A 72089-nucleotide genomic window follows, 5' to 3' on the forward strand; every position below is an offset into this window, starting at 1 on the left:
ATGTTGATTACAGATTCTAAATTATGATGCATTGAAAAAAAAATTGAATTAAAGTTAGAAACTAAATACAGACAAGAACTAGATTATGAATAAAAGCAGTAAAGATGCAATTATCAGTGATCTGCTCCTTCATACCAGCCTTTTACATAACCTCTGCTCATTTGATGATTTGATGTACACACATTTAGTTTTCAAAGTACATACATTTTGACAAACTAAAAACAGAGAACCATAAAAACGGAGAACAAAGAAAAAGAAATTGAAAAACAGAGGACCAATAAGAAAATAGAAAAACCCTGGACAAAGAACGAAAAAGAGGGATGGGGATATTGGCTATGAGAAATAGAGGGTGAATTATGAATTATTAGTAACTTTAACTAATAATAAAATAATAATTTAATATGTAATAACTGTAATTTTGACAAAACTAAAATTACTTTTCAATGTGATGATAAAACACTAAAGTAGAGGATATATAACTGTAAAAAAGAATTGATAGTTGCTTTTCTCTGTAATTTCCTCTAAGTTTTATTAGGAGCAGTTTTTCCTTTTAGAAATCTATTTTTATCCATTTAATTGCTCTTTAACATATTTGTAGACGGAGATTTTATATAGAGACTAAATAATTTAATGGAATCAAAATTAAGGGATCATATAACTATTTTAAAAAAGTTTGGGACTAATTAGTATATTTTGTAAAACCATAAGGATTAAATAATTAGTGTATTGTTTAAAATGACACGGACATAATACATGCACATCTCTCTCTCCGCAGTTAAATCAACCCGTCATTGATCCGCCGTCTCACTCACAATAAAAATTAGATTTTTTTTATCATTTTTATTTTTATTTACTAATTGTTAGGAACCGAAATAAAACGTTAACCGACCGAAATAATTGGTTAACCGATTAGTGGTTAACCCAATTTAGTGGACTAGTGTATGATTAGGTTTAGTTATACCTTCGGAGTCAGAAAATGGGAAGTAGAACTGTGAAGGTGGAGGACGAGAATCAAGACAGAATCAGTGATTTGCCAGATTGTCTCATTCACCACATCCTCTCCTTTTTGCCGTCAACAAAACAAGCTATTCAAACTGGAATTCTATCAAAACGTTGGCAGAATCAATGGACTAAAATTCCACCTCTATCATCCTTGTAGCTATGACAAAGATCCTAGGATTACTGCTAAAATCAGTTTTGCAACAAGAAAATATGTGGAGGATTTATGCTTGATTTTATTATTCTGAGTATACAAGTTGCCGGAATTCCTTTTCAACAATGCTTCACTTGTTAAATTAACAACCAGAAATTGTACTTTTATGCCTAATGGAATGGTAAATTGGGAAGCCTCACAGAATTGGCTATGGTTTCTTGTAAGTTGCCTGATCAAGCGATGGAACATATTCTTTCTGGCAGTCCGTTGCTCAAATGGTTACAATTGATTGACAGTCTTTCTGAGTTTGATAAGCTGATTATTGTTTCTAAATCTTTGAAAAGATTTTGCTGCCGTCGTTGTTGTTTTGTTTCTGATTTTGAAATTTCATGTCCAAACTTTAAGGAATTATCTTTGAATCTTAATATTGTGACTACATGTGATTCAAAGCTGGTTACTCTAGTTATTGAAAATGTTCTATCTGGCAGTTTGTTAGTCTAATCATTTGAATTAATTAACAGTGTTGGGATTTCACGGATGGTTATTGCTTCTGAATCTTTGAAAAGATTGGCTATAGGACACTTTTCTGATGTTGTAATTTCATGTCCAAAGCTTGAAAACCTGAGTATTCTTACTAGTTTCGGACGAGTTAGAGCTACTAAATTAATGAATCTGCCATCTTTACTTTGTGCTACTCTTGATTTTTAAATTAATAAATCAAAGTTCACATATGCTTGAGAAATTAGTAATTAATGTGCCACACTATAATGTCAAATTTAATTCAATAATTATTTTAAATTTTTCTCATGATTGAATTATTTCATGATTTTTCTCAATTTTATGTTTATGAATAAAATTTTCCATATATTAAGTACCTGATCCTAACAATTTTTTTCTAATCTCTAGGAATATTATAAATATTACCTCAAGCTGAATGATTATGGTGAAGATTACTGGAATTTAAATGATACTGTCTTTGATGGTTTGTTATTGCATCTAAAAATCATTAAGATCATTGGCCGTCCGGATAAGGTTGTATTATGCTTTGCTAAATTTCTACTCAAGAATGCAAGGATGCTGGAAAAGATGTTGGTCAAATTGGAATATAGCCGTTCATCTCCAAGTATTCGAACAAAGATTGATGAGCTTGCCAAGATGTTCTAAAAATGTAGTTATTGAGCTGTTGCTCCCCAACCAAATAAGAAAGATTTTGTAGTTTTTTTTTTGTGTTTCTAAAATTCATAAAAAGAACAAATGTGTAGCTTGTAAAATTAAAAAACAAACTAAATTCAATGAAACATATCCTTCTCAACATCATTCTACTACCAAACTGATCATTTGATTCCAGACTTCCAGTCACAATAAAAGAAACAACTTTAATGTCTAATGTATCATTTCGAATAAAAGAAACCACTTTGCAAATAGTGTAATATTTCCTCATTATTCTCTATTGCAAGTACTAAGTTCCTACTTCCTCTATTTTCAGGGTTTTCTCCTTTGACCGAAGTGACATGTGGCAGCCACTAATCAGTTATTTTTATGAAAAAAATTAAATTTTGTGTTTTTTTCATAAAAATAACCGATAGGTGGTGCATACATGGATGCCATGTGTCGTTACAATCATAGATTTGAGTTGACTTATGCTTATTTGTCACCAATGCCATCATTCTGATGTCTTTTAACCATTGAAACCATGAGAGTGACCTATTTGAGACAAACTCAAAAGTTAGACAATCAGATAAGTTCAGTGACCAATAGTGCATTTAAACCCTGCAACCACCCTTAAACTTTATTCTCTAATACCTTAAATTGATTCTATAGGGACGGTTAAAACCGCCTCTTTCTTGTTTTATTTATTTATATTATATTCTCTATATTACAATTAGATACCTAGTAACAATTTGATTGTTATACCGCAAATCTAAATTCAAAAATCATTTCAAAAAGGGAATACAGTATCAAAATATTCAAAGTTTCTAAAATTCATAAAAAGAACAAATGTGTAGCTTGTAAAATTAAAGAACAAACTAAATTCAATGAAACATATCCTTTTCAACATCATTCTAGTGCCAAACTGATCATTTGATTCCAGACTTCCAGACACAATAAAAGAAACAATTTTAATGTCTAATGTATCATTCCGAATAAAAGAAACCACTTTGCAAATAGTGTAACATTTCCTCATCATTCTCTATTGCAAATACTAAGTTCCTACTTCCTCTATTTTCACTGTTTTCTCCTTTTTGGCATTCAGTTCGTGAAACAGCATAATTTTCATCTTAAGTCAGAATATCAAGCACCATGTTCAAATATCCAAAAGAAAAAGTTTATTTAATCATATGAGTCATTGTGCTATGTATGATATCCATCAAACCCAGTAGCATGTAACAGAGCTGATTAAGTATTGACAAGCTTAGTTGATGTAAGAGAAAAAAAATTGTGAGATTCCGGATTATGAGAATACGAGGTTATTACTATGGTCAAGTTTACCAACTAATGCCTTTACATGTAGGTTAGAAGACTCAAATGACCACAACATGCAAGACTTGTAAAAGTTACCGATGTCAACATCACAACAAGTTATATAAATGTAAAAAGAAGCTTACAAATTCCACATTAAAAGCCAACAAATTAGTATTAAATTAATTATGGACATACCTATTTCAACTAAAATAGGGATCATGGTTTGAATTTGATGATTTATGTACTGACACTTGATAAAATGAAGTCATATTATCTCTAATGCTAGCATCACAAACCTATGAAAAGAAAGATAAAATAAATAAATAATAATAATAATAATAGAACACATATCATTATCATATGGGATACACATATCACTAACTAATAATCAGTTTCTTGAGTATTAGGCATCCCTTGTCTAGGAAATTTTTGAGATAGAAAAGCATCCACGTCAGTCAATTTGTGGGAGACTATCTCATATCTAGCAACCAAATCTTCATACTTTTCACATACTACAATATGTCTATCAGCCAAATCGTCATATTTATTACATACTTCCTCATGCCTAGTGGATAAATCACTAAGCTTATACGTGATGTCATTTGACTTCACTTTAAGTGATTCGACATTATGTAATTGACTTGATGAATTCCATCTTGATCTGACATCATAAGACGTAGATCCAAAATAACTTTTTGGAGTTGGCTATCTCATATCTAGCAACCAAATCTTCATACTTTTCACATACTACAATATGTCTATCAGCCAAATCGTCATATTTATTACATACTTCCTCATGCCTAGTGGATAAATCACTAAGCTTATACGTGATGTCATTTGACTTCACTTTAAGTGATTCGACATTATGTAATTGACTTGATGAATTCCATCTTGATCTGACATCATAAGACGTAGATCCAAAATAACTTTTTGGAGTTGGCCTCAATCCTAAACCCCTAAATAGCAATTATGTTCCTTGCTAAAAACATATTCAGATACCTGCTCATTTATTTCACTTATAGATGCACTCAGATACCTCTTACAATAGTTACTGAGTATACAGAGTACCTTCCTCTATTCTTCTACTCAACACTATTTCTACCACTGAGTGATATAACCGAGCAACTCAGTATCTCCTTCTATTCTCCAGAATTGATAAAGTTTTTGTTCTAAATACAAAGAACACTTTAGATGCTTAACAATCTAGACTTTTACACAAGATATGAATAAGTGTAAGATTTCTCTTTGTTTTGCTTTTGAGACAGAAACTTCAAGTAGCTCAGCGTTTCGACTTGGTTGAAGATCTGCATCGAATGAAGTATTTGAGAGGCCTATTTATAGTGACATTTGAGGCTCCAGGTATTTCGAATTTTGAAATAACCGTTGGAGGGAAACGGCTTGCTGTCGCTTTCATTTGGTCAGTGCTCAGTGTCTTCGACCAATAAAAATATTGCATCTTCTGTTTGATTCAGTTGCCAGGTACTTCTGGTCGGTAGACGTCAGATTGTCCCTCTACTTATGGCAAATTCTTCCAGATAGCTTCCTGTGTCTTCTGAAACTTTTCCAAAGTGGAACAACTTTGTCTCGAAGTTACTCAGGTCAACTGCTGACCTGTCTTCTATCCGTTCGACTCAGCACCTTCTGCATGAAGCAATTGAGAATGCCTTCTCGATTCTTCTTGTTGATGGGCCACGTTTCTTCCTGTTGGGCCGCATGGCTTGAATCTGTTGACTTGGGCTTTAAGCTCTTATAGATTTTAATTACTCAACATTGAACAAACAAATTAGTATTAAATAAATCAAAACATTTAAATTTAATGTGTTGGAATATTTTATCATGAGAATTTAGATCTAATTTAAATAATTTTGTCAAATCAAAATTATTGTTGCAAGGTGTTTCAACAGGTTGAATGGGGAAAAGAGGTGCCAGAATTTTGTCACCCTCTTAATTACTGTTTATGTCCTTCTTTGCCATCTTGCCATGTAACCCTATTTCTTAAATGCCACTTAGCCGCTTGTCCCCTCCTTACCCTTATCCTTTATTTGTGTTTGTTAAACCTCGTTATTTGTAAAGATGAACAACTTTTTATGAAATCAAAATATTTAATCCTCCAATGGAGCAAGATTTTACCTTTCTTCGGATTAACTCCTTGAAATATAGTTTGAGAAGAAATTCTTTCGTTGATTTACGATTAAAATCAACAAGTTCATGATTAATTTGTATCAATCATAGCATTATAATCTTAAATAAAATATATTAAAAGATACAAGTTGGTGAAACACATAGGGCGGATCCTGTGCCTAGGCCAGGAGTTCCATGGCCTACGGTCCAAAGCTGGAGGGAGTCCCAAATTTTTTAATATGTGTGTATTTATATATGAGTAAAAAATAATTAAAGTTATAACTTGCTCAACTATAAAACTTGTATTATCTCATATTACAACCGCATACCTCTGATTGACATGTGGAATATATTTTATGTATTTAAGTTATTTTTTTGCAATTGAGTGATCAATTGATTACCTTTTACATAAGTTCAAGAGACTAACTGAACATTTTATGCAAGTTCAGTGGGATATCGAGACACTTTGAAAATTGAGGAACCAATCAAACTTTTTGTACAAGTTCAAGGGACAAATGATGTATTAAGCCTAGATTTAATAACATATCGTATTTTCTCTTGCCATTCTTTTTCTTCCAGCATTGCAAATATTTTGCTCAGTATGTTTTTCTATTACTCCTTTTTATGTGTTGGTTTTCAAGATAAATTTTATATTCAATTAATTCAGATGGTATTATTAAAAGTTACAAACGGAAAGTCATTTTTAAGAATCTTTTATTTTTCATCTCAATTTTTCAATCTCTAGACATATATATAATCTAATCTACTTTGAGCTCATATATGCTTTCCTTTCTGTATACTCAACTTCAAATCTACTTTCTTTTAGACTCATAGATGAAATTGCAATGACATACTCAAAACAACCCCTCACAGTTAGTGGAGAACTAGAGCCAGATATTTGAGTGTCAACGAGCAAAAATTTAGTAAGAAGCCCAAATGGTATTTGGGATAAAAAATCAGGAATAACGACATTAGCGACGGAATTTTATTTGTAGCAGAAAATCCATATATAGTAATGGGAACAGAACAACAGAAAGTAGCATTTTACATTGAAAAAAATAATAACAGATATTTTACCTACTATTAGCAGACTGATATACAAGGATTTCTTAAGAGTTTAATATTTTTAAAATAATATTTAAAGTTTATTTGATTTAACCATTCAGTACCAAAATTAAAAATGAAAATGTTCACCTACAAAGCATTTAAACATTCTACCTAAGCAGCATAAAGTACTAATTCAAAAAATGACATGAATAAAAAGTATAATATTAATAACTCAATTCAAATAAAGCCCAAGAGTTTAACAATGCTAATTAAAATGATTAAACCATAAAACATAATCATCATCCAAATAGTCATTAAAACATAATCATCATCCAAATAGTCATTAAAACATTAACACCATTACCAAATATCAACAAAATCAATTTCAATTTAGTTTATAAAAGCAAGTAACTAATGAACCACAAAACCTCTAAGATCTTCAATATCTATTTAGGGGGTAGCAACTCAATAATCACAATTTTTAGAACATCTTGGCAACCTCATGAATCCTCGTTCAAATGCTGCCATCTTAGAAGTTGTTACATGATCTTTGAATTCCACCACCATCTTTTCCAACACTCTTGCATTCTTGAGTAGAAATTTTACGAAGGTTAAAACAACCTCCTCCGGACAGCCAATGATCATAATAGTCTTCAGATGCAATGATAAACAATCAAAGTCCCTCTCATTGGAATTCCAATAGTTTTTTCCAAAATCAGTCTGCTTGAGGAAATTATAATATTTCTAGAGATAAAACAAAAAAAAATATTGTTAGGATAAGGTACTTATTTTATGGAAAACTAGTGAAATTAAAATGTTAAAACATTTTCTATTGTGTTCCTTTTGCTTTATAAACATAAAACTGAGAAAACTCATGAAATATCAACCATTTAATTCACAATAATTCTTGAATTAAATTTGACAACTAGAATTAAAAGGTTTAAAAAATTACCTGATCATAGTGCGGCACATTAATAACTAATTTCTCAAGCACATGTGAATTACGAAGTACACATGTAATTCCAAATTTAGGGTTGGTGGTATTAGAATAATACAAAATCAAGCATTTGATGTCTAACACCGGTAAAAACAGATCTCCCATGGAAACAAATTTTGAGAGAACCTGCAAACATAACATAGAAAAGAAAATTCACTAAAAAATATTAGACATATTTCTATTAAAGTCAGGATGAAATGTTTTTTTATTCTTTATAAGTTACCTTGATAAAGCATCTCCCAAGTGTTAGCTCTTTGATATGTTGAAGCTGTTGAAGAATGTCTTTAATCCAACTTTTTTGACTTTCTTGATCTGAAATATCATCCTCCTCCCACTCCCCCAGACCATAAAACTCGGGACCGTAAAAATCAATAGTAGCACAAAGTAAAGATGACAGATTCAGTAATTTAACAGTTCCAACTCGTCCCAAATCATTAAGAATAATCAGTTTTTCAAGATTTGGACATGAAATTTCCACATCAGTTAAGTGTCCTAAAGCCAATCTTTTCAAAGATTCGGAAGCAATAACCAGCCCTGAAATCCCATCACAGTTAAGATCAAATGATTCGAGTAACAAACTACAAGATACAACATTTTTAATCGCTTGAGTAACCAGCTTTGAATAACATATCGTCACAACATTAAGATTCAAAGATAATTCCTCGAGGTTTGGACATGAAATTTCAAAAGCTGAAATAAAACGGTCACTATAAACAAATCCCATAGCAGCATTATGATGGCAGAGAAATCTTTTCAAAGATTTGGAAACAATAATCAGCTTATCAAATTGAGAAAGACTGGCAATCAATTCTAACGATTTGAGCAACGGACTGCCAGAAAGAATATGTTCCATCGCTTGATCAGGCAACTTACAATCATACATACCCAATTCCGTGAGGCATTCCCAATTTACCCTTCCATTAGGCATTAAAGTACAATTTTGGATTGTCAATTTAACAAGTGAAGCATTGTCGAAAAGGAATTCCGGCAACGTGTACACGTGCTGGCTTAAAGTCAAGCTTAAGTCCTCCACATGTTTTCTTGTTGCAAAACCGATTTTTGCAGTAATCCGAGGATCCTTGTCATCGCTACAAGGATGATCAAGGTGGAATTTTTTGATCTTGGAGCAGTCCTGGAGATTTAAGATATTGTCAATGATATTATGGGAGTTTTCACAAGATATACCTGTGTAATTGAATATCAGAACCGGAACACGAGTCCATTGGTTCTGCCACCTTGATGGCAAAAAGGAGAGCATATGGTGAATGAGACAATCCGGCAAATCACTGATTCGGTCTTGTTGCTCCTCCTCCACCTTTACACTTTTGCTTCCCATTTCCTCACTCGGAAGATGTAAGTAAACCTAGGCTGCTGAGGACGAAGATGGAATATATATAAGGCCTAATACACAAATAACACCCTGAACTTGTCCAAATGTTGCAACTGTCCCCTCCAACTTTCAATTGTAACAACTTACCCCTCAAACTTGTCCAATTGTAAAACATAACTCCTCAAACTTGTTCAATTGTAAAACAGAACCCGAAAGTGCTGATACGGAATGCAATTGAAGAAACACGTGAAATACAAAAGCTGCAAACGCTCGTGGAATGTGATAATCAGATCTTTAGACCCAAAAAAATCAATATTTAAGTAACCAAATCCTCAATTCTTCAACTTATTCTTCAACTTCTTCTTCTTCTTTTTGTTATTGCTATTCGTTTTTTAGTGTTTTCTTGATTCAAAGTTTTGGGATATTATGTGGGTGAAAATGTGTTTATGTGGAGAAATAGCTCCATTGAAGATTTCATAGCGTGATACGAATTCGGGGAAATATTTTTACGGTTGCTTCAAGTACGGGGTAAAAAAAATCCCAATTTGGGGTTATGTTTTACAATTGGACAAGTTTGAGGGGTTATATTTTACAATGGGACAAGTTTGAGCGGTAAGTTGTTATAATTGAAAGTTGAGGGGGGCAGTTGCAACATTTGAACAAGTTCAGGGGGTTATTTGTGTATTAGGCCTATATATAATATAATATAGTGTAGGCGTCTCCTTGAATCCCCTGAAATATGGGTGCATGTGGTCGGTTAATCAGTCCATTAAGGTTAATTCGATCGGTTAATCATTTAATCAGTTTTTAGTCCATTAAATTCGGTTAACCACTAATCGGTTAACCAATTATTTTGGTCGGTTAAGCTTTTATTTTGGATCCTAAAGATTAGTAAATAAAAATAAAAATAATAAAAAAATTTTAATTTTTATTGTGAGTGAGACGGCGGGTCAATGACGGGTTGATTTAACTGCGGAGAGGGACATGTGCATATATTATGTCCGTGTAATTTTACACAATACACTAATTATTTAACCCTTATGGTTTTACATAATACACTAATTAGTCCCAAACTTGTTAAACATAATTATATGATCTCTCAGTTTTGATTCTATTAAATTGTTTAGTCCCTATATAAAATCTCTGTCTACAAATATGTTAAAGAGCAATTAAACGGATAAAAATAGATTTCTAAAAGATAAAAATAGATTTCTAAATTGTTTAGTCCCTATATAAAACTTATAGCTACAAAGTTGTGGAAAACAAGTAAAAAAATCTTGTTTTTGTTTCTATATCAAAAAAGAAAAAAGAAAAAAAAAAGCCGCATAAACTGAAATTAAAGAGACAGTAGCAAATAAACTGAGAGTTATTTACATATTTTCATTTCATTTAGTGTTAATATTTGATTGAAAGACTAAACCACTAAAAGTTAAAAAATTTAGAGACCTTCTAATTAAATAGTGGACGGTTAATGGGTTATGTAAAAATATAGGGACTAAATAATTGTTTAACCATATAAATAAATGTATATTTTTATATTTTTAAATATTTAATTGATATTAAGTTTTTCGGTTAACCATAGTTTTTGGAATAAAGAAACCGTAACTTACTTGAAAGTTGAAGAACCAAAGTTGCTTAAAATATCATTCAACGCATGAAAATTCTCATTTGGAGGTCGTTATCGGCCAAATTCTAACAAAGTGAACCCAAATACCAAATTTTACAAACCACAGTGTTGTGTTTGCAAAATTTTGCAAACCACAGAGTTTCGTTTGAAAAAAAAATACAACAAGTATCCATCTACAAATTTCGGTAAAACTACATGACATCTATATGTAATTAACCTTTTTTTAAAATAGGTTGATGGTTAATTTAAGATTTAAGCTCATATTTAGCTCATGTGGTATCCAGAATTTGGTCATTTTGCGTATATGTATCGTTTGGTAACATTTTTCCCTTCAAATATTTACATAAGTGACATTTAACCCGTTTTGGATGAAAATTTAATCGATTTCTTAATTTTTTTTTCCAAATGACACATTTTTTGATAAATAATATATACATGTGGCAATTAATTTAATTTTTTCAGGATATGGATTTAATAACATATCCTATTTTCCCTTGCCATTCTTTTTCTTCCTTAAGCTTGATATTTCTCAGCATTGCAAATATTTTGCTCTTCAGTATGTTTTCTAGTATTTCTTTTTATACGTTGGTTTCCAAGATAAATTTTATATTCAATTAATTCATATGGTATTATTAAAAGTTACAAACCGAAAGTCATTTTTAAGAATCTTTTATTTTCATTTTTCATTTCAATTTTTTAATCTCTAGACATACACGTAATCTAAATTTAGAAAATAAATAAACATTAATTATCTTTAATCTTTTAAAAATAATAATAAGACTGATCGACTCATAATTTTTAACTTTTGCACGTTTCTTTCAATAACAGTTTGAATGGTTAACTAACCCAAGAGTGATAGTTCTTTGTTTGTGAAAATTAAAGATCAATGACTTAATCTTTAAAACCATAAAAATTCAAAAGCACTTAGTCGAAAAATTATAAAAGATTGACTCAATACTTAAAACCCTCAAAGGTAAGGGTTTAATAATGTTTTAGTCATCTTCTTTCTCAACATAGCACTCATTCTCCTATAAATAGATGTAATCAGAAAAAAGTTCAATGTAGCAACCAAGCCAAGGAGTTAAATATGAATTCATCCTTGAGGACGATGGCAATAGTGGGGCCTTTGCCAAACATAACTCGCCGGAGTGCATTGGCGACGGAGGAATTGCTGTCCTGAAACTCAAACTTTCAATAATCATATATGCTTTCCTTTCTGTATACTCAAGTTCTAATCTACTTTCTTTGAGACTCCTAGATGAAATTGTAATGACATACTCAAAACAACCCCTCACAACTAGTGGAGAACTAGAGCAAGATATTTCAGTGCCAACTACCAAAAATTTAGTAGAAGGACAAAAAAATTTTGAGATTAAAAATCAGAAACGGAAATGTTTGTCGCCAAACATCAGATTTGTCACATATTACGGAAATAACAACACTAACGACGGAATTTTACTTGTAGCAACATATCCAAATATATAGTAATGGGAACAGAATTAGCAGACTGATCTACTACTACAAGAAATCAGACTCTTCTATAGTTAGTTGTATACAAGGATTTCTTAAGAGTTTAATATTTTTAAAATAATATTTAAAGTTTATTTGATTTAACCATTCAGTGCCAAATTAAAAATGAATGCTCACCTATAAACCATTTAAACATTCTACCTAAGCAGCATACACTACTAATTCAAAAAATGACATGAATAAAAAAGTATAATATTAATAACTCAGTTCAAATAAAGCCTAAAGAATTTAACAATACTAATTAAAATCAGTAAACCTTAAACTCAGTTGAAGAACTAAAGTTGCTTAAAATATGAATAATTCTTAAAATATGTCATTTTTGAAGTCGTCAAAGGTGATTTTTTGTAGTTTTGGAGTAAAACACTAAAGTTCGGTATGTGTAATTTACTTGAATTCGCGCTATTAGCAATGGAGTTAGCATTTGTTTCAAATTCAACCTTTTGCGTATTCGAACTCATCCATAGAAGACTAGCGCGAAGAGCAAGAACTTCAACTAACTTGGGTTCAAGAGTCCGTTGTAGAACACTGCTAAGGCAATATTGAAAATTTCCAAATTCGTCATGAACCACTTCCGTAATGCCATGGACATTGGCTTTAAGAAGATAGCGCCGTCAATATAATTCAATTGAGATCAAATCCTTTCCTTATTTACCCTTTCTATAACTTTCAATATTTATAGTATTTTACTGATTTTGGTGTAATTAAGTATATGATCAGGTTATTTAAAAAAAATATATGATCAAATGGTAGAAAATAAATTGTTTAAAGTTTTGATGGATAAATACTGTGAAAATCCGAATTTTTTCAAATCAGAAAACTAATTGTCTTTACTACTATACGTAAATAAATACTGTTTACTAGCATTTTATGATACGATTTATATTTTGTAGTGTTTATTTTAATTTTCTAAATATTGGTTTAAAAAATCTAAATATATTTAATAACTATTTAAAAAACAATTATACTCAGTCAAGTCCTTTCGAAGTTCTGGTATTGGTTCCGCCACTGTTATCCCATATCAGGGTCGTCCCTATGCCTAGGCCGGGAGTGTGCCAGCCTAGGGTCCAGGGCTGTACGGGCCAAAAAAAAATTAGGTCTATAAATATGTGGAGAAATATTTATATTCATATAATAATGTATATTATCTAGGCTTTAAAGGGTCCAAATAATAGATATTAGGGGTGTACAAAAATTAACCAACCCATCAAATATAACCAATCCAACCCAACCCAATCCATATATTTTCAAGTTAATGGTTTAATCTATGGGTTGGATTGAAATCCAACCCATGTAAGGAATTGATTGATTGGGTTGGGTTGGGTTGGGTTGAAGTTTTATTCAAATATTTGCATGTATTTTTTTATTCTCTTATTTTCCATTTAAAAAACAAGTTTATTACAAAATATTATTATAATTTATATATTAAATTAAGAATGTTAAATAACAAATTGTAATTTAAAGTATGTACAAACGGAAACTTTATTTATTTTAAAAACATAAAAAATGAGAAAAACTAAAAAGTTAGAAAAATGTGAAACAAAATGTGAAAGTCGCGAAAAACGAAAAAAATGGAAAAACAAGAAAAATAGAAAAAACAGTAAAACGAAAAAAACAAAAAAAAAATGGTAAAACAAAAAAAAACACGAAAGCATACAAAATTGAAAATTAGAATCAATTAATATGCAATTGAAATTGAAAATTAAAAACAAAATATCTGTGTTTCTTAATAATATATTAAATTGAACAAACTAATCAACGTTATAAATAAAATTGGTCATAACTGTCAACTTTATAGATAAAATTTCTCATACCTATCAACGTTATTGATATTTTTGTATCGAATCCGCGGATAGGTCGAACCTTATCCCAATAAATGATAAACTTTTGTAAAACAGATTCGGAATTTTAATTATAACAAAGAAGAAACCTAAGCCTCTTATTAACGATATTTTAGAATTTCAAAAATTCCAAAATTCCAAAATTTTCTAGAATTTTAAAAACTATAGAATTTCAAAAATTCAAGTGAACAAATTTATAGGTTTTTTTTTTGAAAAATTTGGAGTTATTATTTTAATTAATATTTTAGTTAAGTTTATTAAGAATTAAAATAGTTTTTTAATATTTTTTTTAAGTTACAAGTATTGTTTTAGTTGATATAATAATTAATATTCTCAAAGTTATAGTTTTTTCATATATAGTTGTCATTTTGAATTATTTGAATTAATATTCAATCCAACCCAACCCAATCCAATTCTTTTAATTTGAATATTTGATGGGTTGGGTTGGTTTTAACAATCAATCCATGAAATATTTGTTTCAGTGGGTTGGGTTCCAAATACCACAAAATTATTCATTGTACAGCCCTGATAGATATTATCTAAAAAAATTGTGAAACATCTTTTTGAGTTTTAATAAATAAATGAATATTTGGCAAATGTAATAATGCATACTGTACAATTGTTAATGAAATACTTGTTTGTTTATTATTTATTAAAATATATTTTAACTTTTACATATATTTTTTTTATTATCTTTTCGTCAAGATGCCATAAATTGTCAGGACCGGCCCTACCCATTTATTAATAACATTGCACACTATGACAAGAAACAGAAAGCAACAAAGGAAGTAACAAAAAATTTGAATATTTACCAATTAAGATTCAATTAAGTACTTAAAGATCTCAAATTGCTTAAATTATAGATCATAATTTCAAATTTTGATTTACGTAGTAAACCTTAATTAAAAGAAAATTCACCTAAAAAGTGTATGATGCCTTCCGAATAATCAGATTATATATATATATATATATACATATATATATATATATATATATATTATTGATTTTTTTAAGAAAATAAAATTGAATCTTTTATAATTAATTTAATAGTTTAACTAAAAGAATGTTAGAGCAAGTTTAATACAAATTTACAAACTTTGTGTTTGCACCAAAAATAATTTTTGGCTTTGAATTATTTTTAATATATTAATTGGCTACGCTTAAGTATATTTTTCCAAAGTGGACATCAGGGGAAACTTGAAGTAAACTTAGGGGAACCAATAGCCAATTAATATTTTAACGTGTATTTTTGAGCCAATTGAAAAGCAGGAAAAATAGAAAGCGTGAAAATCAATTTCATCGTGGAACTCAAAGTGGAGCGGTTACTCAATGTGGTGGAGAACGTGGATTAGTGGAAAGAAGCAGGAAGTTACCTCCAGCGTCTATTAAAGGAAGAAATCACGATGGAAAAAGCCCGATCAACAACTCAACACAACTACCCAAAACTCTAGCAAATTATCTCTAGACTTCAGCATTTTTACAATTCTCGATTGTTTCCTTAGATTTAATTTTCAAGTGCAAAGTTCATTCAAGCTTCCAGTACATTTTTATTTTATTTGTTGTTCAACCATTTTCTGTAAGGTCGGTATCGTTTTGATAATCGAATCTTAGGAATTTTACGGTCTCTTTATTCCTTACAATCGTTTTGATAATTAGAAGTTAGCAAGCGCACTCAATTTCACTCCATAGTTTGATAATACTATAATTATCTGGCACGCCCGTAATTTCCCACGAAAGAGCCAAATAAATATTGGCACGCCCAGTGGGACACAATCACAATGCCGCCGAAGAAAGGTTATAAGAGAAACAAAGATCCTGTAGTTGCCAGTTCCGAAGAAGAAGAGGTCATGACAATAGGCAATGTTCCACAGATGGTGGGACGAATCGAAGGGGAAAAGGTTGCTAACCCCAGAGGAGAATCATGGATCTCTATAGAGATCCAAAATTCACCATTCTTGGAGGAGCGTTTCAGTTCCATCGAGAAGAATATGGAAGCTCTGCGGAGTGATATGGATTCGAAGATGGATAAAATACTCCAGAAGCTATCAGAACCAGGGGTAATCAAGAATGGAGAAAACCATGTTCCTCAAGGTTCCCCAGAGTCCAACGAGAGACGTGGGGTGTCCGGCGCTGAGAAGTATCAAATTCCACCCTTGAGGGATGAAGTTGTCTTGCAGAAGGCAGCTAGTTCAGCAGGCCGATAAAATACTGGTAAGTCACCTGTTTCTCAATATTTTGGAAACACTAATCCTACCTCCCACACAACTTCATATCATGAGGAGGCAGGAGGCCACCATATCACTGGGGACATGGGGGGCAACTATAGAGGCAATGGAAGGAACATTGGATTTCTTCATATGCCTTACGGTCACCATCAGAATGGCATGCCTCAACAAGTTCCAGCATTCAATATGGAGGCTGTGAGAGAAGTTGTCCAAGAGCTGTATGGGCTTGGCCTTTGTCAAGTTGGCCGTCCTGAGTTCCACAAGCCTTACCCTTATGCGATTGACATGGAGAATCCTTACCCAAGGGGATACAGAGTACCTGACTTCTCCCTATTCTCTGGGGAAGATGGCTTGTCGACTTTGGAGCACGTAGCAAGGTTCACGATCCAATGTGGGGAACTTGCCAACTAGCCTAACTTCAACCATCTCAAGTTGAGGCTCTTCCCAAATTCTCTGATGGGACCAGCCTTCACTTGGTATGCTACTCTCCGTAAGGACTCCATCCATGGTTGGCAAGATATGGAGAGGCAGTTTCACACTCAATTCTTCCGAGCAGAGCCAGAAGTATGTGTTGCAGAACTTTCTAGGCTTACTCAAAAGGGAGGTGAAAGAGCAGACCATTTCATTTCTCGTTTCAAAAAGATGAGGAACATATGCAATGTCTATCTCCCGGAGGTGGAATACGTGAAGATGGCCCAGAGGGGACTTGACATCGAGCTGAGGAAGAAGTTCCAAGGAATGGAGTTCAGAGACTTTTATGAGTTAGCTGCCAAGGTGACACAGTACGAAGATCTATTGAGGGAAGAGAGTCATAGAAAGAAGAGTGCCATGGGAACTTATTGCCAAGAAATATACCATGAGGTTGCAGTGGTAGATCTTAAAAGTACAGGGACTCATGTTTTCCCCTTACTACACTCCACCGGAGGACATGATGCAGCAAAAAAATCTTTCAATAATAAACCTCCGCAATTCATCTTTGATCTGTCCAAGAGTGATGCTCTTTTTGACTTTCTTTTAAAGGAGAAGTTTATTACTTTGCCTGCAGGTCATAAATTGCCAACAAAAGAGGAAACCAAAGGGAAGGCATATTGCAAGTATCATGATTCCTGGAATCATGCAACCAACAATTATTGGGGATTCAAGAATGCAGTTCAGGAAAGAATCAACAAGGGAACTCTTAAGTTCCCAGAGAAGAAAGAAGCAATGTTGGTTGATGAAGATCCTTTTCCACCGGTGGTAACTATGAACATGGTGGAAGTAGATATGCGAGATGTCCGCAACCGGAAGAAAGAAGACCTTCGTTTGAGACTTACAGAGTCCAAGAAGGAGAAAGGCAGAAGTTACCATACTTGGATCCCTAAGGAGTATCTCAGAGGTCCTGATGAACTCAAAGCTAACATCAGGGAGCAAGGGGGTCAGAAGTCAAAAATTCGAGTAGAAGTGAAGAGCATCGGGGGGAATCATTATGAAAGAAGATTTCAGACTGAGAGGAATCAAAAACCTCTAGGAAGTGAATTTCACCGAGAGAAGTATTCCCCAACTGCCAATCAGAGGAGACCTCGTTTTGTGGTGCCTCAAGCAGAAACTTCTGGTAAGTGGCATGTGGTACGCCATAAAAAGTTCCCCCAACCTCTTACAAGAACACAGAAGAGAAGGATGCAACGTAAGAGGGCAACTATTGAAAGACACCATGATGAGAAAGATGAAGTAGGGGAACCATTGGAAAAAGAAGAAGTGAAAGCTGATGAGACAGAACCAATAGTTTCAGAGGAGGAGCCAGAGGAAATCATTCAAAATGTGCGAATAGGTGACATGGTGATACCTATCAAATGTGCAACAGCATCAGTGATATTGCCAACAGATTTCCTAGGAAATTCAAGGGATCATCATGCTGAAGAGGGGAATAGTTCACCTATTCCTGAGAAGAGAGATTCATTCACCAGTGGGGTCTCAATTCAATCGAGTGGCCCAGGAGAACCAAAAAGAGTGGTTTTTGAGAAACCTGCAGATAGCATGACCAAACATATCAGGCCTCTTTACATCAAGGCACATCTAAATGGCAAGCCAGTATCAAAAGTGCTGATCGATAATGGCTCTGCAGTGAATATCATGCCATTTAGGATGATGAAGACCTTGGGGAAGTCAATAGAAGATCTAATCGCCACAGAGGTTATGGTGTCAGCTTTCACAGGGGAAACCACCAAAACCTTAGGAGTTCTACCAGTAGATATTACTGTGGGAAGCAACACATCTATGGCAACATTCTTCCGAGTTGATTCAACAGCAAACTATCAAATCTTGCTAGGGAGAGACTGGATTCATGCCAATTGGTGTGTGCCGTCCTCACTCCATCAATTCTTGCTTTTTTGGAAAGGAAATGAAGTAGAAGTTGTCTGGGCAGATGGGAAACCATTTACAACTCAAGCTGATTCCGTGGAGGCAAGGTACTATGATGGAGCTGTGGGTCCAATAGAGTTCAGAGGTGAAAGCAAGAGAGGAGGACCCAAAAGTATCACCTGGAAGAAGCAATGTCAGAACAAAGAGAAAGCTATCCTCCAACCATCAGCCATCGTTCCATCCAAAGCTTGGGGAGCGTTGGGAGAACCGATCATCGAAGAAATCGATGATTAGTAAGCATAATGAGAAAGAAATAGTAGTAGCTGCCGCTGCCATAGAAAAAGCCCAAGTGCAGCAAGTGTTGGAGGAATTGCAGAAGGAAGAAGGTCTGGAGGCCCTGGGTGCTGAAGTAATCTATGAAGAAGAGCCTCTAGAAGAAGAAAGTGAAAACGTCATCCAGATAGATGAGTTGAAACCAGATCCTTCACCACTAGAGGATGATAGATCATTAGCCAGAGATCCATTGGAGGAAGTGAACTTGGGAACTTCTGAGAACCCAAGATGTACATACATCAGTAGTCTTTTGGATCCACACATCAAAAAGAGACTCATTGCATTGTTGCAAGAGTACAAGGATTACTTTGCGTGGGAGTATCATAAGATGCCTAGACTTAGTAGAAAGTTGGTGGAGCATCGTCTGCCAATGAAGCCAGAATTCAAACCTTATAAACAACCTCCCAGAAGAATGTCCAAAGAGGTAGAATTGAAGGTGAAGGAAGATATTGAAAAGTTACTGAAAGCTGGATTCATAAGACCCATCAGGTATGCTCAATGGTTATCTAATGTTGTACCGGTGGTAAAGAAGAATGGCAAGCTACGAGTTTGTGTGGAGTTCAGAGACCTTAATACAGCAACTCCGAAGGATGTGTATGTGATGCTCATGGAAGACATATTGGTGGATGCAGTAGCTAACAATGAGCTTTTATCTTTTTTAGATTGTGTGGCAGGATATAATCAAATTGCCATTGCTGAAGAAGATACTTCAAAGACCGCCTTTCGATGTCCAGGTGCTATTGGGACATTTGAGTGGCTGGTCATGCCTTTTGGATTGAAGAATGCAGGTGCTACCTACCAAAAAGCCATGAATGCTATTTTCCATGATATGATTGGAAAAAATCTTGAGGTTTACATTGATGACATCGTCATAAAGTCCAAAAAAGAAATAGAGCACATAGATCACTTGAGATGTGGTTTTCAAAGGATGATGGAGCATCAACTGAAACTTAATCCCCTCAAGTGTGCGTTTGGCTGAAAGTTGGAAACTTCCTCGGGTTCCTGGTGCACCAAAGAGGCGTGGAGATAGATCAGAACAAAGCCAAGGCGATCATGGAGTCCAACTCCCCTCAAACAAAAAAGGAGCTTCAGCGGTTCTTGGGGCAAGTGAATTATCTCAGGAGGTTCATCTCTAACTTGGCTGGAAAATCTAAGACATTTTCTGATTTGATGCGGTTAAAGAAGGAAGATGAATTCAAATGGGAGGAACACCATCAGCAAGCCTTCCAGAGTATCAAATAGTATCTATGCAAACCTCCTGTACTTATGCCGCCAAGGCCAGGTGTACCTCTGAAACTTTATCTATCTTCCGCTCATGATTCCATTGGATGCTTGTTAGCACAAAACAATTCCAAAGGATATGAGCAGGCAATATATTATTTGAGTAGATTCTTGAATGCAACTGAGGTAAAATATTCACCAATCGAGAAACTCTGTCTTACATTGTATTTTGCTTGTACCAAACTGCGGCATTATATGATTGGGGCAAGGGTGTTGGTGGTATCTCAGACTGACTTGATCAAGTACATGTTGAATAAGCCGCTCACAACCGGTAGGATTGGAAAGTGGTCGCTGGCTTTGGCAGAGTTTACTCTGGTGTACTATCCTCAAAAATCAGTGAAGGGGCAAGCACTTGCAGATTTCCTTGCAGATCACCCTTGACTTGATGTGAAGGATGAAATAGATCAAGATCTACCAATCTTCAGTGTTGAAAAATCTCGTTGGATTTTGAAATTTGATGGATCTAGCACCGAGACATCTGCAGGAGCAGGAGTAGTCATTATATCCCCTATGGGAACCAAAACAACAATGTCTTTCAACTTGGATTTCAAATGTACAAACAATTAGGCTGAATATGAAGCTGCGGTCATTGGCCTAGAGATCTTCAGGGAGTTAGGAGCAGATGAAGTCTTGATCCAAGGGGATTCCCAACTCGTGCTGAGGCAACTATCAGGAGAATACAAATGCACTAGCCTCAACTTGGCTCCATATTATACAGCCGTTGTTCAACTACTGCAGGAATTCAATGACTTCTCCTTTCTTCATGTTCCAATAGAGATGAACTGGGAGGCTAATGAGCTAGCTCAAATAGCCTCTGGTTTGAAAATGTCAGAAGAACTCACCCATAAGTTGATAATGATCAAGAAGCACAGACATCCTTCCATCATGGAGAGGAGAATTCAAGTGGAGACATTCAATACAGATGTCAATCTAGCTAGTGACTAGAGGAGTCCCATCAAGGAGTATTTGTCGAACCCAGGAAGACGAGTACCTTATTCCCTCAAGATTAGAGCATTGAACTTCTTATTGATGGAAGGTGACTTGTACCGCAAAAATGTAGATGGACTTTTGCTGAAATGCTTAGGATTTCCAGACAGCATGGAAGTTATGAAACAAGTCCACGAAGGAGTATGTGGAGCTCACCAGGCAGGCATCAAGATGAAATGGCTCATAAGGAGACATGGATACTTCTGGCCATCTATGCTGAAGGATTGTATGTCTTATGCAAAAGGATGCCGACAATGTCAACGATATGGGCAGATTCAAAGAGTTCCTGCAGATGAGATGTACGCAGTTGTCAAACCATGGCCCTTCAGAGGATGGGCAATTGATTTGATAGGGAAAATTTATCCTGCATCATTAAAAGGGCACAACTTTATGATCGTGGCAACAGACTACTTCACAAAATGGGTAGAGGCTTTACCAATGAAGAAAGTGGACCAGAGAGATGTTGTGAAGTTCATCAAGGAGAACATCATTCACAGGTACGGGATCCCTCAGTCAATTACCACAGACCAAGGAACCATGTTCACCGGAGATGACATGAAGGACTTCATGGAAGATTACGGAATCAAGTTGTTGCACTCTACTCCTCATTATCCACAAGCTAATGGTCAAGCTGAGGCCTCCAACAAAGTTCTCATCAACATCCTTGAAAAGATGATCGAAGATAACCCTAGGGAATGGCACGTCTTACTTTCAGAAACTTTATGGGCATACAGAACATCAAAAAGGAGTGCCACAGGCGTCAGTCCTTTCTCATTAACATATGGACATGATGTCGTGCTTCCTATGGAGGTAGTAGTGCCGCCCCTCAGAGTAGCCAGACAAAATGAACTCACTCCAGCAGAATACACATAAGCTATGATGATGGAACTTGAAGGATCTGATGAAGCTAGAATGCAAGCACTTGATCGAATGATCGCCCAGAAAAAGAATGTAACCAAAGCATACAATAAGAGAGTGAAGAAAAAGACCTTTGAAGAAGGAGACATGGTTTGGAAACTCATCTTACCAGTTGGGACTAAAGATAGAGCATATGGAAAATGGTCTCCAAATTGGGAAGGACCATTCAAAGTCTTCCAAGTTCTAAAAGGAAACTATTATTGGTTAGCCAGCTTGCAAGGGGAGCCACATAAGAGGTTCATCAATGGAAAGTACCTCAAGAAATTTTATCCCACTCTTTGGGAACTGAGGGAGCATCAACCATAGGATATAGGCAATATATATTTGATGTAACGCAAAGCAATTTCACTTTGAAAATTGTAAAGCTGGCTTATAGCCGCTATTCTGTTTGCAATAAAATAGTAGCAGGCCTCAAGGCCGCAATTTATTCATCAAGCAATGTCTATCAAGTCTATCTAACAAATAAATCTCTCTGAGGAGAATTTACCTTTCCTGTGATGGAATCATGTTGATTTTCTCCATTGAATTGATTGGTTCAGGCTCTACTCCTTGGCAACGGCAAGCCCATCATCAGCGTAGGGATTGGTAGTGCACTGATGTCTACAACAGCTTCATTGACAAGTTCTATTTCTCCATTAAATTGATTGATTCAGCCTCTACTCCTTGGCACCAGCAAACCCGTCATCAGAATAATGGATTGGTAGTGCACTGATGTCCACAACAGCAACATCATTAACAACTTCGTTCATACTCCAATCCAACATGCAAGTAGACTGAATGATGGAATCTTCATCAACAATAATTGGTAGTGCAACACGAACAACTTGGTAGCACTGTGATTAGAGGAAACCGATCAGTTAACTAAGAGGAAACCGATCAGTTAACTGATCCGGCCTCTAATCCTTCTCACCAGGAAACTTGTTGTCATGATAGGTACCGGTTGTGCACTTATGTTCAGAGGCCTCTACTTCTTGGCACCGATAAACCCTTCGTGGGGATAGGGACTGGTTATGGACTTACATTCAAGAGCTCTAATCCAACGCCGAATGATGGAAACTTTGTCAACAAGAGTTGGTGATGCACGTACAACTTGATAGCACCATTATTAAAGGACTCGATCAATGATTGATCTGTCCTCTAATTTTGGATACTAGCAAGCTTTCTTGTCACAATAGGGACTGTACATGTATATGTGATAATATACACAGCAGCCCCAGGGACGACTTCGTCAAAAATCACGATCACGATTCATCAAGATGCAACAGATAAAATCATTCTTTAATCTGCATATTATCAAAAGGAAAAGTACTGAGTATAACTCTTTACACCGAAAAAAAGGGGGAAATAATGCAACAAAGCCAAGTATCATGTTTCTTTTTGCTTGCCACTGAAGCTGAAAATCGAATGAAAGCCGATAATAAAGCAAAGTCGGGGATCTTTGGCCAAACATAATTGATTGCCGATGGTTTGAGTTTCTGCAACATGGTCCACCATCAAAAGCAAAATCACGGAGTCATCTTAAATTGGAAAAGAAAAGAAAGTGTACACAACACCTCCTTTTATCAGAAATAAGAAGATTCACAGCGGCAACAGAGAAACGAATGCGATCTTTACGGAAGATAAAAAGCAACAAAGAGATGATCCACTGCCAAAGCATGAAATTTCAAAATACAAGAAAGCAATGGATCACTAGTACAGAAATGCTTACTTGTGTCGCACTTTTTCAGGTTGTTGTGTCGCACTATTGTGCGACACAACAGGGGTGCGACACAAGAACTTTGCATCGCTCTGGAGAGCGACACAAGCTACCCATTTGTTGTGTCGCACTTGTCACGCGCGCGATACAATAGAGCGATAACTCTTGTGACGCGCTTCTAGAGTGTGCGACACAACATATGATAATTCTTGTGACGCGCTCCAAGAGTGCGCGACACAAGCTCCCCGATTAATCTGGTACACTTTGTATTGCTCCTTCCTCATGTGCGACGCAAAATATTGATATTTTAAAAAAAAAATTATAAAATTTTTCAGCATCTAGCATAAAATTTTATAATCAAAATTGAAAATAATAAAATAAATAAAAATTTGGATTGAAGAGAGCTATGATAGCATAAAAATTCTACACACGAGGAAAATTTAAACAAAAACATAAGGAAAAGTTCTACACACGAGGAAAATTTAAACAGAGGCAACACAAAATACCTGCTCAAAATAAATAATAAAAATAAGAAAGCACTCTTAGAAATGTCTATTGTCAAAAGTTCACTACACAAACCATCAAAAGTTGAATTATAATTATTTCATATTAGTTAAACATGCTTAAAACACTTAAAATAGCTAATAAGGCATTCTGAATGTTATACATTATCTGATGCTAATAAGGTATTGGTACCTAATAATGCTAGGCTTATCAAATGTAACAACCAATTTTCTCTTGTATGGTTTGATGGTTTTTGCATGTCCACCACAAGGAACAAGAAAATTAATACATGTGATCCTAGGATGTTAAGTTGTCTCCTAATGAAAGATAATAGGAATATAATTTGACTATTTCTGAACTATGCGATTAATAGTCTGTTTGGATAAGGTGAAGGAAACTACTATATTGCAAGAAAAGATCAATCCTTAGTGCTGATGCTGATGAACTAATATAGGACACCCATCTAAAAGAGATAGGTAATTCTTAGTGGAATCACAATTTCATTAATGGCAACTAGAGTCATAGGCATGATAACTTCCTCTAAGAGCATTTCAATTCATCCCATTATCTAATGTAAGTGCCTGAATTTATTAAAGAAGTCAATCATCAGCTTAAATTAGGTCAAACAGATGCTTGCTGCAACTGTTTAGGTGTATAGCTGTATAAGATCCTCACATGTTGGTTCTGCAAGGGGGGAATCATCGAATCAGGTAAATGTTCGGGGAAGAAAGGGTGTTCCTCTGGATTCCCATAATGACCCATCTAATTTGAAAAGAAAGAGAGATCATGCATCTTTACAAAATCACTTTTTATGATAGTCCACAATTTTCTGTTATAGACGACTTACCTTTGCATGTAATTATTTCTGTTTCTCGCACAATGAACTCTAATAAAGAGTCATTAAAACCGTCCATGGAGAGCACATCAGCATCATATGTGTCTTTGTTATAGGAGTACCAAGCTCTCATTAAAAGGTTATGTATTATGTAATCCTCTTGCAGAATCAAATGAATGCCTTATATCTTCAAGGCTCAAGCTCTGAAAATCAGCCACCTGATTCTTGGAACATCTACATGTAAAGGAGACAGAAGGTTAAGAGTTAGCCAAATAATGCCTGAAAGTCGAAAGCTATGAATATTCAATAAGAATATTGAATGAGGTAAAGTCTCAATAACTTTGATTTCTCATTAAAGGAATACATAGGTACTAATTACATATTTAATCTATTGCTAGGTGTGCTCAACAAGTAAAAAGTACTACAAGGACAAAGACAAATGTTTCAATCCTAGCCGTTGATCAATAAGCCTTGTGATGGATGGCTGTGATTGATTCAGGCTTAGGTTCACATGAGGTGTGGTGCATTCTATTAGCATGGGCTGCTTCTAGAATACTCTTGTGGGAAAAGGTCTGAAATACCCTTGGAATACCAAAGGGTTACGTAAAGACTTAAAGCCTTCTTTAATTATTTGTACTTGATAGGATTCTTTCTTTTGGACTCTTCAGTTTCTTCTTCTTCTTGCTTTCGTCTTCTTCATTTGCAAAATCTGTAGATTTTGCCCTGTATTAAAAGCCACACAATAGAATTATGGACATTTAATTATTCACCTCATTGATGAATAAGGACCACATATTCAAAACTAGTCAAGTATGATCAAGAAAAGGTTTTTCAACAAGTCAAATATCTATATTTGGAATAATATGTATATATGGTTTAGCAATTAGTCATTGTCAATGACCAAAATTAATTGAAGTCAGACTAAGAAAGCAACTCCACAATATAAAGAGCAAAGCTGCTGAACCCAGCTTGAAATATGAAGAAACACAAATACAATTGACATATTGAAAACTATCTATGTGTTTCTGTATGCCATAGTTCTGTTGAAACTAGAAAATTGAAAAAGCAATGGCAGAGTCAAAACTGAGTTGTTTACAGAGCAATATAAGGGAGGCACGAGGCCGGGGTTCATATGTGCACCAATCACATTCATTACGTGAAGGAAATGAACTAAATTCACGGTCAGTCATAATATCAATATGACAAGTTCTCCCATGAAGTGTCTCCATTAAGAACTTGTATGGAATGCCTCAAGTGTACACAGGATTTTAGTACAATACATTCGTCATCCTAAAATATAACACGAACATCTAATCTTTATTTTAAAGAAAGCAGGAAAATCTACTTCTGATATGAACAACTAAATTTCACAACCATACTCTTCTTACATCCAAGTGTTCTAGGCATTAAGGAAACCTGAAGAGTGCAGTTGTATGTACGTGTGTGTTATACTCTGTGCATGTGCAACTAGCACTAAAACTGTATGGAAATTGATCCAAATTTACTGAACATTGTTGCGTAAATATAGAAATTGAAGCCACTGAAACTTAATGCATGTTTGGGAAGACCCACAGACCAAGAAACAAGGCAATATACCCCTCCAACCAGGAGATGTACAACAGAAACAAAACTGAAGAAAGAGCAGACTAGCAATTATGAGATAAAGTAATAAATTTCAAAAGCACCAGGAATGACCATAGTGCAGTATACAATAGATTATGTACTAATAAGATGAATCCATAATTGATCTAAAAGGAGAAAATCCACATACTATGGATATGGGAAATAATTGTAGACTTTTTTATTGAGTATGTTGAAGATGACATTTAAGAAGTACCTGTACAGGAAACACAAACCAATCAGTTATTCCTTAAATCAAATACAAGGTAGAGGTTAATGGATTTTTAGCATCTGCTAGGGTGGTAGATTAGCCTCAAAATTGGATCTGCAAACAAAATGATAATATTTGCCTGCAACTCAAATGTATATGATATCTTACCACGTAAAGAAGAAGAAATATGTAACCAGTGCAGGAAATCTCTCGCCAAAGATTTTAGAAGGCTCTACATGTCTGCACCCGCAAATTCAAATTATAACACATATATAGCACTGATATCACATCTTTAAAAACAATGCTTAAAGGGTGAAAATTCAGCTTCAATTTCAAGTCTGAGGAGGTTAATTAATAAGTCACTTTAAGTAATAGTCCATCGTAAGTAAGTTCACGAGACTAATGAAGTATCTACGGAGGCTAATCGGATAATCTGAATAAGATATGATACCATGTATTAAGCCTAAAACATTTAAAAAAACAAAAAAAAGATTACATCCAATCTGATTAGCATACCATCATGTTTCTTCATCAAACCTCTTGCAAAGAGCAAGCAAATAATCAAGAATCCAACTTCAGCTGCACCTCCTAATATAATAGAAAAGGAAAAACAAATTTAAATGTTTTAATTCCATATTTTTAATTCCAACTTCAGCTGCACCTGTATTCTGCCCTGTCCCTACATCACACCAAATTTAATTCCATATTAATTGCACATTACTTAAACACAAACAATAGAAAAATGATTACTTTTTTTATATTCAATTTGGCCAATCAATCTCTATTGACAGAAAGAAAGTGACCAACAGATTTAATTCAATTTCCCAATAAAACTTGCCAGTCATCAAACAAATCAACAAAAGTTTATCTATGGAAAAGGAAAAACAACTCCTTCAAGATTTACCTGAAGAAGAAGATGAATGAGAAGATGATGAGGATGATGATCTTCTAGGGACCCCATTTGGATAATAATTGTAACGAATAAAGCACTTATGCAGATAGATTTGGCCAGAAATAGAGTTACCAGATTCAACCTGAGCTCTTTGCACAGCACTTTTAACACATTCACCACAATCTGAATCCCCAACATCACCTTCACACTGCCCCAAAACATACACAGCTTGATAGCTAGTAGTATAAAATCCATGCCCACTAACGACACCGTTTTACAACACAGAGAAAGCAGTATCCCTCCTCTCCTCAAACCCACTTCCTGCTATATTGGTAGCTCCACAAGTGTTGAACAACATTTCCATACCTGAAACTTGAGTAAACCCAGCATCAGCAACCATTATTTTTCCATTTTTTTTCTTTTAAATTCAGAAAAGAATATGCAAGTCTTACCCTTCGGCATCAGCAGCCGCAGCCTTAACAATCGGAAAGTCAAGAGAACTCCGTCACCGAATCGGTTGACTCAAGCCAGCGATTCTCAAGAGATTACCGGAGAAAAGAACCGGCGAAACATAAATTGGAAGTTCCGACAACGATAAGGAAGCCAATCGCATGATTTGAGCGGCAAGAAGTGATCGAGGTTTGAGTGAAACTTGAAAGCTCATGGACGAAAGCTTCAAAGAGAGAGATGGGAGAAAAAAAGGCGGCCGGACTTCCGAAAGCCATGGACGAGAGCTTGAAAGCTCTTGATTGATTCATGATGTGGAAGGATGAGGAGGAAGAGAAGAGTCTCGAATGAAACAGGAGGCTGGGGGCTGCCAAATGATCCTAACCTAATTAAGAATATATGATAGGCTTTTTATTCTTTTAATCCCCCTTATTTTGTTTATTCAGGTTTAATCCCTGCTAACCCCTTCCCGTTTTATGATTTAGTCTCCGATTGATTTATATACTTAGGAATCTGAACTTGTTTACCTTGTCTCCTGTCAATTAGACGCCTCAATGTTTTAATCATGTACCTAATTATTTGAATTAAGCTTAATTAGGTCGTTCCAAATAGTAGTTCGTATTAGTTGTGTCGCGCTTTTAAAAAGGAGCGACACAAAGATAACAGACTCCTTGTGTCGCTTTTATAAAAGCGTGTCACAAAGATAAAACACTTCTTGTGTTGCTTTGGTAAAGGCGCGTCACAAGCTTGTTCTTGTGTCACACTGTAAGACACGCGATACAAGAAGTAACTCGTTTGTGACACACGCTCTTCAAGCATGACATAAGTGATGACACAGAATACTTAGTTGTGTCGCGTTTATAGAACGCGCGACACTAGTTACTCTGTTGTGTCGCTTTATCTTCAAGCGCGACACAAGAGGTGCGACACAAGTGAGCATTAAAAGAGAACACAAAAAGAAAGAAAAGAAAAGAAAGGGACATGTGGTCCTTTACCGTCAAATTCCACTACTCAGTGAAATCGATTTCAAGATCTTCTAGCTTGAAAGAAGACGACCACTGTGAAGGCTTACAAGCACTGTGGAGATGAGCTCCATTCTTCCGGCATCAAACATCAGCCTTCTTTTCCATTTGTTAATTCGGCGATTGAACTTGCCCAAAGACGCTTTGTCAAGAAGCAGCAATCCAAGTCCAACAGACGGAACAACGTCGATGATTTTTGAAGACAGAATCTGGAAATACAACATCATCAGTATTAAAAAAAAAGAACATGATAACAGAGAGTTCAATGTTGTAAACTTAGAATGAGGGGAGATGACCCTCTTCGAGAAGAACTTTGTTGCAAAACATGTTATCAAATATAAACTCTCAGTACAGATGATTCTTCAGGACAGATTTCCCTCAAACTTTTTCTCTGCCTCCTTTTTCTTTTTCATCACATCATTCAACGAAGTCCCTGATTCAGACCCACCATCTCTGCTGTAGCTGAAAATTTGAGGTTTCAGCAACGGCCATCATCCTCATTCGGCTCCAGTTCGATCAAACGGTTTACAACTTCAATTGCTTCTACAAGTTTTCAGGATTTGATCCTTACCTCCATGAGGGTTCTTAAAGCTGTAAAAGGGGCAGCAATCGGTGCGGCAATTGCAGACTTAATTTGGAGATGGAAGAAGAATAAAAGCAGCAGCAGTGAGAGCGAGGCAGGTGGATCAAACTTCATGTTGAAGCTCTCAAGGTAAGGTAGGTAAACAAAACTCAATTCTCTACTGCACCGCTTTCTCTTCAAGTTGCTATTGAAAATATTTAATTATTTTCAAGTTGGTTTTTTATGCGGTATATAGAGTTTGTGTTTATTAAGGTTTCTTTTGCATTATGGTTTCCTAGTCCATTTAAAACTTTAAATTTTTGTTCTGCTGCAATTTTATCCTTTTATTATTTTCTTCATTTATTTTTAATCTTAGGTTTAGATCTATTTAAATTGAAAGACTTCTATTCTATTGCATTAATAGCTTAACTTTTTACTTTTCGTTTTTATCAGTTTTCTTTTTAAAGTTTTATTTCAATTAAATTTCTTAATTTTATCATGTTTTATTTTACTTTATGTTATTTTAAACATTTTAAATTTTATGGAGTTTAAAAGATTATTTTTGTTAGGGACCAAGCATAAATTTTCGTTTCTCAAATCCATGCTTGTGGGGAACAACTGTTTGCACCATAAATAATTTTTGGCTTTGAATTATTTTTAATATATTAATTGGCTACGCTTAAGTATATTTTTCCAAAGTGGACATCAGGGGAAACTTGAAGTAAACTTAGGGGAACCAATAGCCAATTAATATTTTAACGTGTATTTTTGAGCCAATTGAAAAGCAGGAAAAATAGAAAGCGTGAAAATCAATTTCATCGTGGAACTCAAAGTGGAGCGGTTACTCAATGTGGTGGAGAACGTGGATTAGTAGGAAGAAGTAGGAAGTTACCTCCCAGCTTCATCAAAAGGGCATTGTTTCATCATAGTTGCCACAGATTACTTTTCCAAATGGGTGGAAGAAGCACCAATGAAACAAGTCGGCCAAACACAAGTGATCCGATTCATCAAAGAGAACTTGATTCATAGATTCGGAATCCCAGAATCCATCACCACGGATCAGGGGACCATGTTCACAGGCGAAGATATGAACGAGTTCGTAGAAGAGTACGGAATTAAGTTGATTCATTCCACCCCATTTTACGCACAAGCGAATGGTCAAGCCGAAGCATCCAACAAAATTCTAATTCAAATCTTGGAAAAGATGTTAGAGGACAATCCTAGAGAATGGCACAAAGTTCTCTCAGAAACACTGTGGGCCATGCGAACGTCTAAAACACGAGCGACCGGAGTGAGTCCATTTTTTCTAACATTTGGTCATGATGCAGTAATACCATTAGAAGTCATCGTGCCTTCACTGCGAGTAATGCGTCAGAATGACTTGGAGCCAGACAATTATATACAAGCCATGACCATGGAACTAGAAGATTTGGACTACGAAAGGCAGAAAGCGCTCGATTGCATGATGATCCAAAAGAAGAAAGTGGAAGACGTGTACAACAAGAAAGTAAAAAAGAAAAACTTCAGAGAAGGCGAGCTAGTGTGGAAGCAAATCCTACCAATCGGGACGAAGGACCGTGAGCTTGGAAAGTGGTCGCCCAACTGGGAAGGACCATTTCAAATCCACAAGGTGCTCCCCGGGAACGCGTATTGGTTGAAGAGTTTGGGCGGAGAACCACACAGAAGATACATCAACGGCAAATACTTGAAGAAATATTTCCAAAGTATGTGGGACATAATTAATGTAGCAGCCAGCCCGCAAGACGTAAAAGAGGCTAAACTACGCGCGGCGCACACCACAGACGCCATGCGTAAAATACATCAATAAGGCGTTTTAGGTTCAGGAGCACCAACACGCAGGACGTGTTTGACAATATGCGGGACGTACATTCTCACACGCAGGGCGCTCCCCCTATACGCAGGACGTGCACTAGACGTACATATAAGATATGCTACAGGAGCACGAACACGCGGGGCGTGCATTCTCATACGCGGGGCGTACCTTCCTACGCGAAGCTTAACACAAGAGACGCCACGTGTAAAATACATCAATAAGGCGTTTTAGGTTCAGGAGCACCAACACGCAGGGCGTGTTTGACAATACGCGGGGCATAAACCAGACGTGTGTAAAAGACAGCTCTAGGAGCACGAACATGCGGGGCGTGCCCCAAAGACGCAGGGCGTGTACCGGACGTGCATGAAAGATGTACTCCAGGAGCGAGAATACGCGGGGCGTAAAATCAAAGACGCCACTCGTATTCATTATCAAAAAGGCGCTTCAGGGTCAGAAGCACAAATACGCGGGGCGTAACCAGGTACACGCAGGGCGTATGCGCTCTTTTTCTGGGCGTTTGCAATTTTGCTGGACATTTATATAGTGTCTTTGCAAGTGCTATAAATGTTCATCAATAAAAGAATAAATGTGCCATGGCCAAAAATAGATGACTTAGCAATTGCTCAAACGGCAATCAACTCAAAAAGCAATGTCCATTTGTGCTAGACAAATAAATAAATGAAAGAATGAGCGTACAAACTCAAAGCGAAGATGAAAAGTACAGGCAACCCGTGAACGTACCTTACGGAAACAAACAAAAATCAGGCTTCGGGTATTTCGCCCAAGACTCACAAAGTTTGGAGGCAGCCTCTCTGTGTTGCTCGCTCTGTCTGTGCCATGCCAACATCTCATCATAATGATTGGCCAATCGATCTTTCTCACGGCCCAACTCTTCCTCCATCCGCGGGAAACAAGCCCTAAACCCGGAGCTAGCTCTAACCATATCTTCCTTAAACGCTCGAGCTTCAGCCACCTCCTTCTCCAATACCGCAAGCCGCTCCTCTACAGCTGCAATTTTGGCTAATCGTTGCCTATCCGCTTCTTCAGCATCAACCAGAGCATTAAACTTCTTGTTGTAGGCCTCTAACTCTGCCATATTTGATCTAACTCGAGCTGCGAGACCTGCTGCCACGTTTTTCTCAGTAACATAGGACTGATAGCAAAATAATACGTGGTTCTTGGCGGATGTCAACGGCTCAGTCTTGAAGGGATAAACACACACACCCATCATAAGGTCAAAATCAATCATAGCTCTTTCAACACGGGTCGGAGTCCAAGAGTCGAGAGGAGAGGCGACAAGCTTACTGAGATTGGCACGAGCATCACTCAAAGAATCATCAATAGGCAAGGATGAGTCAGCCACGGCGTTAGGCGGTACTTTCAAAAACGAAAAATCCAAACCAGCAAAAGGATTATCAGCCTTAAGACCGACAGGAACTAATGGAGGACGCACTAGAGCTGATTCCTGCCATATTCACAAATGACATTTCAATCAAACAATATTACTCAAGCATCCCAAACATAGTTCATAAAGTAACGGAGTCACAAATCATACAAACCTGAGACAATGGTGCGGCAATCAATCGGTTTAAAGAAGAGGCAGAAGGAAGATGTGTTCGTGCTGGAAGTTGCAATGGAGTCATGTCCACCTCAGCCGAGCTATCATCAAGAGACAGAGTTCTAATCGAAGAAGTCACGTTCCAACGTGCCCCTAGTTGATCCAGCGCTCCATCCTCAAAATCAAAGTATAAGGCTTCGTCAGAATCAATTCTCTCTCCTGGTCTCACATAAGGGCCTGCCGTAGTAGGTACCTGCCCTCCCCCATCCAACATGATTGCTTTGCCTTTGCCTTTGCCTGTTTCGTTTATCTCAAGAGCATTCGGGACCAGAAGAGTCAGATTGTTATCCTTTCCCGAGCTACCGCTCGAATCTAAAAAAAAAAAAAAAAACAAAATGAATAAAATGTATATGTATATAAAATGTACATACAAGACAAAATAAAAAGAGCTTACCAACGGGTGGAATACACTGCTGAAAAACGGTGTCCCACCAAGCATCAAACGAAGGTCGATCCGACCCAAGCAGAAGTGGTCCCTGATCATATCCCGCATCCAGAACCGCAGCAGCTATATCTTCATCACTAGCTCCATACCGCTGAGAAGAGGTAGGAAATGGGAGTGGCCCTGGAATAGCTTGGAAAAATCCTAATTGACGTGCCCAAAGACAAGGTGCATACAAAGTCAGACCAGGATTTGATGATCTCGAGGTTCTAGTTCGGTTCACCCCGTGGTGTAACCGACGTGTTGCACACACCGTCATCCACCATTCAGTACCTTCATGGGGGGCAGGAGACAAGTAAGAAAGCGCCCAGGATGGTAGACATGAATTACTCTTATTCCAAAAGAGAAACAACTCATTATGAGGGGATGGTACTAAAGTACGAAGAAATCTCACAACCACACCAACGGCCAAACTCGAAGAGCTATAGCAAAGGTCTACACCAAGATGATCTGAAACCCCCACTGATGAAACAGTAGCCAAATGAGGGAAGTAGATAAAAACCCACAGTTGTAACAACCACAAGCCACCCCGAGGTTTTACAAATGGTCTGCCCTCAACCGTAAGAGCTAGACGGTGGAAGGTTGAAGCTAACAACATGGTGCCAAGAGCTAAACGACGGCCTGAAGCCAAAGCCTTAGCAATAATCAATATTTCAGCGGTAGGCCTAAGACCCAACGGCTCAAAAATGTAATTGCTAAGCATCATCCACAGGAAATGCACATGATCCTCATCATCCAACTCCGCCTTATCCAATTTCTTCTTAATTATTTTGGCATACGTCCCAGCCTCTTTAGATAAGATGGCTTGCACTCCAGGGAATGCGTGTGTATATACACAACTTGGGACTTCCTCTCCAATAATGGGCAACCCCGTCAAAGCAACCACATCACGTAAAGTGATAGACATAGGACCCAGCGGGAGAATCAATGAGTTGCATATCGGTGACCAATAATTCAAAACTCCTTCAAGAACATTCACACAAGGAGTAATTTCATGACGCGTCAAACGAACGAAATCCCTGATGCCAACCTGGTCCCAAACACTAGCATACCTCAATCCTAAATAATCTACAAGGTCATTCCACCCAGTGTAACAACGAGGGAATACCAGACCTTTCTTATTCGCAGGGAATTGATAAGTTTCCCTATGAAGGGCTAATTCGGTAGCACTACTCATGGGATAAGGGGGCAAAGGCGAGTTTATTCATAGCAACAGGGCTAATTGTAAAGACACTGTCCTGAAATCGAAAGTACAGACACAATCAATCAAAGCCTATGGAGGCTACCTTCAAAAACATGATCATGAAATTACAAAAATTACCTCCTGCAAGCCAAGGGTTATGCCTAGGCGAGAATCAGCGCGAATGGTGTCAGAATATGAGTCCGCAGCTGTGACAGACAGATGCAAATTTCAGCAATACAATTCCATCTCCACGTAATAGCTCTAAAATTCTTATGTTTTATTCCAATTCAATTTATTTTCTCATAAAATGTGATTCTACACACACAAAAGGAAAAGAAAAATCAAAAAGAAAGAAATAAAGAAGAAAAATAGATTGCATACCCATGCTTGAGAGACTGAGAGCTTGATTCTGAGTGTTCTTGAGTTTGAGGAAAAGAAAATGGCAGAAACAAAGATAACAAAAAAAAGAAAAGAAGAGTTGTAGATTGATTAAGATAGAGAGTTCCAAGGAATTCAAATTCTAAAATCCTACAGGATTCTTCTCTCTATTATCTTAAAAAAAAAAATATTTAATAAAACTTCTTTTGTACATAAATTTTATTATTACTAATTCATTTATGCACAAAAGAGGGGGGCTATTGTTGGCCCAAAAAATAAAATAATTATTTTTATGTATATGAAAAGCTTGGGTTATGTTTTTAGGATATAGTTTATATTTTCTAGAAAATAATACACGTGTAAGCTAACCTGCAACCCATGAGAGAGTCCGGCACCACGCGGGGCGTGTCCTCAATACGCAGGGCGTAAACAAGGCGTCCGGAGAAATCAACGTCAAAAACTCAAATACGCAGCGCGTCCTTCACGTTACGCGGGGCGTACTTTCTTACGCGGGACGTACTTACCAATACGGCATGCGTGAGACGCATCCGCAGAGTGTTCCAAGATCAGAAGCTCCAATACGCAGGGCGTACTCCTTTACGCGGGACGTGACACCATAGACGCCACGCGTAGAAATCAACAAGAAACGCACAAGGCCCAGTATCCGCCAATACGCAGGGTGTAGTAGGACATACGCGGGGCGTATCGTCTCGTCCGGAAGCAGTCAACGGCAGTTGAGGAAGTTAAGTTAGTTGGTTAGAGTTAGTTGGAGTTAGTTGAGTTATTTGGTGATGAAAAGACCAAAATACCTTATTTCTTCAAGTTCTTCAAGTTCTTCCTTTCGTTCTTCATTTTTCTTAGCTTCAATCCCTCATTTAGCTTCCTTTAGCCTTAATTCAAATTCCAATAGCCTTCCTTCCAAGTTTCTCAATTCAATTTAGCATTCCTAAGCTGTTACTCTGCTCAATTTTCAATTAGAATTCCATTTTCCAAAGTAATTTTCCAAATTCGTCCAATCATTTGCAAAGCCCGTTTTCGTCCATTTAACTTCATTTTCTGCTTTCGATCCCTTCGACAAAGTTGTTCCTGACTTCCCGAAGTTCAATCTACACTATTTACTTGTCCAATTCCGAATTCTTAACCATTCCAACCAAGCTCCCCAAAGTCAAAGTTTAAATCTGCCCCATTTCCCTACCAACGTTTAGTCATTGCACAAAGCACATACCGTACGGGCCCGATCGGTGGCAGCTCTCCGAGGACCTCACACCTACGCCAAAATTCAACTTCAATCCGAGATAGCTATTGTGGCTCCGAGTTTGTTGTTGAATTCCAATTTATTTTAATTGCATTTCAATTCCTTTTATTTGATTTGCTCTTCCATTTTCAATTGAATTAGCTATATGTTTAGTATAGAAGTTCTTCAATTGTAATTCATTTTTAATTTATGCTTACCTCAAACACATGTATTCAAACCTTGATTTACATCAATAAAATACCGATTTTTCACCAAATTTCGTGTCAATTTCGCACTTTAAATTCCTTTATTTTCTCGTCTTCAATTTACCCCCATTAGCTTAAATAAAACAATTTATCTAGCAAAGTTTCTATAACGGCGCTAGAGACCCAAGAGGGACTTTTTCAATCCTTGCGTCCCTCGCCAATCGTTTCGTTTAGAATTCAAGTTTTGGCGCGTAAATTCCATAAACTTAACCATTTCAATTGAGAAGTAATCTTCTCTGGCACGCCCGCACCCTAACCACACGTGACAAGGTTGAAATTAGCATATTCGCAAAATATCGCTAACACTAATATTATTTAGGTTTTAAATAACCCAAATAATTAATATAAGCCCTTTATTTTTTTAAACTTAAAAGAGGCCCAATTGATTTTTTTAAAGAGTTAATTACAAGTAGATGCGTAGTGGTTACATGGATTTGCAGATGAGTACCTGTGAAATTTTTGTTTACAAACACAACAATGTTGTTGTAAAATTTTACATTTTTTTCCACTTTGCCAAATTTGGCCGATAACGACCTCAAAAAGAAAATTTTAAAGAATTAAAACTTTTTAGTATATCACATTTACCATATTAAAAAAATTTGAAAACATCATTTTTTTAGTTCTCTCTTTAAACATTAACTTTCTCTCTCATAAAAAACAATACCTAAATGACCTTAAACCTAAAAAGTTGAAGAATTAAAGTTGCTTAAAATAACATTTAACGCTTAAAAAAATTCATTTCGAGGTTGCAAATCGACGAAACTACAAAGCATCTATATGTAAGTGACCCTTTTTAAAAATAGGTTGATGGTTAATTTAAGAGTTAAACTCATATTTAGTTTTAATGCATCCACAAATTTATCATTTTATGCATTGTTTGGTAACATTTTATGCATTGTTTGGTAACATTTTGCCCTTGAAATATTTCCATAAGTGACATTTAACCCGTTTTGCATGAAAAATTAATCGATTTATTAATTTCTTTACCAAATGACATAATTTTTGACACGTGATATATACAAGTGGCGGTTGATTTAATTTTTTCCACGATATATAGATTTAATAACATATCATATTTTCTCTTACCTTTTTTTTCTTCCTTAAGCTTGATATTTCTTAGCATTGCAAATATTTTGCTCTTCAGAATGTTTTCTATTACTCATTTTTATGCATTGGTTTCCAAGAAAAATTTTATATTCAATTAATTCAGATGGTATTATTAAAAGTTACAAACCGAAAGTCATATCTTTTATTTTTCATTTCAATTTTTTAATCTCAAGAAATATATCTAATCTAAATTCAGAAAATAAATAAACATTATTTGTTATCTTTTAATAATAACAATAAGATGATTAGATAAATAAATAACAAACACCATAAAGGATTAAGTCCTTATATGCACGTATTGGGCCATTCAATAACAGTTTGAATGATTAACAAAGCCAACTCTGATAGCTCGTTGATTGTGAAAATTAAAGATTAATAACTTAATCTTCGAAACCGCATAAATTCAAAAGCTCTTAGTCCGAAAAAAAATAAATAAAAGATGACTTATACTTAAAACCCTCAAAGGTAAGGGTTTAATAATGTTTTAGTCATCGGCCCTGTTTGGGAATTAGCTGTTAGCTATTAGCTGATTACATTAGCTGCTATGATTAGCTGATTTGACTAGCTGTTTGTGTAGACATGTTTGATAAAAATTAGCTGATTGATAATAGCGGTTTGTGCATTGGCGACCGAGGATTTGGTGTCCCATCACTACAAGAAAAAGGGGATTTAATGATGGGAAAAATCATCACTAAAAGTCTAGTTCCACTCATTAAAAGTTTTTAATGAGCGGAATTTTCCCCTTGAGAAAGCCCTTCTTACTAAAAGTATTAATGAGCGGAATCATAACTTACAATGAGTGGACATTTACCCTTATTAAAAACTATATAATGATTCAAAATACGCTCATTAAAAGCATTTATAGTGATTAAAAATCGTCTAATTAAAAATATTTATAATGATTTGGATTGAACGGAGCTACTCTAAATTAGATATATTCAAGTCTCAAACAAATTAAAATAACATCAAACTTTTAAATAAAAACACATAGATAACCAATTCCAAATGAAACCATATCATTAATAATAAGACATATCATAGATTGAAGGTATAATTTTTACACTTGAGCAAATAAGGTATAATCACATTCAAAGTATTGGGATCTCCTACGAAATGAAATCAGAATTTTATTATACTACCCATTAAATAGTCAAAGTAAAGAAATCTACAAAGAATAGAGCTAAATACCAAAAACATTGTGCATATCTGCAAAAAGATGATGTCTATGGGTTCACCTATGGTTGATTGCAACTCCGAGTGGGCATCCAAGGTCGAAGAGGACGGAGACTCGGCTCTTCCATCAATAGGTTCGCCTATGGTTCTAATTACAAATGTTTTCACATAAAACACCTGATTGTAAAAGGTATTACGTTAGACGCCAGAACTATATATGAATTTGCTGCATTTAAATGTATCTACACAGTTATCATATATAATTTTTCTTCTCGTTCAGATAGCTAAAGTTTTCTCAATCAGATATATGCCGCTCAAGTTTCCCTGTGCAGCTGTAATTAACAATAGTAAACTACTTTAATGACTGAGCGATATATACTCTTTCCAATTACTAACCTTTTGAATAATATAAATAAATAGCAGAATAGAAGCATTGAATATCCACTAACACAATGAGAAGAAAGAATAGACAAAAAAAAAAATTTAAGAGTCCAACTTACTAGGCCACAACCGAGGAGATGAATATCAGTATAATCACGAGTTCTTGTGTAATATTGCAAATCAATTTGAAAGGAATTTGTCCACTGCAGAAATTAGAAACAGAGTGTATAGTTATACAGTAAAATTTGCCATCAATTAACTTTCTCTTCCCACTTCAACTTAATTGTATTTTTTTGCTCTTATTTAGATGGATTACACAAACAAAAATGCATGGAGACACAAACTTATCACCAACTTAGAAAAGGCTTTTAAAGTTAATAAACTAGAGTACATCACCAAGGGAAATATTATATTGCATTAATCAACAAAATTTCTCAAATATTCCAATCAATCAATTCAATAACTCAAATTGCCAAATCAGAATTCTAACCTTAAATAACAATAATTCACACCAATCACTAAGTTCGAATATCCAATGGCAAACTAAATTAATTGAAGCGTAACGAATTGCAAAAAGATATTCACTGCTAGAATCTGCAGGACAGCCATTCTTACTGCTATTAACTTGTAAATCCTTCTTCAATTAAGTGGATACAGACACTGCACACTAGGCATTTAAGTATTAATTAGACACCTAATAATGTTGATTGAATTTACAATAAAAACTTGGATTAAAGACTCAATTTCTCAGATGAAACTACCTTAGCTTGTGGAAATATTCCAAATGATGAAGAATGCCGTAGAAAGAAGAACATAACAAGTGATATACTAAAAAAATTTGTGCATCAAAAGTAAAACCTAAAATTTCAATAACACCAACTAACAGACTAAAAATAGAAAAACAAGTGTATCAAATATTTCTATTGGAAAAATAGAGAATCCAGTACTAAAAGAAGTTAAATTCAGCAGAAGATTATAATAATTTCATGTACATTATCTATATAATAATATTTGAAGCATTTAAGAGCTATAAAATGTAATCCAAGTACCTTAGCTTTAGACAACTTAGACCAAGAGAGAAAAAAGCGTGGACAAAGGTGCAGCAATCAAAGTTAGAGCTAAGGATCCAATAAAGAGACCAGGTGGGTTCGATAATCCAAGTGAGATCGGGCCCTCGTCTCTCACGAAATACGCTCTCAAAATCTGCTAAAGAGAAATTTAGAAAATTATTCACAACTCGAATTCAAATATCCAAAAAGAATTAGAGAAAGTCAAACATTAACAGCAATTACGAAGAATAAACGAGAGGAAGAGTGAAGCAGAACCGGGACTGTGAACTATTCTTTAGGAGGAACCACTTGACAGCTACATCGAATCAATTGAGTTCTCTATTATTTAAATGACACGTATACACCAGTTTCATGGAGAAAAACAGAGGATCGTCTATCTAAGGACAAGACTTGCCAATTCAAAATCGTTAATATGCCTTACACTTCTTCAAACAAGAACTAAAGTTACACATGGACTATTGAGCATGGTGTGCCTTCTGCTACGTACTTCGTATGTGTCTATGCTTTCAACTTTGATAAACATGAGGTTGCTTATGGTCAGAATACATATACTCATGAAACAGAAAAACTCTTAGAGGTCAAGGCCATCATCGGCCGTCATGTCTCCGTTGATATTGCCTCTGTTTGCTTCAGTGCTTTCTCTGTCATACCCTTGTTTGTGTTTTTCTTTATTGAGAAAAGAAAGGCCAGGCTCAGTGAAAGCAAGTGAAATCAAGAGGAAAGGACTATGTGCACCCATTTGACACACTAGTATGGTTTGCTTCTCATTCATTTTACAGTGTCTGTATTAGGAATTTTCTATGCCAAACTTAGTATTCAAGTATGAAATGGTACTATACTCTTCCTAGTTTTATTCAAATAATAATTCTTCTAATTAGTGAAATAAAAGGCAAGTTATAAGAGTGAAGAATAAAAGTGTTTAAAATTACTGTCTTTCTCCTCATATACAAATTAAAATAAATTTCACTATATCAATAGAAGTATATCCAATCAGGACAAGGGAATTGATATTAATTTGCGGGGAAATTATTAATTCTTCTCAATTCTCATCATTGGAAAAGTTTAATTCATCATACAGAGTCATTCCAAGACACAGACAAGATTGAAATTCAGTCCTAATGCCTATCTGTGCAATTGAAATTCATGAAAACTTTTACAAAGTAAAACATATTTCAGAGAAACCCACCCATATAACGATGCTTCTCTTTGTACTGCACAAGAGGGTTCAAGTAATTAATTCAAAGCCCCAAAATTGAAAGATTGTATCTGTAAAATTGTTCAAACAAACATATTGTTAGCAAAAGTCTAACAAAGTCGAACAAAAAAAAAGGAAAGCAAGCATAGGAAAAACAGAACCACACAAATTAGGTTTTCCAATAGATCTGCAAATAAACACATAAGGAGATATGAATAACGACATTTACACAAGGTTTTCCAAGAAATCAGACTTATATAGTTAGTTGTATACAAGGTTTTCTTAAGAGTGTAATATTTTTAAAATAATATCTAAAGTACATTTGATTTAACCATTCAGTACCAAATTAAAAATAATGCTCACCTACAAACCATTTAAACATTTTACATAGAGTACTAATTGAAAAAATGACATGAAGAAAAAGTTTAACAATCAACATCCAAACAGTCATTAAAACATTAACATCATAACCAAATGTCAACAAAATCAAGTCCAATTTAGTTTATAAAAGCAAGTTACTAATGAACCACAAAAACCTCTAAAATCGTCAATATTTACTTTCTGAGTATAACCTCAATAATGGTATTTTTAGAACATCTTCGCAACCTCATCAATCGTTTTTCTAATGCTTTGAGCTCAAAAGTGGTTACATGATCTTCAAATTCTAACACCATCTTCTCTAACACTTTTGCATTCTTGAGTAGAAATTCAATAAAGATTAACAAATCCTTATCTGGACAACCAGTGATCTTTATAGTCTTTAGATGTGATGACAAACAATAAAAGACATTCCTATTGAAATTCCAGTAGTTGTCTCCAAAATTGGTCAGCTGAAGGAAATTACAATATTCCTAGAGATAAAAGAGAAGAAAAGGTTAGGACAAGGTACTTAATATATGGAAAACTAGTGACATTTTCTATCGTTACATTTTCTTTATAAACATAAAATTGAGGAAACTCATAGAATGGTTAAACCATTTATTCCACAATGATTATTGAATTAAATTTGACATTTAGAAGGTTCAAAAAATTACCCGATTATAGTGTGATACATTAATAACTAATTTCTCAAGCACATGTGAACTACTAAGTACACATGCAATTCCAAATTTGGCATTCATCATAGTAGGATAATTCAAAGTCAAGCTTTTGATGTTTAACACCGGTAAAAAGAGATCTCTCATGTAAGCTAAACTTGATAGAACCTGAAAGCATAATGTGGAAAAGAAAATTCAAAAAAAAATATATTGCAATAATTCATTTTAAAATTTAAAAATATTACACCTATTCATATAAAAAAAGGATGCAATGTTTTTTTATTCTTTATAAAAGTTAGCTTGATAAAGTATCTCCCAAGTTCTAGCTCTTTGATATGTTGAAGCTGATGAAGAATGTCTTTAATCCAAGTTTTAAGCTCCAGATCGTGAAACCCCGGATCATAAAAATCAATAGTAGCATAAAGTGAAGATGACAAATTCAGTAATTTAGCATTTCTAACTCGTCCCAAACTACAAAGAATAATCAGTTTTTCAAGCTTTGGACATGAAATTACAACATCAGAAAAGTGTCCTATAACCAATCTTTTCAAAGATTCAGAAGCAATAACCAGCCATGAAATCCCATCACAGTTGATTAAAGATTTGGAAACAATAATCAGCTTATCAGACTCAGAAAAACTTTCAATCAATTCTAAGGATTTGAGCAACGGACTACCAGAAAGAATATGTTCCATTGCTTGATCAGGCAACTTACAAGAAACCATAGCAAATTCTGTGAGGCATTCCCAATTTACCATTCCATTAGGCATAAAAGTACAATTTCGGGTTGTTAATTTAACAAGTGAAGCATTGTTGAAAAGGAATTCCCGCAATTCACTTAAAGTCGAGTGTATTTCTCTTCACCAGACTGAAAACCCAATTGGTACAATGGTCCCAGTCCACATGGAACACAAACCTCTAGCAGATTTAAAAAAAACATTAGCCAAGTTGGTGAGCATACATCGAAGTCTAAAGTAACTAGAACACAATGTCTCACGCATTGTCAATTTTTGATACACTCACCATAAACCGATCAAATTCTGTACTGCAGATAGCCATTACCTGATCTAATTCTAAAGGTTACTTGTTCCTGCCTCTAAATAAAAGAAATAGCAATGCTTTTAATCTAATGGAATTTAATATAGCAAGCAATAGAAAAAAAAAATCAAGTGACTAATGAATGCAATGACCAGAAACATGCTTAAAACCAATGAACATATCCGATAAATTAATTCCTTCCCTTAAGGAAACCATATTTAAAACCCGGCAGCAAATGAATAGTTCAGAATTTCGAAGACAAAACTATTTACTGTAATGAAATTTCATAAATATAAGAAGAGTATTAACATTTTAGTCACATCTGTTTCCAAAAAGACTTATAAAAGGTCTCCCGATGATGGCATTGTAGGTAAGTGGGATGTCCACCACTACCCACTCGGCAATGCACTCCACCTCGTTGCCGTTGCGGGCCAAGATTGTTGGGAGGGAAATGATCCCTTTGACCGGGACCTCGATCTCGGACAGCTCCACCAAAGGAAAGGTTCCCGCTCGTAGGGCACTGCTGACGCCCTTCATTAGTGCTGTAGAGGTGATCAGATTTACCGAGCTTCGACTTCAGGTAACTCTCCATTCATAATTGATAGACATCATCCTTCTTCTACCCGGACTATTTACTTTCTTTACCCTGTATTTATGCGACGAAAAACACTTGCTCTTCTGTGTTGCACCTCAGTTTCGAACTTAAAGGACTTGCCGAACTTTGAAGTATACTTGCTTGGTTTTTGTCCAACAGTGCATGAAAAGATCTCAGGAGCTGAAGAACATGACAAACTTAAGCTGATTTCGATATGCTTTCAAACATGTCTTCATCGGATCTGCTACAAGCCTTTGCTGCATATTCATTGGTTAAGTTAGACCTATGGACTGATAGTGATAGCAAAAAGAAAAACCGTAGACAATACCAAATGTCAGGGAGCCTGATACGGATTGAAAGCGATAAATGGAGGTTTTAGTCGTAAACCAACAAAGATGTTCTTCTCAAGCTTAACTTGAAGGAGTGAATCCCGATAACAAGGTATAACCTTAATTCTCAAAGAGAAATGATATTTGATTGATTAAAAAGTTTTATATCCTTACAAAATGAGGGTTTAAATACAACCTCTAAAAGATAAGCAAAGGACAGGTACTACCCCTACTAGGGTTACAATATAGTTAATAATAAGAGAGTAAGATAGGTAATGCGCCCAGACAACAGGTACAGAGGTGCAGGTACGGAATGTCAGATTGTCTGTTGGTCGACTTCCTGAGGAAGTAATCTTGGCGATCCGCCCATGCTCATATGTGGATACGCCTTCTGGCGTACTCCTAGATCCGCCTTGCTCGCATGTCTTGGGGATCCGCCCTTCTAGGTGCATCCTCTGTGAGCTTGATTCTTGAAGACCCGCTAGAGTCCGCGCGATCAGTGTGGCCAGTTCGGATGTCCGCATCATTCTCTCCTTCTTTAAAAGAGTCCGGCACTGATTCGTTTTTGTTGAGCTCTAAAGGACCATCCGATTTCCATGGGCTAAGGTCACGGATGTTGAACGCTGGTGAGACTTTGCCAAGCCAGTTTGGCAATGCTATATGATAGGCATTGGCGTTGACCTTTTTGGTGATTTTATATGGCCCATACCTCCTAGGCCGAAGTTTGCTGCTTGCGGTGTTGGCGAGCCTCTCCTTGCCCAAATATACCATGACCTCATCTCCAACTTCAAACTGTAGGTCCCTGCGGTGCTCATCCGCCTTAGCCTTTAACTTCTGATTTCTATCCTCAAGAGTCTCCCTTACCTCTTGGTGCATCTGCATATAGTCCTGGGCCAGCTGGTTGGCAGCCACATTTCCCTTTGGAAGGTATGCTATATCAAGGGCATGGTTTGGGGTCTTTGTGTATACTACCTCAAATGGTGATCTCCCGGTTCCCGAATGTACAGAGCCGTTGTAGGCGAACTCAGCTTGGGCTAGAACCACATCCCACATCCGGGGCTTATCCTTGCACTTGCTACGCAGTAAGTTTCCCAGAGTTCTATTGACCGCTTCTGTCTGTCCGTCTGTCTGAGGGTGGGCAGTGGTACTAAACTTCAGAGAAGTATCAAAAAGAGCCCACAAGGTCCGCTAGAAGTGACTCAGAAACTTCGTGTCACGATCTGAGACAATACTCTTTGGTACGCCATGTAGTCTGACGACCTCCTTGAAGAACAGTTTAGCAGTTGCCGATGCATCATTGGTTTTTCGGCATGGTATGAAGTGTGCCATTTTTGAGAATCGGTCAACAACCACAAAGATGGAATCCATGCCCCTCTGAGTTCTGGGTAACTCTAGGACAAAATCCATGGATAGATCCTCCCATATAGTTTCTGGTACAGGTAGTGGTAGTTGCAAACCAGCATTAGTGGGGTGTCCCTTGACGGTCTGGCAGATATAGCATCGTTCTACTAGGTACGCCACATCTCTCCTCATCTTGGGCCAGAAAAAACGGGAACTTACTGCTTCATAGGTCTTGTTTCGCCCAAAATGTCCCCCCAGGGATCCGCCATGCAGATCGCGGATAACTTTTTCGCGGATGGAAGTGCAAGGTAAACAAAGTTGGTTACCCCTCATTAGATACTCATCCGTGATGTGATACGCTCCATCTCCATGTTGGGTTTTACATTTCTCCCAAATGCTACCGAAGTCGGGATCCGCCAGGTACTCTCCTCTGATATGTTCGAAGCAGTCGGTCTCCAGATTGACGGTTTTTATTAGTGCAACCCTCCGACTCAAGGCGTCCGCCACTACGTTTTGTTTTCCCGCCTTATGGATAAGCTTATAGGGGAACTTATCTATGAAGGCGGACCATCGGGCATGCATGGAGCTTCGAAGTTGCTTCTGACTTCCTAGATACTTGAGGGCCTGATGGTCAGTGTAGAGAATGAATTCTTTCCCCACTAAGTAATGCTCCTATACTTTCAATGCCCTCACTATGGCATAAAATTCTTGATCATACGTTGCCCACTTTTGCCGTGCGTCACATAGCTTCTCACTGAAGTACGCAATGGGCCTTTTCTCTTGCATCAAAACACCACCAATCCCAATTCCACTGGCATCACACTCAACTTCAAACAGTTTATCAAAATCAGGATACGCCAGCACTGGCGCTGTACTCAGTTTTTCCTTGATCAAGGCGAAGCTCTCTTCTTGGGCGTCCGCCCACTCGAACCCCTTTCCTTTCTTCAAACATTCTGTCAATGGGGCCACTATGGAACTGAAGTTCTTAATGAATCTTCGATAAAATGTTGCTAGCCCATGAAAACTCCTGATGTCCCCCACATTCCTCGGAGTCGGCCATTCTCGGATGGCTCTCACCTTCTCTCCATCCACTTGGACACCGTTGCCACTAACCACGAATCCAAGGAAAACCAAACTTTCCATGACAAAGTCACACTTCTTGGTGTTGGCGAATAGCTGGAGTTTCCTTAACAGATCAAATACTGTCTGCAAGTGCTTCTCATGATCCGCCAAGGTCTGGCTATGAATCAAAATATCATCAAAATACACAACTACGAACTTCCCAATCACCGGGCGAAGCACCTGATTCATTAGCCTCATAAAAGTACTAGGGGCATTGGTCATCCCAAATGGCATCACTAACCACTCATACAATCCATCCCTAGTCTTGAAAGCAGTCTTCCATTCATCCCCAACTCGAATACGTATCTGGTGATAACCGCTCCTGAGATCAATCTTGGAGAAGACTTTAGATCCGCCAAGCTGGTCCAGCATATCATCCAACCTTGGAATGGGAAACTTGTACTTGATGGTGATCTTGTTGATGGCCCTACTATCAACACACATCCGCCAAGACCCATCCTTCTTCGGCATAAGTAAAGCTGGAATGGCGCAAGGACTCATACTCTCCCTAACGTATCCCATCTCGATGAGTTCCTCCACTTTCTGTCTCATGATGTCGTTCTCCTTCGGACTCATTCGATAGTGTGGGAGGCTTGGTAAGCTAGCCCCAGGCACAAGATCGATATGATGTTGGGTGTCCCTCAAAGGTGGTAACCCACTGGGTAGCTCTTCCGGGAACAGATCTTGATACTGGCCAAGTAGGCGGGTCACTTCACTCGGCATTTCCCTTTCGTCCCTTTGGGCGGATTCGTGATTCGCCTTAACCATTACCTCGTATACCATTTGGCTTTCTTCACATTCGCTGACAAACGATTTGTGTGTAGGACAGACTACCAAGGTAGACTTCTCGTCGGCCTTTGGCTCTCTCACCATTGGTGTAAGGACAAACTTCACCCCATTCTTCACAAATCTGTAAGTGTTCTCTCTTCCGGCGTGGGTGGCGTTGTTATCAAACTGCCAGGGTCGGCCCAACAATAGGTGGCATGCGTCCATATCGACCACATCACAATAGACTTCATCATGATAGTTACCAATCTCAGTCGGTACCTTGCATCTCTGGGTCACCCTCAACTCGCCAACGTTCTTGATCCATCCCACCCTGTAGGGATCAGGGTGCGCCTCTACCAACAACCCGAACTTCTGAACGGCGCTGCTACTCACAATGTTCTCCTGACTACCACTATCAATGATTACGTTGCATCTCCCTTTGTTCACAAGGCAACGAGTCCGGAATAGTTGATGCCTCCGATCGCCCTCTAGTCGGCTGGAGACTAATAAGCGTCTAACCACATGAATGGCGTATCTCCCTTCATCCGCCTCATCATCATCCTCTCCCAAGGGTTCACAATATACTTCATCCCCTTCTTCATAGTCTTCTTCACATCTTTCCACCATGTTAGCACTCTTCCTCCTAGGACACTCGTTGGATCTATGGCCTGGTTCATTGCACCTGAAACATTTAAAAGGCGCGGGCCTCGCATATGGATTGTTGCTCTTAGGTGGTGTAGGTACCTCCTTGTATGGCCTAGTATCTCCAACAGATCCTCTTCCCACACTATTAACCCTGACTCCACTGGCACTCGCCACTTGCTTGCCTTTGTCATAAGACTTCACGTTATGTCTTCCTCCAGGCGTATACTCAGTAGCGGCGGATCTCCGGGTTCGCCCGTTTAGTTGAGATTCAGCCTTCAGGGCCAAATTCCTGGCATCTTGCACTCGAACCACCATCTGTGTGCCAATACGATCCTGGATGTTGTATCTCAACCCTTCTAGGTACCTAGAGGTCTTTTGGCTTTCAGTTTCAGAATTCTGAGGTATACTCATGGACACTTCGGGCACCTTGAGAGCATCCTCTGTAGGAGCTGTAGATATACTGCTCATAGTCCGGCGGTAAGAACCGCTCCCTCAACATCGCCTTCATTCGTAGCCAAGATCTAATCGGATCTCTGCCCCCTCTTCTTCTTTCTTCCCTCATCTGATCCCACCAAACTGATGCGCCACCCTTCAGGCGATACGCCACCAGCCTTACTTTCCTCTCATCAGGAATCCCAGCATATTCAAAGAAGCGCGCAACTTCCGATAACCAATCTAAGAACCCCTCTATATCCAGTTCACCACCAAAAGACGGTAAGTCTATTTTTAACTTAAAGGCATCATCCCTGTCAAAGTTTCCTAGATCTGGTTCTGCCCTAACCATACCCACACGTCTGTTATCATTCGGGCCAACACCCCTCATATTTCTAAAGGCACCATTATCCCCAATATCCTCAAAATCATCACTATCGCTATCAGCGTTATGCACAAGGACAAAGTCAGGCCTTCTTACCTCAGGATCCCTAGGACCCATTTGTGGACGTGGTTGTTCAAGGGCTCCTTCCTTTCTCTGAGTTGATCCTCCTGCTGCGGATTGGATTAAGGACCGAACCTCCAGTTTGAAGTTTTCCAGGGAGGTGGTTAACTCCAGCAACTTTTGATCGGTCTGTCTCTGCCGCTCATGGCTGGCCTGAATCTGTTCCGCGAGGTGCTCCCTTAGCTCCTCATACCTCCGGTCACTGGTTTCCATGGAATCTTGCGGTTGTCGGGGTTGAACCATTGCCAAAAGAAGTTTCGGGTCAGGAAACGATTGGCTCTGATACCAACTGATACGGATTGAAAGCGATAAATGGAGGTTTTAGTCATAAACCAACAAAGATGTTCTTCTCAAGCTTAACTTGAAGGAGTGAATCCCAATAACAAGGTATAACCTTAATTCTCAAAGAGAAATGATATTTGATTGATTAAAAAGTTTCATATCCTTACAAAATGAGGGTTTAAATACAACCTTTAAAAGATAAGCAAAGGACAGGGACTACCCCTACTAGGGTTACAATACAGTTAATAATAAGAGGGTAAGATAGGTAATGAGCCCAGACAACAGGTACAGAGGTGCAGGTACGGAATGTCAGATTGTCTGTTGGTCGACTTCCTGAGGAAGTAATCTTGGCGATCCGCCCATGCTCATATGTGGATACGCCTTCTGGCGTACTCCTAGATCCGCCTTGCTCGCATGTCTTGGGGATCCGCCCTTCTAGGTGCATCCTCTGTGAGCTTGATTCTTGAAGACCCGCTAGAGTCCGCGCGATCAGTGTGGCCAGTTCGGATGTCCGCATCACAGCCACGGTGTGGTGCTTACTTGTCTTCCCCGAAGTAAGACAGGCAGGAGGATTAGATCACTCTATTTGGATATGCTGCCGAACTCATAGAGCTTGCCACAGTTAGAGAAGATAATAAGAGCAACTTCAGAATCACAAAGCACAGAAAGCTCATAAGCTTCTCCTGTCGTCTTGTTCACCAGGAGCACTGAATTAGGAGACACATGGAAAAAGGCAAAACTTAAGCGAATCTGTGAAAGATACTGAGTGAGTGAGCTTGGGTATGAAAGTCCAAGTTCATCTCACTAGGATTATAAATTGGAGCTTTCTCTTGATTCTTTCAAGCACAAATCTGTTTATTTAGAAACAGAATATCATGTTTTAATCTTCCCCATACTGTTGAAGAAGAAAGATGATTTTTTATAGGTTCATGACTATCAGATGGTCCTTCATAGACGAGATCGGATGCTGGTCGAATCTTGTTCCGAACAACGCCCTCAAAGCACCACAAACCACTGGTCGAGTATGTAACCCTAATCGGAATCAACAGCAGCGATGACATTTCCACCGATGCACGGTTGAGTATGTAACCCCAATCGCAATCGCATCCCATCTTGAGATGTCAATGCCTTCACGACCTAACGGCGGAGAAGAGCCGCCCCTCAAAACCCCAAATTCATCTTATGCTTATGTAGTAGGTGTATCAGATCTTGAATTGGTAATTTGGTAAGAGTATTATCAGATAAGAACAGTCACACGTCAGCTTAGTCTGTCAATTTTATAAATTTTTGGGTAATTTGGGGCAGAATCAATCTAATCTAAAACTCCACGTACAAAATAACACTAATATAGGGATAACGGAACTAAAATACGTCATTGATATTACTTATCGTGTCAATTATAAGTAGATGAAGAAATTATAACTTAACGGAGTAATAGAAATAACGTGTCTAATCCGTTATTGAGGTCTAAATTTATACCAGTTTTTAAACGTTAAAACTATATTGATGTTACCTAAAGTCTAAATTAATACTTCTCTAAAAACAATATATACCTATTTTGTTACCTTATATCTAAATTTTTGTTTTTTTTTTATTTTTCAAATTTTTAATTATATTCACGCATGAACGGATTTCACCTAAGAGGTTACTCATGCTTTTTATTAAGACAATAGAACCGATTTCACCTAAGAGGTTACTCATGCTTTTTATTAAGACAATAGTTTAAGATTTTTTTTTTTAATAATTTGAATACTTTATATTATTGCAAAAATTTATTAATTGGAATGTTAAAAGATTCATAAATTACTAGAAAATCCACGTATTAAGTGGGCTATATAATACCGTCTATTATTGTTATAAGTAAATAATTAATTATTATAAACAAGAAAAGCAGAATGGACACTTTTTTGTCTCGTATGTATTCCGCATGTCTATATCTCTCAGAATATCAGACACGTACATCAACTTCTAAACTCGTATATTAACCTCTTAAATGTGTCAGTACATTATAGAAATATACATATATATAGTTATAGCAAATGACAAGTAATTAAAAGGCACTCATAAATTCAACATTATTACAATACAATAAGACATAGGAAGTAAATGTTATCAATAATCACTAATATATATAAGCATGGAAATAAGAGTACGATATTATTATTCGTATGAGATGCTACTAAAATAATTTGCTGAAATGATCTCTTTGCTATGTCGTGTCATTTATCATTACAATAAAATTATAGGTCCGTCGCTGAATCTGCATAGGAGGGACGTCTTTATATTGGTATTAATTGATCTAGGATTTTAAATTAGTTTTTATTTAAAACTAAAAAAATTAATGCAGTTATAAACTTGTATTTTAAAAAAAAAAATCAGATTATGATCTCTCCATATTAATAAAAACTGGACATCAATTAGTAAATCCAAATTCCGTAATTTATTTTAGATTCTTTCCAAGTTCACCTAGCCATGAAGCTTCCAATTGTCTATACTTTTTTTTAAGAAACTCTATCAGATTTGTTTTTTTTTTTTAAAAAACTATTAGATTCTGATTTACAAAGACGATTTAGGAGAGACGCATCAAAATCTTCCATTTTCAAGCACTTAATCGCTAAAACCTGTTAAGGGATGTGATTTTCAAATTTAGTTTTTCATTGTTATCATGCTTTATATCGTAAAGAGCATAAAATCTATTAAAACTATTTCATGATTATTAAATTCAAGAAAACTTTTTCTTAGATACACTTCTACTTTCTGTTGTTGCTTGTCACATTCAATAAAAAAAACTTAAGCAAGTTGATCTCATATGCAAAACTCTACTTAATCATAAATCTGTAAAATTGAAAATTAATTATATTTCTTTTATTAATTTTCTATATCAAAATATTGCAAAACTGAATTTCAGACCATTATAATGTTTAACTTTTGATGTCACTAGTTGAACGTGATTAATATTTATTAGGACCCTCATTAAATACTTCGCTCTTAAAATTTGATTTCACTAAACCCTTTAACTTTGGAGGTGATTAATATTTCATTTAATACTTCGCCCTTAAAATCCAAAATCTCTGGAAGTTATTATTACTCCAACAAACAGAATTGATATGCTAACCAAAGGTAAAAATGTTGCGCATTCTGCGTGAGGTATGCTAATTGATCTCGAGAGATGCAACTGCATGAGGTATGCTAATTGATCTCGAGAGGTAGCGATTGCAATGGTATTAGCTAATTTCCGAAATATATCACAGCAGGTCTTTTGGCCTTCTGCTGCTAAGGATGATCCCTCTAACCCATCATCAAAAAACACAATAAATAATTAAATAATCACCTAACAAGATTCGATGAAATCATATTTCAATTTTTCTTTCCAGATATGCTCTAATTTGGAAAGGTAAAAATAAAAATAGGTCATAGATTTCAATTTTTCTTTCCAGATATGCTCTAATTTGGAAAGGTAAGAATAAAAATAGATCATAATAACTAAAACATCGCAATTTCATAACAAACTGCGATTTGGCAATCGAACAAGGGGGGGCCTAGCCGGAACAAAACATGTTCTTCTTCTTGATTACAGATAGGGAAAATAACCTCAACAGGGACCATGTCAAATTCTCAAAGCTGTTAAAGTGGGTTACTGCCAGAAAAATTCAAATTATCCCTACATCTCATGTAACCATAAATGTCCAATTCTTCTACAATGATTCCCTTTCATTTAAACTGTGTTTGTATGATAATTTGAAGGACTTAATTGTTTAATATGAAAGATTTCAGGACAATATTGTTACTTAATGCATGATTTAGGGACAACAAGTGAAAATTACCCCTGCAGTGGCTTGTGACAACAAGCAGCAGAAACACCTGAAACTACTTGGATATCACAACTAACACCACCAGAATAGATAGCATCACTGCAATGCAAGCTTACAGAGTTCATTACTGATTATTCTAAATTCGGAATGGAAACGAAAACTGGACAGGCATGGTATAATATTACGATGGACGGACGGTTGAAAGTAACTGATGAACCTAAATTACTGAAAAAAAAACAGCAGTCTATTTTCATGACCAGGCTCACTGAATGGTACTGAACTAAAATAATATAATAATATAATCCTTTAAACATAGAATTAATTAAAATAAAAAGTTTATAAAAATAATAACGGTTCTAATAATAATAATAATAATAAATAATTATAATAAGTAATGATAAATTACTGAACTGAACTAATTACAGAACTGAATGCGGCTACTGAACTGAAATTAAGTGACAAAGAACAGAACCTCCATTGCTACAGAACTATCTATTCAGCTTGCAGAATGTCAATCTGCCCACTAAGAAGGTGTTTGGATTGCTGGCTGCTGATCCTGAGAAGAAGGCATAGAGTTTAACCTCAGTTCAGTAGAAACAAAGTTATCTGATGTTGCTGCAGAGTTGACGATTTTGAGTCTCTCTGTCTTCCACTTTTGTGCCAAAAAGTGCCAAAAGATTTGCAGTTTTAAGCTCTGAGAAATGTAAAGACGAGTCTTTCAGACTTTCTTCCCAATTATCCTGCCCGAACTAAAGAACACCAACCCAGAGAGAATCAAGCTCTTACTCTAACCAGAAGCTTATCAAATGAGTTGAAAATCAGCAACTTGAGAACATGAAAATATTTGCGAATTCAAACATCATTTAGTTATATCAGTCCAAGAGCAATAAGAAAGAAAGAGCACAAGCATTTGAAAGTGCTAACAATGAGCACCTGTAAATATACAGAACAATCATACTTCATGCTTCTACCGAGAAAAACAAATGCAATATTTTGCATTTTTAACTGCTGTCAGTTTATTCAGTAAGATCTAATGCATGCCAAATGATGATGCATAGCATATGCTATAACGAAACAAGTTGACCATATAAAGCTTAAACCAAATCATTTCTGATCCAGAAATGCATCCATCAATCAACAACACTTATTCAACATAAAAGAAAAAAAGAAGCAGTTCATAGTTGTCTTATTTGAGGCATGGAGATAATAAGCTCAAAGTCGAAAATCGAGATCAGGCATACTATTATCATTCATGGATGATTGTTGACGGTTCCACAGAAGTGTGTTGAGCATTTGTTTCTGCTTCATAGTCTTCGGAAAAGGCTCCTCCATGGAAGTTCACTAATGATGCAAGTTGTGATTGCTGTTGCATTGGTGTAATCAGCCTGTCTACTGATGGGTTCAAGGCTGGAAGGTAAGCTTCGATTTGGTAGTTTCCATCCCATTGGCTGCATAGAAATTAAAAAATTATACGTTTTATTAAACAACTTGGCTGTTTAAAATTGGAACTCGGTGGTTAAGATGTTCAAAATCATACAAACTGTTGAAGCCCTATAGTTTAGTGCTCAAGAAGCTAAAATGTCCTATAAATTGCAGGGCAAACTTGAAATTTTGTCATTCACAATGGAAGGAAAACAGGTAGGAAAATAAGAAGTAAAAGAGTTAGTATAATAGTTATCTTTTTGGTTCTTAATTGTTTCTTGTAGACTTCAACTACCAATGTTGGGGATCTCATTCAAAGAACTTCAACTACTCATGCTTCCTCTATTTCGTAGAACAAATTGAATTTCTACTATACTGACAATTCAAAATACTATGATTTTTCACAATAAAAAAATGCTAATCATAAATAGAATCCTTAGTCCCCTTACCTCTTTAATATCAGAGCTTTGTTCAGCCAGTAAAAGACCCCACGAATAAAAGGGCGGTGCACCGGACCCGTCGGGGGAGGGGTGTGTGGTGGGTGTATTGAAGACAAACCTTCCCTCCTAAGACTCAGACTCGAACCCGTGACACAACAACAACAACAACGTTTATTGTGCCAAGGCTCGAAAAGACCCCACGAATACCTGAAGTAAATCCCATTAATTAAGAACTTCAAAATTCTTACAATTGACAATAATTACTATAAACCTTCAGCTCAATCAGAATCAAAACACAAAGTGCCAAAGAAAAACTTAGAGGGATTCCTTCAACCTTTCTAATACACGCCTCCTCCTTAAGAAGGAAAAGGATTGCTTCAAAATCTTTCTGATACACGCCTCCTCATTAAGAAGGAAAATAAGGGTCAAACAGCCAAACTTCATCGCCGGGGTCTATCACTGTGGGAAAGCGAAGAAGTAAAATAAAGTCACAAGTGGAAGCAAACAACAGCGGCAAACTTAATTACGAAATGAAAATTACCGGCAAATACGGGGGCTGCAAATCGATCAGTGTGAGGTTAATTTTGTATGAGTTCATGACTATCACGGTTTAAGGTTGTAGACGAATCAAAACGTGGTCGAGTTGCAGTATGTTTTAGCAAAGGGAAGGCCGATGCCATTTTCACCGATGCACGGCGGCGGAGAAGAAGGCAAACTGCGCTTTCTTTCGATATAAACTTCAATTTATAGGCGTAACAAGGAGATAGTGACACATACCTTCTATGTGTCGAACTTATAAAATTTTGTTCTTTTTTAATTCAAACCAGATTTTGATTGTCGGTGTAAGTTAGGGCTTTAAATGAGTGGGTCACGGTAAACGGTTCGGTGTTGGGTTCGATAAAATCTCGATTATATTTAGTTCAATTATAAACGAGTCAAGTTTAAACACGATGAATCTCAGTTTGAAAGCTTTGTGTCTCTATTATAGACCATATAAACAAACCTAACAAGTGTGATTATAATATTGATGAAATGCTTTTAACTAGGATGGGTTCGATTTTTTTTTTTTTTAGGTTTAATACATCATTTGTCTTCTGAATTTGTCCAAAAAACTTGATTGGCCTCATGTATCCTGATAGCCATCTGAACTTGCATTAAATGCTCAGTTAGCCCCCTAAACTTACGTAAAATGTAATTAATTGTTCATTTGCTCGCAAAACAAATAAGTTAAATGCAGAAGATGTATTATATACAATTTGTATTCTCTAATCTAACAACCGTATACTCCGACTTCGATCGTTTTACTTTTTTTTTAAAACTTGTGCAATATGTTTTTCGCATTTAACTTACTTTTTTTTTGCAACCGAGTGATCCATTGATTATATTTTGCGCAAGTTCAGGGGCTACTCAACATTTAATGCAAGTTTAGAGGGGCTTTCAGGATACTTTGAAAGTTCAGGAGGGCAATCAAACCTTTTAGACAAGTTCAGAGGACAAATAATGTATTAAGCCTTTTTTTAATAATAACATTTCTGTAAATAGAAAAATGTAAAGTGCGTAATTTTATGTAAAATTTAGTTTTATAAATTTAAAAACTATGTAGTTATGTGTTAAAGAAATTCCAAATCACTATAGTTCATGAACATAATTAATGAATTGTTAGCGTGCGAAGTTTATAAACTAAATTAATGAACTGCTCGCGAGCAAAACTCGTTAACAAATTCTTGAATAATTCCCGAACATAATATTGAATTCGAGCTTGTTAATTTTCTGACGAGTTGTTTTGTGTTTTTTTATACATTTATGACCTTTTTTACTCTCTGTACCCATTTCAGTGTCTTTGTAGATCTTGTAATAATTGATTTCTTACTGTTGTTTTTTTATTGTACTTGCTATGTTTTAATATAATGAAGTTACAAGTATTTTCATAAAAAAAAATAAAAATAAAAAAACATTTATTTAAAAAACTCACAATGTCAATACACACGTCTTTGTCTTTTTTCTTTTATATACCATACTTTTGTAACTTGTTACAACTGCTGAAGCTGATCCAGAGTTGCTATTGAAGCCCCTGGGATTGACGCGGCTGCTATTCCTGAAGTCGAGGGTCGGTCTCGTCGGGTGCAACAGGTTCCGGCCTGGCACAAGGATTATCTGTTTAATTAATTAGTTATTATATTAAGATTTCTAGTTCTTGTCTAATTAGGATTCATTACTCAGTTCTTGTCTAATTAGGATTTATTATTTAGTCCTTTTCCAATTAGGATTCCGTCATTGGTTTATTTGTAAAGACTAGCAGTATAAATAGCCTGCTGTTGTTTATTGAAGGTTAAGCAATAATAATATTCTCTATTCTTCTCTAAATTGTCTGGAGCAAGCACTCGCTCGAAGAGTGCGGGTTAGATCACCCGTCTTGATCGTATCATAACTCTTAGAGATCATGCTACAAGTTAGATCGAATTGCCAAATCTATTACAACTTCAAATGAAATATTACATGAAACTTAAAGCTAAAACCAAATTAGAGAAGTTAGCTTATTCATGTTTAAGGAAATTAAAATTCATCAAGCTCAAATTTCACTTGTTCACAAGATAAGTTTTAAACATGTTCAAATTTGGATCTTTAATCTTAATAACAAGCCAGCATCAGTCGTTTATAATCCTACCAATATTCCAAACACCCCGAACAAACAATCTAAAGCCCGATCATGAATATGAGCAACACAATTCGTTGTTTTACAAACACAAGAAAGAGAATAACTATGCCGTTTTACGAAACAGCTAGAAATCCATGTTAAGAGCACAAGATTCATAGTCTGCTATTAAATTCCTTGACTGTTTAGTTTAAATGAGATGGCTGGCTGTTCATAAAATTCAGGAAATGCCATCTAAATGTCTAAGAAGCTTGAATTTGGACTTGTATTCATTCATATTTCTGTAGTTTCGGCCATTGGCCGCAGGTACTCTATCAGCTCAAGAGCAACATGAAATTTGGAGCACGAGAGTAAACAAACAAACAAAAATGATAGACATAACAAAAATGATCCTGACACAACTTCGAGTGTATTTCTCTTCGCCAGACTGAAAACTCAATTCTCATGGTACAATGGTTATAGTCCACATGGAACACAAACCTCTAGCAGATTAATAAAACATTAGCCAAGTTGGTGAGCATATATCAAAGTCTAAAGTAACTAGAACACTTTTTAATGTCTCACAAGAATCCCAACTGGCATTTTCATTTTTTTATACACTAACCATAAAAAGGGTGGCCCGGTGCATTACGCGTTCCTGCTAAGCGAGGGTCCGGGAAAAGTCCCACCACAAGGGTGTATTGGGAGCAAGTCTTCCCTTGCCAATTTTTTGGCAAGAGGCCGCTCCTAAAACTCGAACCATAAACCACATACTGATCAAATTCTATACTGCACCCATTGCCATTACCTGATCTAATTCTAACGGTTACTTGTTCCTGCCTCTAAATAAAAGAATTAGCAATGGTTTTAATCTAATGGAATTTAATATAGCAAGCAATAGAAAAAAAAAATCGAGTGACTAATGAATCCAATGGCCAGAAACATGCTTAAAACCAATGAACATATCCCATAAATCAATTCCTTCCCTTAAGGAAACCATATTTAAAACCAGGTAGCAAATGAATAGTTCAAAAAAAAAGTTGGAATTTCCAAGACAGAACTATTTACTATAACAAAATTTCGACAGCATGCAATTTCACTCGTGATAAATTCCATAAATGTAAGAAGAGTATTCACATTTTAGTCTCATCTCTCTAAAAAGACTTATAAAATACAAAAAAAATATCCTACCCCATCAACCTCTCTTACAATATCTCAACTCTGGCTCTCCAATCATAATTAATAAACATCATCCTTCTTCTACCCGGACTATTTACTTTCTTTACCCTGTATTTTATGCAACGAAAAACACTTGCTCGAAAGAGACTTGCTCTTCTGTGTTGCACCTCAGTTTCGAACTTGAAGGACTTGCCCAACTTTGAAGCAATGGCAGTACATCAGCAGTATCATGTAGACAGTACCTAGACTTGCTTGGCTTTTGTCCAACTGTGCACGAAAAGATCTCAGGAGCTGAAGAACATGACAAACTTTAAGCTGATTTCCATATGCTTTCAAACATGTCTTCGTCGGATCCGCTACAAGCCTTTGCTGCATATTCATTGGTTAAGTTAGACCTAAGGACTGATAGTGATAGCAAAAACAAAAACCGTAGACAATACCAAATGTCACGGGGCCAGGAGGATTCGATCACTCTAGGGACCCGTGTGTGGCGCTTACTTGTCTTTCCCAAAGTAAGCCAGCCAGGTTAGATCACTCAATTCGGATATGCTGCTGAACTCATAGAGCTTGCCACGGTTAGAGAAGATAATAAGAGCAACTTCAGGATCACAAAGCACATAAAGCTCATAAGCTTCTCCTGCCGTCTTGTTCACCTGGAGCACTGAATTAGGAGACATATCGAAAGAGGAAAAACTTAAGCGAATCTGTCGAAGATACTGAGTGAGTGAGCTTGAGTATGAAAGTTCAACTTCATCTTACTAGGATGATAAATTGGAGCTTTCTCTTGATTCTTTCAAGCACAAATCTGTTTGTTTAGAAACAGAATTGTTAATTGGAATCCCTTGCCTTGTATTGATTTGGAATGAGATATTTATACATGAGATTACAATGTGAATGCTGTAAAATCTAGCTAATTTACAGCTAATATAATTCCTTAATTTGTGGCTGATTTACATTACTAATATTACCATAATTGTCTAACACACCCCCGTAGTCGAAACGGGAGGAGGATGAACGTTGAGACTAGACCGAAAGTCTTCAAAAAGAATCTGAGGAAGACCTTTGGTGAAGATGTCAGCGATTTGGTGCCGAGAAGGTACGTGAAGAACTCTGACCTCCCCTCTTGAAACCTTTTCACGGACGAAGTGTATGTCCATCTCAATGTGTTTTGTCCTCTGATGTTGGACCGGGTTACCGGACAAATAAACAACACTGACATTGTCACAATAAACAAAGGTGGATTTCCGAATCGGTAGATGGAGCTCTAGAAGGAGATTCCGAATCCAACAGGTTTCTGAGACAACATTAGCGACCCCGCGGTATTCCGCTTCAGCACTCGAGTGAGAAAGAGTTGGCTGACGCTTGGCAGACCAGGATATGAGGTTGTCCCCAAGGAATACACAGTACCCAGAAGTAGATCGACGAGTGTCAGGACATCCGCCCCAATCAGCATCAGTATAAGAGACTAATGAATCAAGGGAAGAAGCTGTGAGATGAAGCCCATAATCAAGAGTTCCTTTAACATAGCGGAGAATACGTTTGATGGCGGCCATGTGCTGAGTCCGAGGAGCATGCATGAACAAACAAACCTGATGTACTGCGTATGAAATATCTGGCCGAGTCAGAGTTAAATACTGTAATGCACCGGCGAGACTACGATACTCGGATGGATCATGATAAGGTGAACCAGAGGAGAGACTGAGTTTCTGCTTGGTGTCAACAGGTGTAGTGCAAGAGTTAGAGGAAGAGAGCCCGGCTTTTGTAAGAATCTCATTTGCATACTTCTTCTGAGATAAGAAAAGTGATCCCGGGGTGCGAGTGATGGAGATACCCAAAAAATAATTTAATGGACCTAAATCCTTCATAGCAAACTCAGAGCTCAAGTGTCTGATGATAGTCTCTCGTAAAGCAAGAGAAGAAGCTGTAAGGACTATGTCGTCAACATATAGGAGCAAATAGGCGGTCTCGGTCCCACGATGAAAGACAAAGAGCGAGTGATCAGACTTGCTATGTGAGAAACCCAAAGTTGCAAGAAAAGAGGCAAACCGTTGGTACCACGCCCGAAGAGCTTATTTTAAACCATACAGTGACTTTTGGAGGAGACAAACATGTTCCGCATAGTTGGGATCTCTGAACCCCATTGGCTGATGCATATAAACTGTCTCAGAGAGATTGCCGTGAAGGAAAGCATTCTTAACATCGATTTGGTGGAGACCCCAATTTTTGGATAGAGCAATGCTGAGAACGGCACGGATCGTTGCAGGTTTAACAACTGGACTGAAAGTCTCGCCACAATCTACACCAACTAGTTGATTAGCACCATTGCCAACAAGGCGAGCCTTATAGCGCGCAAAGGAACCATCTGCATTAAATTTGTGCCTGAAAATCCACCAACTACGCAAAATGTTAGCATTAGGAGGACGGGGTACAAGGACCCACGTCTTATTTTCAATAAGAGCTCTATATTCATCGGCCATGGCACTTTTCCAATTTGGGTCTCGTAATGCGAGGGAAGGGTTCAAGGGTAATGGAGAAAGAGTGGAAGCGTTGAGGTTTAATTTATGGATGGGCTTAAAAATTCCTGTTTGGCTTCGGGTGACCATGGGATGGGTGGATATTATTGGGGGGGAAGTAGGCTCGGGGGAGAGGGTGTCATTAGTGGAAGGAGAATGATAGGGGCTAGGCTGTTGGTCCTGTTGTGGAGGCCCAGGCGGACTGAGTGAGTGGGCGGGGCTGGGCTGGTCAATTGGTCCGGGTGGGCTGGGAGGTGGACTGGCGGGCGTGATAGGATGGTGGCATTGGAGAGATGGCGGGTTGGGCTGTGGAGACGCTGATTGGTGTTGGGCCGGATCTGTAGTAGGCTGAGGTGGGATTACATATGGGCCAGTTTGGGTAGAAGATAACGGGCCTGGATTAGGGATAGGGAGAGTGGACGAAATGGCAGTTGGGAAAGGTGAGGATTTAGCAAATGGGAAATGGCTTTCGTCGAATACAACGTGTCGGGAAATAACAATTTTGCGTGTAGAGACGTCATAGCACTTGTAACCGCGGTGGTTGGGTGGAAATCCTAAGAAGACACAAGGAAAAGAACGTGCTTGGAGTTTATTACGAGAAGTGGAAGGAATAAGGGGAAAACATAAACAACCGAAGGTGCGGATATGAGTATAACTAGGATCACGATGATAAAGAATTTTGGTGGGAGAAAGGTTGCCGAGGTTGCGATGAGGTAAGACATTGAGAAGATAGGTAGCATGACCAAGAGCATGTGGCCAAAAATTAGAAGGGACGGAGGTGTGGTGAAGTAAAGTCCGAACAATATCGTTAATGGTTCGAATGGTTCGTTCGGATTTTCCATTTTGAGGAGATGTGTGAGGACAAGAAAAACGAAATTGCATACCATTTAATTTGCAAAAATCATGAAATTGAACATTATTATATTCACCACCATTATCACATTGAAAAGCTTTTATATCGCGTTCAAATTGTGTACGAATGAGAGATCGAAAAGTAAGAAAAGTGGAGAAAACTTGAGATTTTGCAGTAAGTGGAAAAGTCCAAAGGAAATTTGTAAAGTCATCAAGAAATAAAACATAATAACGATAACCGCCGGAACTCACTATAGGAGACGTCCAAACATCACTATGAACAATATCAAAAGGCATGGTTGAAAAATTAGAGGAATCATAGAAAGGCAATTTAATTTGCTTTCCAAACACACATGAAGAACAAACTGAATTATCCAAAGATTTATTGCAAGAAATTAAATTGTTTGTTCTAAGATTATTCAAAATATGAGATCCAGGGTGTCCCAAACGATTGTGCCAAATAGTAGGAGTCAAAGTAGTAAAAGAAAAAGATAAACCAGATGAAGAATCGGCGGTAACTGGGTAAAGATCACCGGTGCTATTACATCTCATAATAAGCATCCCCGTACGCAAATCCTTCACAGAGAAACCAAAAGGATCAAATTCCACAGACACGTTATTATCGACAGTAAATTTTCTAACGGATATAAGGTTTTTAACTAGTTTGGGGGCGTGCAAAATATTGTTCAAGTGCAGGGATTTATTGTTGCTGGCTAAGGACGCATTACCAAGACCGACCATAGGAATACAATTGCCATTTCCAACTACAATATTATGATTTGAGCTCTTATTTAAATAAGAAGTGAGCATACCTCCATCCGCCGTCATATGAGCGGTGGCGCCGGTGTCCATGTGCCACGGGCCCGGTGGCGGAGTGATCGCCAGTGTGTGCATCGCTGCAGCAATGTTGGTGGGAGAGCAGTCCTGGGCCAGATGGGCCTGCTGAGTGGGCCGTGCTCCAAGAATACCCTGCTGAGTTGGGTGGGCTGGTGGAGTCATGAATGGATGGGTCTGTCCATGTGAGGGTAAAGTGGGATATGGGCATGGGGCTGAAGCACATGGAAATGGAGAAGCCCATGGTGCTCCAAATCCCCACGGCCCATATTGTTGCTGGTATGGTCGAGGAAACCAGCGACCTCCACCACCACGTCCATGCCTTCCACGTCGGCCTCCAGTTCTGCCGCCATGATGAAAGCCGCCGCCGCTGCTCCGATTGAAAGAACCGCCGCCGCCACGAGACTGTTGGGGCCGGAAATTTGCTGCCGGTGGGGGAAAGAGAGGATGGGAGGTGTCGGAGTTCGCGGTGGCCAAGGAAACAGCCGCTGAATTGACGGTGGTCTCTATTTTCTTAGCACGAGCTGATTCCTCAAGTATAATCATTGATCTCGCCTTGTAGAATTGAGGAAGAGTTTCTCCGTGCCGGATTTGGCTTCCAACAGATTCAAAAGCCTCAGTAAGACCGGAAATCAGTTGTAGAACAAGTCTGTCGTTATCAACCGGAGCGCCAACATTATCCAATTGATCCGATAAATTTTTCAGATGTTGACAATAGGATGATGCATCGGGAAAGTTTTCCATGCGAACATTCGAAAATTCCTGCTGCAAATACAGTGCGCGGGAATGCTTGTTATCAACGAACAATTCTTCCAAGCGTTCCCAAGCCTTGGCCGCCGTCAATTCTTTCCCAATAATGGTATTAACTAAGTCCAGTGTTATAGTTTCATATAGCCATTGTAAAACAATTGCATCTATCCGTTTCCAGAGACTAGGATTCTTAGTTTTCGTAACGGAGGAGGAAAATTCCGAGCCGTCATCGATGGACGGGATGATATAATCAAGAACGAGGTAGGCCTTGGCATGATTTTTAAATAGCTCTGCCCAGGTGTTATATTGGCATGTTTTCTGATCTAATGGTTCTTTAATGATTGAAGAAATATTTGTGAGAGTTAGAGCAGGATGCGTAGGAATTTGGGCAGCCATGATGGTTGGCAACTGAAAAACTAGAGGTAGAGAAGAAAGAATATGAAGAAGGTGGCAGGGAAAAGAGAAATCGGCTGGGGTTGAAGAGGAAAAGACCTAAGCTGCTGATACCATGTTAATTGGAATCCCTTGCCTTGTATTGATTTGGAATGAGATATTTATACATGAGATTACAATGTGAATGCTGTAAAATCTAGCTAATTTACAGCTAATATAATTCCTTAATTTGTGGCTGATTTACATTACTAATATTACCATAATTGTCTAACAAGAATATCATGTTTTAATCTTCCCCATACTGTTGAAGAAGAAAGATAATTTTGTATAGGTTCATGACTATCAGATGATCCTTCACAGACGAGATCCGACGATGTTGGTCGAGTTTTGTAGCGAATAACGCCCTCGAAGCACCACAAACCACTGGTCGAGTATGTAACCCTAATCGGAATCAACAGCAGTGATGACATTTCCACCGATGCACGGTTGGGTATGTGACCCCAATCGCAATCGCAATAGCAATCCGTATTGAGATAACAATGCCTTTACGACCTAACGGCGGAGAAGAGCCGCCCCTCAAAACCCCAAATTCATCTTATGCTTATGGGATTATCAAGTCTTGAATTGGCAAGTTGGTAGGAGTATTATCAGATAAGAACAGTCACACGTCAGCTTCATTTGTCAATTTTATAAATTTTTTGTTTTCTTTTTAATTTCTTTTATTTATGGGATAAACTACTAAAACAGACTTAAGTTTTTTTTTTTTTTTTTTTTGACAATTATCAATTTAAACTCCATATACAAAATAAAACCAATATTTGTTTAACGGACACATCATTCGTACTACTCTATTAATTTCTTTCAATCATACGTAGATAGAGAAATTAGAACTTAACATAACAATATGAACTACGTGTCACATTTTGTTATCGAGATCTAAATTAATACTTTTTTTCACTGTTCGAAACGAAGTCCACCTAGACCGCGCTCGAAATCGAGAATCCGCCACGATTTTTTGTAATTAGTCCCTTTAAGCGTTTTATTGATTCTTAGGCGATTTTCAGTCGCTTGGGCTCCGCCTAGGCCGCCTCAGAACCGTCAAGACCGCCTAGGTACTGCCTAAATGACAATGAACAAAAACATTTTTAATTGTGAATTTCTTTTTTCTTTATTATAATTCACATTTAAGTTGTTTTAGGGATATTGTTGTTGAAATGTTGACGTTTGCATAATTTTAAAGATATATGTTACAAATATAATGTTTTTTATATTATTATTTTTAGATAGAATAATACATATTTTAATTGTATTTATATAATAATTTATTGATTAATAAATAAAAAATATAAAAATACAAATCCAATTAATCCCCGATTAATCTTCAAGGCCCCTGTCTATCCGACTAACGACTAGCGTTTTTTACGACTTTGCCTTTTTTAAACGTTAAGTCTATATTAGTGCTATTTTATACGTAGAACCTAAATTGATACCTCAAAACCTTACGTCAAAATGCATTTAAAACTCTTCCTGTAAATTTTCTTTCACTATTATATATATAATAATATAGACTGTTAGTAGTTTAAAACATGGATAAAGACTAAATTTAACACTATGTTTTAAGAGATGTGCAGATTTAGCCTTATGTATGAAGTTGTACAAATTTAACCATAATATTTCCAACTAAGATTAATTTTAGGATTGTGATATCAAAGATTTCAAAAAGACTGATTTGACTATTGTTTAACTATCACATTGGATCTTCCAAACATATTTATTGATAAATTGAAGCAATTTCTTAATTTTTTGTTTGTTTTGTTTGTAATTTTGTTAGTAAAACACTAAATATCTTAGACGATATTTGGAATGTCTAAAGTGACAGTTAACACTAGTCAAACCAGTTTTTTCTAGAGCTAATTACAAATCTAACCCAACTAAATGGGTCCATTTATATATATAATTCACTTTGCTTCTATCTCACCAAATTATACACTTTCATCCACTTTGGACAAGAATACCCTTATTTCAATTCACCTTCTTCCACAGACTCTCAACGTCTTCTTCGACATCCCAAACTGACGAAAAGATGGTAGTTTATAAAGAGAATAGATTATATTTGTTCAATCTTTGAAGAATTAGTGTCTGCGGAAGAGGATGAGGATGGAAATCTCAAAAAATGAGAAAGAAAAAAGAAATCTAACAATTGAACTGCTGCGATATCGCAATTGTGACCAATTCGTCACAAATGCAACAAGAGTTGTCGCATTTGTGATGAAAAACGACAAATTTCGTCACAAATGCGATAAGAGTTGTCGCATTTGTGACGAAATGCGACAAATTTAATCACAAATACGACAACAATGGAGGAAAATGGTGGAAAATAGAGGAAATTGAAACGATACCATACATATGAAGAAAAGGGCAAGACCAACGATAAAAACATACATATGGGAGCAGTTTTTTATTTTTTCACTTTTAATGGTTTAATCTTTCAATCAAATATTAACACTAAATGAGATGAAAATATGTAAATAACTCTCAGTTTATTTGCTACTTTCTCTCTAATTTCAGTTTATGCAACTTTCTTTTTCTTTTTTGTTTTTTGATATAGAAACAAATACAATATTTTTTTACTTGTTTTCCACAACTTTGTAGCCATAAGTTTTATTAGGAGCAGTTTTTCCTTTTAGAAATCTATTTTTATCCATTTAATTGCTCTTTAACATATTTGTAGACGGAGATTTTATATAGAGACTAAACAATTTAATGGAATCAAAATTAAGGGATCATATAACTATTTTAAAAAAGTTTGGGGCTAATTAGTATATTATATAAAACCATAAGGATTAAATAATTAGTGTATTGTGTAAAATGACACGGACATAATACATGCACATCTCTCTCTCCGCAGTTAAATCAACCCGTCATTGATCCGCCGTCTCACTCACAATAAAAATTAGATTTTTTTATCATTTTTATTTTTATTTACTAATTGTTAGGAACCGAAATAAAACGTTAACCGACCGAAATAATTGGTTAACCGATTAGTGGTTAACCCAATTTAGTGGACTAGTGTATGATTAATGTTTTTAAAAAACCGATTAAATGATTAACCGATCGAATTAACCTTAATGGACTGGTTAACCGACCACGTGCACCCATATCTCAAACCTCTAATTTTACCAAAAACAAAAAAGTACCAAAATAAGCCTATTGTTTTTGGGAAATATCAATTTAGGCTGTACATACAAAATAGCATAATATAAGCTTAACATTTAAAAAATATACCAATTTAGGTATCGGTAGCGGAATCAAAACTTAACGGAGTAATAGAAATTACGTGTCCAATCGGTTACCGAAGCCTAAATTGATACTCTTTTCTAAACGTTAAACCTATATTGATGCTATTTTGTACCTAAATCTAAATTTATACTTCCCAAAAACTATAGAACGCCTTATTTAAAAAAAAAAAAACTTCGAGTTAATGGTTCCAATTCAATTGATTGAAAATTTATCTATTTGATCAAAATTTAAAGATATCTCGAAATTAAAAGAAGAAACAACATTCTTCCAAAAAAAACAAACAACATAGAAATAACAATACAATTAAGGCCTAATGGGTAATTATTAGGAATTACCCAAAGCTCCAAGAGACAGAATTAATTTCAAATTTGAGGGGGATTCAAAGAGACAGATACATTATATTATGTTATATATATTCCATCTTCTTCCACAGCATATTAGGTTTAGTTATACCTTTCGAGTCAGAAAATGGGAAGTAGAACTGTGAAGGTGGAGGACGAGAATCAAGACAGAATCAGAGATTTGCCAGATTGTCTCATTCACCACATCCTCTCCTTTTTGCCGTCAACAAAACAAGCTATTCAAACTGGAATTCTATCAAAACGTTGGCAGAATCAATGGACTAAAATTCCACCTCTATCATCCTTGTAGCTATGACAAAGATCCTAGGATTACTGCTAAAATCAGTTTTGCAACAAGAAAATATGTGGAGGATTTATGCTTGATTTTATTATTCTGAGTATACAAGTTGCCGGAATTCCTTTTCAACAATGCTTCACTTGTTAAATTAACAACCGGAAATTGTACTTTTATGCCTAATGGAATGGTAAATTGGGAAGCCTCACAGAATTGACTATGGTTTCTTGTAAGTTGCCTGATCAAGCGATGGAACATATTCTTTTTGGCAGTCCGTTGCTCAAATCGTTACAATTGATTGACAGTCTTTCTGAGTTTGATAAGCTGATTATTGTTTCTAAATCTTTGAAAAGATTTTGCTGCCGTCGTTGTTGTTTTGTTTCTGATTTTGAAATTTCATGTCCAAACTTTAAGGAATTATCTTTGAATCTTAATATTCTGACTACATGTGATTCAAAGCTGGTTACTCAAGTTATTGAAAATGTTCTATCTGGCAGTTTGTTACTCTAATCATTTGAATTAATTAACAGTGTTGGGATTTCACGGATGGTTATTGCTTCTGAATCTTTGAAAAGATTGGCTATAGGACACTTTTCTGATGTTGTAATTTCATGTCCAAAGCTTGAAAACCTGAGTATTCTTACTAGTTTCGGACGAGTTAGAGCTACTAAATTAATGAATCTGCCATCTTTACTTTGTGTTACTCTTGATTTTTAAAATAAATCAAAGTTCACATATGCTTGAGAAATTAGTAATTAATGTGCCACACTATAATGTCAAATTTAATTCAATAATTATTTTAAATTTTTCTCATGATTGAATTATTTCATGATTTTTCTCAATTTTATGTTTATGAATAAAATTTTCCATATATTAAGTACCCGATCCTAACAATTTTTTTCTAATCTCTAGGAATATTATAAATATTACCTCAAGCTGAATGATTATGGTGAAGATTACTGGAATTTAAATGATACTGTCTTTGATGGTTTGTTATTGCATCTAAAAATCATTAAGATCATTGGCCGTCCGGATAAGGTTGTATTATGCTTTGTTAAATTTCTACTTAAGAATGCAAGGATGCTGGAAAAGATGATGGTCAAATTGGAATATAGCCGTTCATCTCCAAGTATTCGAACAAAGATTGATGAGCTTGCCAAGATGTTCTAAAAATGTAGTTATTGAGCTGTTGCTCCCCAACCAAATAAGGAAGATTTTGTAGTTTTTTTTTTGTGTTTCATTACTTGCTTTTATAAACTAAATTGAAGCTGATTGTGACATTTTGTTAACATTTTGTAGTTTTAATGACCATTTAGATGATGATTATGGTTTACTTTGAGTTATTATAATTTTTCTTACGGTCATTTTTTGATTCAGTACTTTGCTCATGTAGAATGTTTTAATGCTTTGTAGGTGAACATTCATTTTTAATCCTAAAAACTATTTGCGTTTCTTCTAAAGTTCTTGGTCGTTTGCACTCAAATATTTGGCTCTTGTTCTCAACGGATTGTGAGGGGATGTTTTGAGTGTGTCACTGCAATTTCAACTGGGAGTCTGAAATAAAGTAAGGCATATATGAGCTCAAAGATGATAATTGCAAGTTTGAGTTCCGGGAACCCAATTCCTCCATCGCCAATGCACTCCGGCGAGATATGTTCTGCGAAATCCCACTACAACAAAATCCGTCTACAGAGGCAGTTTTTTTCGCGGGTAAGGTATAGGGTGGCTCTGCCAACCACCATAAATCTGTCGCAAAAAAAGACCGGAGCAACAAATTAGCGACTAAAATTGTTGTTGAAGAACTAACACGTCAGCATAAGTAAATTTAGATCTTTGACTGAAACGACATATGGCATCCACGAATCAGTTATTTTTATGAAAAAAATTAAATTTGTGTTTTTTTTCATAAAAATAACTCATAGTTGGCGCATACATGGATGTCACGTGTTGTTATAGTCATAGATTTAAGTTGACCTATGCTAATTTGTCACTAATGCTATCATTCTGATGTCTTTTAACCATTTAAACTGTGGGAGTAACCTATTTGAGACAAACTCAAAAGTTAGCTGATTTTACTGAGACAAATTGAAGGTGAGTGAACATTTTTTTTATAGAAGGTGAGTGAACATTTTGAGACAATCATAAGTTCAGTGTCCAATGATGCATTTAACCTATGTAACCACCCTTAAACTTTATTCTGTAATATCTTAAATTGATTCTATAGGGACGGTTAAAATTGCCCCTTGTTTTTTTATTTATATAAAATTCTCTATATTACAATTAGATACCTAGTAACAATTTGATTGTTATACCACAAATCTAAATGCAAAAATCATTTCAAAAAGGGAATACTGTTGAACTACGCTTCGAACGATCAATCAACCACACAGAGAAACAAAGTACACAAAGATCACAGATTGGATCTTGAAACAACAATCAAAAGAATACACACAGAATTTACCCTGGTTCGGCTTAACTGCCTACATCCAGCAACTTCACTAATCAATGGAGATTACAACAAGATTGAAACAGTTTCTCCTTCTCCAGAAACTCTTGTGTTTTCCCAATCCCCAATTCGGATTATCACAGTGTACACTTATGACTTAGTCTAAGAATCTCTCGTATGAAACTACTTCCCAACCGAGACCTTTTATAGCCTTTACAAGGTGGTGAAAATACCCAAAATATCCTTACTAAAAAATGTACAAACTCAGCAAGACCTACTGACCAGTGGTAACACAGCAAGACCATGTTGACCTGTATTATCACCTCAGTACCATGCTGACCACAGCCAGCTGACTTGATAACTCAGCATTTCGACTTCTTGATTTTACTCTTGCTGACGGGTTGACTTACAATTACGCTGACTTGTTGACTCGGCATCATCATCAGCAAGTGATAGAAAACAACGACTTAGAACAGTATTAAAATATTCAAAGTTTCTAAAATTCATAAAAAGAACAAATGTGTAGCTTGTAAAATTAAAAAACAAACTAAATTCAATGAAACATATCCTTCTCAACATCATTCTACTGCCAAACTGATCATTTGATTCTAGACTTCCAGTCACAATAAAAGAAACAACTTTAATGTCTAATGTATCATTTCGAATAAAAGAAACCACTTTGCAAATAGTGTAATATTTCCTCATTATTCTCTATTGCAAGTACTAAGTTCCTACTTCCTCTATTTTCAGGGTTTTCTCCTTTGACCGAAGTGACATGTGGCAGCCACTAGTCAGTTATTTTTATGAAAAAAAAATTAAATTTTGTGTTTTTTTCATAAAAATAACCGATAGGTGGTGCATACATGGATGCCATGTGTCGTTACAATCATAGATTTGAGTTGACTTATGCTTATTTGTCACCAATGCCA

At 36.5% G+C, this 72089-nt stretch overlaps 3 long non-coding RNA genes across 11 annotated transcripts; all 3 read right to left on the bottom strand.

Moving 5' to 3' along the window:
- Positions 1–22493: 22493 nt before the first annotated feature.
- Positions 22494–28784, bottom strand: LOC136228055 (uncharacterized). 8 transcript variants are annotated; one of them, XR_010688390.1, is made up of 9 exons: positions 28398–28784; positions 27958–28311; positions 27570–27732; positions 27222–27293; positions 26994–27059; positions 25860–25945; positions 25235–25456; positions 25063–25149; positions 24910–24968 (listed from the first exon to the last, which is right to left on the bottom strand). It is a non-coding gene; the product is annotated as an uncharacterized lncRNA (long non-coding RNA). The 8 variants fall into 8 exon arrangements; XR_010688391.1 differs by lacking the exons at positions 24910–24968; positions 25063–25149 and adding an exon at positions 22494–23470 and having other exon boundaries at positions 28398–28783; XR_010688393.1 differs by lacking the exons at positions 24910–24968; positions 25063–25149 and adding an exon at positions 23488–23662 and having other exon boundaries at positions 28398–28783.
- Positions 28785–39043: 10259 nt separating this feature from the next.
- LOC136227912 (uncharacterized) lies at positions 39044–41985 on the bottom strand. Its single transcript, XR_010688325.1, has 4 exons — positions 41849–41985; positions 40642–40795; positions 39712–39795; positions 39044–39388 (listed from the first exon to the last, which is right to left on the bottom strand). It is a non-coding gene; the product is annotated as an uncharacterized lncRNA (long non-coding RNA).
- Positions 41986–54081: 12096 nt separating this feature from the next.
- Positions 54082–56315, bottom strand: LOC136227354 (uncharacterized). 2 transcript variants are annotated; one of them, XR_010688023.1, is made up of 4 exons: positions 56167–56315; positions 55960–56084; positions 55635–55832; positions 54082–55211 (listed from the first exon to the last, which is right to left on the bottom strand). It is a non-coding gene; the product is annotated as an uncharacterized lncRNA (long non-coding RNA). The 2 variants fall into 2 exon arrangements; XR_010688024.1 differs by lacking the exon at positions 55635–55832.
- Positions 56316–72089: the final 15774 nt, after the last annotated feature.

This window comes from Euphorbia lathyris, chromosome 4 (assembly GCF_963576675.1).
Source record: "Euphorbia lathyris chromosome 4, ddEupLath1.1, whole genome shotgun sequence".
NCBI classification, from domain to species: Eukaryota; Viridiplantae; Streptophyta; class Magnoliopsida; order Malpighiales; family Euphorbiaceae; genus Euphorbia; species Euphorbia lathyris.